The sequence below is a fragment of the Coffea arabica genome, chromosome 3e (assembly GCF_036785885.1).
Source record: "Coffea arabica cultivar ET-39 chromosome 3e, Coffea Arabica ET-39 HiFi, whole genome shotgun sequence".
Taxonomy (NCBI): Eukaryota; Viridiplantae; Streptophyta; class Magnoliopsida; order Gentianales; family Rubiaceae; genus Coffea; species Coffea arabica.
The window spans coordinates 20,469,826-20,541,914 of record NC_092315.1 but is presented as its reverse complement, the minus strand read 5'-3'; the positions used below and the strand labels follow the sequence as shown (position 1 = coordinate 20,541,914).

Here is a 72,089-nt window from a genome sequence, read left to right as displayed (position 1 = left end):
ACTGGAAGGAAATTCATGGTAGAAATGGTGCAGAAAAATGTTTCATCCGTAGGCCTGCATAAAATTGTAAGAACTTGCATGGTTTCTTTTTATGTTTGTTGTTTGTTTGAGTTGTAGTGTTGCTGTGGTTTTTCTTAATCCAAAACTCCTGATTGTTTGATTGGAAAAATCCTGATTCATTCTCGGTTGTCAAAGCTCCATAGCTTACTGAAATTTTGCTGCAGAATGTGTTTCCTTCGTAACTTGCCTGAAGCTTGTAGGAAATTTTCCAAGAAATTGCATGTTTTTCTCTTATTGTTCTTGCCTGTTTGAATGTTGAAGTGATACATCTTGTTGCTTAATTTCAAGTTTTGACTTTTGGTAAAACTCTTAAACAAAGCCGAATGCTTGGGGTCTGAATTTTGAAGTTTGGAAATGAAAATGTAGCTGGCGTATGTCTATGTTGCAGAAGGCTTCAAAATGCAGAAATCTTCTACCTTGCATGCATGATAAATTCGGTAGGAGTGTGAGGTTGGGTTTTGGTGAGATGGTTGTGTGATTTTGTTTGGGCAAAGTTGCTGAAGTTTAAGAACATAAGAAATGTTGCAGAAACATTCCTTCGTAGCTTGCATGGTCTGCATGGAAAGTGTCTAAAACATTTTCACTTTGACCCCTTGACTTCCAACTAATGCCACTATAGCCCAAATAATTGAGAAAACTAATCAATTGGGTCTCTCTGATTTTTGCAGCAATACATTATGGCCCAATTACATTACAAATTCTTGCAATTAGGTCCTAAAACACTTGCACTTTAACCCCTTAAGTTCCCCCCTTGTCTTGTTATGGCCCGATTAGTTGAACAATTTAATCACTTTTGTCATTCTAGAATCTTAATTGCTTTTGGTTTGCTTTGACATGATTTTGGGTAAGACGTTTAGCGAGTGTTAGGATACATTTTGAGGTTCAATAAGTTTTAATAGATTTTTTTTAGCTTGGATTTGTGTTCTAATCACATTTTTGCATTTGATTTTTTATGGGTCTCATCTTAAGTCATCAATTTTGGTACTTTATTTTACTTCTCTTTCAGAAATTTTCAGTCCCTCTAATTAAGTCCCTCTTGCATTAATTGCTTTGTACATGGTTGGTTTGTCTATGTAAATACTTTAATTGACTCATTTTAGTGTTTAACTTTCATTTTTCATATTTAATTTTTTGTTTCATGTGATTATTTGATAATTTAAGTGGTACCTTGACCTTTTTATTATTTTGGAGGGTAAGTTAGTAATTTCACTACGTTAGGGCGTCACTTCAAGGGAGGTACACTCTATCCTTCATTTGCATTTCATTTGACCCTACGTGCTCCTACGTGTTATGTGAATATGCATGCCTACTCCGCTTTCCTTACCTCCTTGCATGCATTTACTTGCTTTTACTTTTATTTAAGTTTTATGGGGTATGTGTACACCTCTTGGCTTGTAATAGATAGGGCTCAGAGAGCCTTTGGTCCATTTCCCCTTCCCCTTGGTTGCTTTTATTTAAGTTTTATGGGGTATGTGTACACCTCTTGGCTTGTAATAGATAGGGCTCGGAGAGCCTTTGGTCCATTTCCCCTTCCCCTTGGTTGCTTTTATTTAAGTTTTATGGGGTATGTGTACACCTCTTGGCTTGTAATAGCTAGGGCTCGTAGAGCATCTGGTCCATTTCCCCTTCCCCTTGGTTGCTTGCTTTTGTTGTTACATGTTAAATTGCTTTAGTAGGCTCTTGCATCTAGTCGAGCATGCTAAGTGCTACGTGCTACGTGTTTACGAGCGTTTTGGCATGTCTACTTGCTTTCATAACCATGAATGAATGGAATGGATGAATGTACGTCACCACACTAGTCCAACGCTAGTTGTGGCTCATTATTTTCATTAGGAATTCATAGAAAGGGCTAGTCCAACGCTAGACCCAATAGGATTTTTCCTTTGTTTTTCATTAATGCATTATTTGCCTGTTCACTACATATCACGCATTTTCCTTAGTTTTATCATTTGGCATAATCCTCGACCCCCTTTTCCCCTCATTTTAGGTTTTGCATCCCATACTAGCTATAGGGTTCATTTTGCTTGAGTGTCCCCTTCCGATAAGGGAAACGAGCGAGTGTGGCTACTCGATAGCCTTAGCACGCTAGTTTTTCCTTCTAAATCAAAGGGAAAATCAAGTCGAAAAGTTAGGAGTCCAACCCCGTACCCGACTTGTTGCATTCCTCTAGGGTCATACTCTCATTTTTTATCACCTACATACTCTCTTAACCACATTTTTTTCACATTTCTCAAGCCATACTTCATTTTACTACATTTTACCCATCACTTGCTTATTTTCCCTTCACAAATGAAATTTCACTTTACCTTATATATCTATTATTGTTCTATTTTCATACACTTGCACACGAAAAACACTTGAACATTATACAATTTCACACAAGCACCTTTTATACAATTTCGCACACTTGCACTTACATTTCTTGCATCTTTCATACACTTTCACACTTGCACACTTGAGTCTCATTTGCATTAATCGACCTCTATGAGGTTTTCTTTTGTTGGCCGCCACAATTCATGTGGTTTGGGACCAAAAGCCTCACAAGAGACATCGTAGAATCTAGGATTGCATTTTTCTTTCCGTTTTGCATTCATCTAGTCATATCCAACGTGCGAACATACATTGGGTAGAAAATAGGAAAGGTAAGGTTAAGTCGCGCAACTAGCCTTGGCTAGGTCAAAGGGGTGCCTTGGATTCTATCCTTGCCTTCCCCTTTGTCAAACGTGACTCCCGAACCTTTTTCTTTGGCTTACGTGGACTAGGAGTCGTTTTTAAAAGGGTTTTACTATTTTAAAACTTTATTTTTAGGTGACTTGGTACACCTTAATCATTACCAAGTGGCGACTCCAATTTCTCATTCAAAACCCTTTTAAAAATTATTTTTTGGGTCGAATCGTCGTTTTTTTTTCAAGTCCCATATTAGACCCATATCTTTTTCAATCAAAATTCAATCAAAAACATCTTTCTCAAACAATTTATATTTCAATCGAAAAGTGGGGCGCGACAGTTGGCGACTCCACTGGGGATTTCCTAAGTGGGTCCAAGCATTTGACTTAGCCATTCGTTTCCTTTTCTACCCTTTTTATGCATTGCATTTGGATATTAGGTTTGCATTTTTCATTTTTTAGGACCTTTTGTCTTATGTACGTAATCAAACCAATCTCTCGACTCATGAATGTATGTTTGGATGTATGTTTACTTATTTATCTCGCGCTTGCATTGCATTTGGGAGGGGGTGTGTCACCTTTAGAGCCTCGCGTGGTTCTCAACCCCTTCCCTCAAAATAGGGGAACACTTCATACGTGCATATTTACTTGCTTTATCCCATTTTATTTTGTTTTTCGTGGGCGCCATCCCACACCGCCTTGTAGGACTAGGATCGATTGCCTTGGGTAGGCGGATGGTGTGCTCTGCGCCCATAGCGCTACCTAAGGGATCACTCGAGCCACCGACCAAAGGCCCTGGGAGTGATGACCCTTCGCCTTTAGGTCTGAAGGCTTGGGAACCGAAGCTTATCGAGTCTAGGCATTAGTGAACCCCAGCCTCATGCATCCATGTTAGAGTTTTCCTAGGTTAGAGTCAGCCTCACCCTATTTTAAGCACATTAGGCACGAGGGAAGGGGTTCCACCCCTTTTACTTGCTTTATTGTATTTCTTCTTCTTAATTGCTCCCAATGTGTTATGTGTACTATCAATTGCACTAACCATTCTTTTGTTTTCTTGGCTTGCATACATATGCCTTAGCAATCAGAGGCCTTTTTTGGCACTTTTTTAGTGACTCACCCACTAGATAGCTCACATGTTTAAATTTCAGTTATTGCACTTGATTTTCAATAAATACATTTCATTTTAGACCTTTTTCCCCCCGATGCATTATTTATATCCTTTAGGTAATATTTGTCACATATTTATATCGCTTCAATAAATGGCATCATGCATAAACCATAGAAAGGGAATGCCACATAGGGAATCCCGTGGTTAGGAATAAACCGCCCTGTGTCTCGGATACTTAATCCAATGAGACTTGCATGTTTACAATTTTGTTTGGCCTAAGGGGTAAATTTCCAAGGTAAGGTACTAAAAAGTGAATTCTTCCTCAGATGGCTCCATGCCGAATGTTAAACCACATACCGCGTGAGCTGATAGATTGGAAGAACAACATGGCGCATGAGGTGAACCGATTGTTCCGATACATAGGGCATCTACCAAGTCTTTTGAACATAGCCCCAAACATAGCAATCATTGAAGCACTGCTTGAGTATTGGGATCCTAAAGGCTCCGTCTTTCGATTTGGGGAATGCGAGTTAACACTCACTCTAGAAGAGATAGAAGGCTTGTTGCAAATGCCTGGGAAAGGAAGTCCTATGGTGTACCCAACTAGTGGCACTAGAGAGCAGTTTTGCAAGTTTCTAGGATTGGGACGAGCTAGCATGAACCAGCACCCGGACGCAAAATCATGTCCACTGGAGTTCTTGTACGAACGATTTGGGAGAAGGGACTCTTATGATCAACACCATGACGACTTCTTCATTAGCAAAGAGGAGTGGGAAGGAAAGCGAGTCCAAGTCTTTGGACTAGCCTTGACTAGTCTACTATTATTCCCGCAAAAGCATGGGAAGGTTACCTTTTCAACAATCAACATGATGCAAAGCGTGTTTCTAGGAATTAAGGAGAAGACCCTTACTTTGGTGCCTATCATCATTGCTGATATTTTCACTGCCGTTACTGAATGCCAAAAGAAGAGGGGGTTCTTCTATGCATCCAACCTGGTGCTCCAAATGTGGGCCATGGAACATCTGTCAAAAAGAGCGCTAAATCCATTGGGGTCATGTCTTCCAACAGCAAACTGGGTCGAGTCGCACCGAGAAAGGGTTAGCAGATACTATCGAATAGCGTCTCCAAGCTTGTTTATTCAGGAATTCAATGCTCTGACTTTGGATAAGATACAGTGGGTTCTCGATTGGACGAAAGTAAGGGATCCAGCTTTCAAGACTACGCAATTTGACTTCATTCCATTAGCAAGCACCAGAGGGTTGATTATGTACATTCCACAACGAGTTATGAGACAGTTCGGGTACCCGCAGAGAGTGCCAATCATACAAGAAATGGGAAGTATCGAGTTTAACACAGTCACTGGGTGCCGGACTATGGTGTTAGAAGGCTGGGGGAATCTGTGTAGTTTGGACAACCTGCATTTGGACCAAGTAAACAAAGTAGAGCCTAGGGTCGTCTCAGAGTACAACGGATGGATCAAATCAATGATGGAACAAGGAAGAGAAAGGGCATCGTTGGTTCCCCTTAGTCTTGAAGAGCAGAATGAAAAGTTGAGGAAAGAGTTGGAGAATCGTCAGTTGCAGATCATGGTAGCCAATCAAGCATTAGAGGACGCCCGCTCACAATTGAAGAAAGAGGCCAAAAAGACCGAGAACTTGGAAAGGGCATTGAGTGCATTTGACAAAATCCAAGATGAAATTCGGAAACTTAGTATCGGGAATTCTAGGGAGTCCCAACACACCAAACTAGCTAGACATGAAGACTTTGTAAGAATGGTTGGTCGAACCATCAATGAAATTGTAAAGAAGGACTGAGTTTGTCCATTTTTTAATGAGAATTCCTGTTTCTATATTCACTTACAGGTTTGAAAATGGGATTTTACCCCGAAGGTTGCATCATGCTAGGCCTACCCTTGGCACAAAAAGGGTCCCCCCGTAGGACATGCATCCGAGTTGTTTAAATAATTACTAACTCATGCCTTTTTCTTTTTCCCTTTTGAATAAATTGCAGAAATCTAATAACGATTGGTTTATCTAAAGAAGTCTTTTGCATTCTCAGGTAAAATTTCAAAATAGCTTTTCGAAAAAGCCCCATTATTACGCGATCCCGAAGTAGAGCCCAAAGGAATCGTGTAGACATGAGTACTCAACCAGAATCATCCGAAAAGTTCGTTGCAACTACCCAGCCGGAAGCCGCAAGTCCTGGGGTTCAGTTGACTGAGTTACTCACAAAATTTGGGGAAATGGCGTCGGAAATGGCCGCTCAGAAGAAGTTGATTGACGAGCTCGTTAGTAGCGGAGTGCAACCTGAGCCTGTACCCGCTACACAACCACAATCAGAACCATTTGTTATTCCTTCATTTCAAACCACGTTTGAGGGAACTTTCAATCCGCAATATGCTTATACTCAAAATCCTCCTTTTTATCCCCCTTATGGGCAAGGATTCCAGCCTCAGGGTGATCCAAACATGCATGTAACTCCACCGACTTTCTTTCAGACTACCGCAGAGCCCGTTGTGCCGGAGCACGTTTTTCAAAATAAGCTAGAAATGGGAGATTCGTCTGCCCAGATTGATATGAAGTTACTTAAACGCTTGGATCGTTTTGATGAATTTATCCGGAAAAGCCTAGGTTTAAGCAAGCAAGGGGTGCTGGACTACGATGATTTGTGCCTATTTCCAAACGTACAACTGCCGGTGGGGTTCAAGACTCCGAAGTTCAACAAATATGATGGCACGGGCAACCCAAAGACGCACTTGCGCTTGTTTGCTAACAAGTTGGGCAAGCCAGTGGATGACGAGAATTTGCCGTTGAGATTATTTCCAGAAAGCTTAGAAGGGGATGCTCTCGATTGGTACTCCAACCTAAAGCCAGAGGAAGTGAAGACCTGGCTCGATCTGTCCAATGCCTTCATTCGACAATATGAGTACAACTGCGAGCTAGCGCCAACCCGGACTACTCTGGAAGGAACGAAAAGGAAGCCTTCTGAGGACCACAAGACCTATGCCAAGAGGTGGAGAAAAATAGCTGCGAAGGTGGAACCACCGATGACTGAGGATGAAATTATTCGCACATTCATCAAAACCCATGATCCGCCGTACTTCGAAGAGATTTTCCGTATGACCGGATGTTCGTTTGCTGCAATTGTAAATAAACTTGAGGACTTTGATGACTTTGTGAGGGTTGGGAAGATTGTCAATGTTTCCGCCCTTAAATCTCAGTTGGATGCTTTACAAGGTCAAGGAAGCAATGTGAAAAAGCCACCGTTCAAAAAGAAGGAGGGGGATGCAACCTTTGTTTGGAACCAAAATCCTTCACCCAGACCTCGATACCAACACAGCCCAATCTACCAAACCCATTACCCTTATTATCCAAACCCGTACCCTGTATATGCCACTAATATCCAGCACCCTAGACCTCGCCCAAGCTATCCTAACCCACCTTCAGTCCCTTTTCAAATTTCTCAACCAAATCCACCCCAAAACCGACCACGCCTTCCATATAACCCAAGATTTCCGCCTCCAAATAGACCTGCTTACAACCAACATCAACCTTCTGAACCTTACAACCGACCCCCTAGCCGTACATTTACCAATTTAGGTAGGCCTTTAGACCAATTATATGAACAGTTAAAGGCCGCCGGGAAAATTGGTACGGTACCCCCTCCTACCTATCCATATGGCATGCCCGCCTGGTATAACCCGCAAGCTGTCTGTACTTATCATTCGGGGGCACCTGGACACTCGACTTTGGATTGTAAAGCTCTTAAGCATAAAATTCAAGATATGGTTGAATCTGGGGAAATTATAGTCAGAAGGAGAGAGGCACAAGGGCCGAACGTGAATAGGAACCCTTTGCCGGACCATGTTAATACCATCGGGGTCATTATGGATGACACAGAGTATATGGAACAGGTCAAAGTTTTGGCAAGGGAAGCTGAGGTATTTGGGGTCACAGACCAACCATTCATCATAGAGTTGCCATTCGAAGAGGATGAAAGCCCTTTTATCTTGGATCTTACGCCAGCTGAGAATGAGGCTTTGGAGCCGGTGGTCATTGAATTCCCGAAGCAAGAGCCTGTTTTAAGCCTACAACAAGTACCATGGAATTATGATGAACCTGACATACAGATTGGGAAAGAGTCAATTGCAAAGAAGGAAGTGTCAGTGGTTACCAGAACGGGGAAGATTGCAAATCCACTTGAAGCTGCCAGTCCGATTCGAGCAAATAACTCCGAGCCGCCCGTTAAACCAACAATCACTGAGAAAGAAGCCTTGGATTTCCTTAAGAGGCTTCAGAGAAGTGAGTACAATGTAGTTGAGAAGCTGAGCAAGTCGCCTGCCCAGATATCCATGTTGGATCTACTCTTTTCTTCAGACGTGCATAGGGACGCGCTGATCGAAGTATTGACCAAAGCCCAAATCCCTAAGGACATTTCAGTTGATAATTTCTCACATGTAGTTGGAAGTGTGTTATTCACCAAACAAATTACTTTTTCTGACGAGGAATTGCCGGTGGAGGGCATTGGACATAACAAGGCCCTATACATAGTTGTGAGGTGCAATGGGAAAATGCTGCCGAAGGTGTTGATTGACAACGGATCTGCACTTAATATTTGTCCTTGGAGCACCTTGGAAAAGCTAGGATTGCAAGACATAAAGCTGAGGCCTTCAGGGACTATAATTCGAGGTTTTGATGGAGCGCAAAGAGAGCCAATAGGAGAAGTGGATTTAGTCGTCGAGATAGGGCCCGCCCAGTTTCAAATAACCTGCCAAGTCATGCACTTTCTTAGTGTTTACAATGTTCTACTTGGAAGGCCGTGGATTCATAAGTCTGGGGCTGTGCCGTCTTCATTGCATCAGTTGCTGAAGTTTGTAGTAAATGACAAGCTGATAACTATATTTGCCGAAGAGGATTGCCTTGTAATCACCGATTCTGGGTCAAAAGAGGATGGAAGCCGCAATGTCACCATGACTCCTCATAGCACGGCTGATATCGTCTCTGTAAGTTGGATCACAAACGAGGAGCGAGCTTTACCAAAGGCCAGTGTCATGATGGCTAAAGAAATGATCCGTGGAGGCTATGAATTTGACAAAGGGCTGGGACGAGATTTGCAGGGAATTCTGAAGCCAGTAGAGATTGTTGAGAAAAAGGATTCGTTTGGTTTGGGTTTCCGACCAACTGCTAAGGACATCAGAGAGATGAAGGAGTGCAAGAAAGTGGAGAAAGAAGGAAGGCAAAGGGCTCTTGACATTCCACCCCTGCATTATACTTTCCCACGACCAGCTGAGGTGATCATGTCAGAAATCAACCCAGTTGACGAAATTGAAGCAAGTTTGGCCCAGTTGTTCGTTGGGGCAACATCTGAAGATAGTTTTCCAGACGAAGCTGAATTTCCTGACATTCCCGAAGGATCAGTTCCTAATTGGACAGCCGAGTCCCTGCCCGTTCGGAAGGAGTTTCGGTAAAATGAAAGGGGTTTATCATTCATGTGAATTCATGAAAATACCTTTGCATCTGTAAATAGCCAATGAAAACAATTTCCTTTTTGACTAACGTCTGCGCATGTAAATATTGTTAAGTTTTCATTTCCATTTGCTTTCAATCAAAGGTCTTTATGAAAATGCACGAGTTGTTCTTGTCATTGTTGTGTTGTTTATTCGCTTGTTTATATTCATATTGCTTGTCCATTTGTTGGTTGTGTTTGTTTGCTTATTATCCACATTCGTTAATTCTTTCAGATGGCCAAAAATAAAATTATTTGATCCTTTGGATATCACAATTCTGGAATTCGATAATGGCAATCTCTATATCACTCACGACTTGGAGGTTTGCGAATCCGAACTCCAAAGCGAGAGTGATAATGAGGAAGTATCCGATTCGTTTGCAAAGGATCTTGAACAATATGAGGAAAAACCGAAACCGAACCTGGAAGAAACAGAAAAGATTAACATTGGAACTGAGGATGAAGTTAAGGAGGTGCAGATTAGTATTCATTTGAATAAGAGCCAGAAAAAAGAGATGCTTGAGTTCTTGACTATGTTCCAGGATGTATTTGCGTGGTCCTATGATGATATGACTGGTATTTCAACTGACGTGGTGGTGCACAGGTTACCCACAGACCCTTCTTTTCCACCTGTAAAGCAAAAACCCAGAAAATTCAAACCAGATATAAGCCTCAAAATAAAAGAACAAATTGAAAAACAACTCAAAACCAACATTATCATTGTTTCCCATTACCCAATTTGGCTTTCAAACCCAGTCCCTGTTCCAAAAAAGAGTGGAGAGGTGAGAGTTTGTGTTGACTATAGAGACCTTAATAAAGCCAGTCCTAAAGATGATTTCCCTCTACCAAATATTCACATTCTCTTAGACAATACTGCCGGACATGAGATTGAATCCTTTTGCGATTGTTTTGCTGGCTACCACCAAATTTTGATGGCAGAAGAAGATAGGGAGAAAACTGCTTTCATTACCCCTTGGGGTACCTTTTGCTACCGAGTCATGCCTTTCGGTTTAAAGAATGCTGGAGCAACGTATCAGAGGACCATGACAACCCTATTTCATGATATGATCCACCGGGAGATGGAGGTCTACGTGGATGACATCATAATCAAGTCTAAAAGGACGGAGGACCACTTGGATGATTTGAGGAAGCTATTTGAAAGGCTGCGAAAATACAATTTGAAGTTAAATCCTGCGAAATGCGCCTTTGGGGCACCAGCTGGTAAATTGTTGGGTTTCATCGTGAGCAAGAGAGGCATAGAGATAGATCCAGCAAAAATCAAAGCCATTCGAGAGATGCCAGTGCCGAAAACTCAGAAGGACGTGAAAAGCTTTTTAGGGAAGATCAATTTTATTGGGAGATTCATTGCCCAATTAACGGCCACATGTGAGCCGTTGTTCAAATTATTAAGAAAGAATGTGCCGTTGTACTGGAATGAAAAGTGCCAACAGGCTTTTGACAAGATTAAAGATTATTTGCTGCACCCTCCGGTCCTAGTGCCACCCAAACCGGGCCGACCGCTGATCATGTACCTATCGGTGCTCGACGGAGCAGTAGGGTGTGTTCTGGGGCAACACGATGACTCTGGAAGGAAGGAGCAAGCCATTTACTATCTAAGCAAGAAGTTCACGCAGTACGAGGCTAATTATTCATTCATTGAGAAAAGCTGCTGTGCATTGGCCTGGGCAGCCCAGAAGTTGAGACACTATCTGTTGAGCCATACCACGTATCTTATTTCCCGGTCTGATCCTTTGAAGTATCTTTTGGAGAAGCCGATGTTGACTGGGCGTTTGGCGAAATGGCAGATAATTCTCTCAGAATTCGATATTGTGTTCACTTCACAGAAAGCTGTCAAGGGGCAAGCTATAGCTGATCATTTGGCGGAAAATCCAAGGGATGATGATTATCAACCACTCCGTACTTATTTCCCTGACGAGAGGGTCCTATTTGTAGGCGCTGCAGATGATATAAGTGAGCAGAGCCCTGAATGGAGGCTTTTCTTCGATGCAGTTTCAAATTCTCTAGGAGCTGGAATTGGAGCTGTTCTGGTTTCGCCCGAAGGGAAGCACTACCCTGCCGCTGCCAAGTTGCAATTTGCTTGTACCAACAACATGGCTGAGTATGAAGCCTGCATTTTTGGTCTCAAAATGGCTTTGGAAATGGAGATCAAGGAGTTGGTAACTTTCAGTGATTCAGATTTGCTCGTGCACCAGACTTTGAAGCAGTGGATAACCAAAGATTCAAAAATTCTGCCCTACCATTGTAGTCTGCTCACTCTGGCCAAGCAATTTCAAAATTTGGAGTTCAGACATCTTCCGCGAGCCCGAAATGCATTTGCTGATGCTTTGGCCACCTTAGCCTCCATGATCCAGTATCCCGATGAATTGAAGATCGAACCGATCCAGATTCAGTTTCAAGACAAGCCAGCCCACTGTTGGGCTGTAGACAAGTCTTCTGACAGTATTCCTTGGTTCAATGATATTAAGGAATTCCTCAAAACTGGGTCTTATCCTCAGCATGCTGGTATAAAAGACAAGAGTTTTCTGCGTAGGATGGCTTCCAAATTTTTCTTAAATGGTGAAGTGTTGTACAAAAGAACCTCAGATTGGAACCTCTTAAGGTGCATTGATGAAGATGAAGCTCAGTATATGATGAAAGAAGTGCATAGTGGCGTTTGTGGACCTCACATGAATGGCCATTTGCTAGCGAAGAAAATCATGAGAACCGGATACTTCTGGCTTACTATGGAGCATGATTGTATAGACTTTGTCCGGAGATGTATAAAATGCCAAATGCACGGTGACATCATACGCGCTCCACCCACTGAGTTGCATAGCATGACCGCCCCGTGGCCCTGTTCAATGTGGGGTATGGACGTGATTGGTACAATCGATCCTCCTGCTTCAAATGGACATCGATTTATATTGGTGGCGATTGAGTACTTTACCAAATGGGTTGAGGCGGAATCATTCAAACATGTGACGAAGAAGCTAGTTGCCAATTTCCTGAGAGATCACATCATCTGTCGATTTGGGGTGCCCGAAACGCTTATCACTGACAATGCCAAAAATCTGAACAATGACATGGTGGATGGACTATGCGAGCAATTCAAGATCAGACACCGCAACTCCGCCATTTATAGGCCTCAGATGAATGGAACCGTAGAAGCCGCGAACAAGAATTTGAAAAAGATTATCCGCAAAATGACTGAAAGGCATCGCGATTGGCATGAAAAGTTGCCTTATGCACTAATGGCGTATCGGACTTCTATCCGGACATCGACTGGGGCAACGCCATATTCACTGATGTATGGAATGGAAGCTGTATTACCAGCCGAAGTTGAAATTCCTTCGTTGCGAATCCTCATGGAAGCTAAGTTGGAAGAGGCTGATTGGATAAAGCAGCGCCATGAACAATTGACGTCGATCGATGAAAGGCGATTCAATGCTATTTGTCATGGTCAGTGTTACCAAAAGCGTGTGGCCCGGGCTTACAACAAAAAGGTCCATCGGCGGGCATTTGAAGAAGGTGACAAAGTGTTAAAGCGAATTTTGTCGATGCAAGATGAAGCTAAAGGCAAATTTGCTCCAAACTGGCAAGGGCCGTTCATTGTCCAAAAGGTATTACCTGGCGGAGCCCTTATTCTAGCAGAAATGGATGGACGAGCATTCCCTCAACCCATCAACTCAGATATGTGCAAAAAGTTTTTCATTTGATCAGGCAAATTTTCTTTAGAAATTCATGCAAATGGCGAAATGCAAGTCAGGCCATCTTCTTTTACACATTAAAAACATTTTATCTCTACTTGTCCCCTTTGAGCCATCAGAATTGACAAATTTCGTTTGATAACCCCTGAGAATTGCAAACCCCACACTGGGGCAAAATTTTAATTTTGAAAGAGAGATGAGCAAAAGAAAGGGAAAAGAACCCCACACTGGGGCAAATTTAGTTTTCAAAAGAAAAATGCAAAAGTGAGGAAAATGCAATGAAGAAAATGCAAAGAGTGAAAATCCGATCAAACTGGGGCAAATTTTCCCCGGTTTCGTTCAAAATCGGAAATGATTTCAAAATAGGGCAATCTCAGTCTATTTTACCCCTGACATCGAATTTGCTTTCAAGCCTTAACTTTTCTTGAGAAACACCTTACCTGACCTCATTACAAAGCCCAAAGTCCTGGCTTCCGTCATTTGTAGCATTTCTATTAGCAAAATTTGATAATCAACTGGCAAGTGATGTCCGTAATGCCTTCGCCTAACCTACAAGGGAAGTGCATTTTGCTGATGTCTGAAACCTTTAACTCATATTTCTGAGTCGATCATGGTCGAGATGTGTCTTTATTCTTTAGGTGAAAACCCGAAAGGGCACCTTGTAAAAAAAAAAAAAAAAAAAAAAAATCAAAAAGAAAAAGAAAAAGCAAAACAAAAAGGGTAGGGGCAACCTTGGTGAAAACCCGAAAGGGCGCCAAGGCGGGTTTTTCACAACAGACGAGCGCGAGAAGGAACAGCTGGTGACCTGGTTCGTTTGGAGTTTTTCCTCATGTTTGTAATATTTTTGCCAGTATCGGATTCCGAAGCAAAATATCCAAAGTCTTAAATATGATTTTCGTTGGCTAAATTTGTATTGTTCTTTACAAATATTCTTTTGCAAAATGTATCTTCATGAACCTTTTTGATTGTTCTCAATTATTTGTGTATGACTACTTATGATTGTCTACATTCTTTTGCATGCTCATCTTTGCCTGACATAGGAAATAATCTTGCATATACATTGATTGTTATATGATAAATTTCACGCATCACTCTTCACCATTGAATTCAAATGAATGATAAACCCTAATGTTTGTGCAAAGATAAGGGATTCAATCATCAGTTATAGTGCGTGACGTGCAACAAAGCTGCCACCTGGATTGGGTGACGTGGTAAATCCGTATTTTATCAGTCTCAGGATTTGTAAAGTCACAAGTTCGACCAAGACGGATGCCGCGGAACAGAGGCAAAAATAGTACAAGACTCATGTTTACACGATTCTTAAGGCAAACCGGATCAAATAATGGTGGCAAATCCATTATCATTTATTCTTTTCTTGCAGGAACACTGCGTTCACAAATGAAAGCGATCATTCTCTTTTTCAAACCTAAAGCAATGTTATTTGCAAAGTTGGATTATAAGGACCAACATCAGCCATCGCTTCAACTACAGAGATCCAATCTCTCTCTAGGTACAAAAATTTGAACTACTCTCAGGTAAAAATTCAATTCATCGTCTCCAACTTCCCCAGTGAAGTCTGTTTAAATGCCTGTTCGGGTCAGTCCCGTTTAAATTCTGTTCGGGTCAGTCCCGTTTAAATCCTGTTCGGGTCAGTCCCGTTTAAATTCCTGTCCGGGTCAGTCCCGTTTAAATTCCTGTTCGGGTCAGTCCCGTTTAAATTCTTGTTCGGGTCAGTCCCGTTTCAATTTCTGTTCGGGTCAGTCCCGTTAAATTCTTGTTCGGGTCAGTCCCGTTTAAATTTCTGTTCGGGTCAGTCCCGTTTAAATTCGGTTCGGGTCAGTCCCGTTAAATTCTTGTTCGGGTCAGTCCCGTTTAAATTTCTGTTCGGGTCAGTCCCGTTTAAATTCCTGTTCGGGTCAGTCCCGTTTAATTTCTGTTCGGGTCAGTCCCGTTTAATTTCTGTTCGGATCAGTCCCGTTTAAATTCCTGTTCGGGTCAGTCCCGTTTAAATTCCTGTTCGGGTCAGTCCCGCTTAATTTCTGTTCGGGTCAGTCCCGTTTAAATTCTGTTCGGGTCAGTCCCGTTTAAATTTCTGTTCGGGTCAGTCCCGTTTAAATTCCTGTTCGGGTCAGTCCCGTTTAATTTCATGTTCGGGTCAGTCCCGTTTAAATTCCTGTTCGGGTCAGTCCCGTTTAAATTCCTGTTCGGGTCAGTCCCGTTTCAAATTCTTGTTCATTGGAATCCTTTTGCAGCCAAATAACACAGGTAAGTATTTGGTGTCCACTTCTTTGTCTCAAGTTTTTTCAAAACTCAGACAAAGAGGGGCAAACTGTAGACACCAAATTTTGAATAATTTTATGTAGCATCCATTTCATGATTTTCATTTTAGATTGCTTGCATTTTAGTTCGTTATTGTGTAGTTTTATTCATTTCCGCCCTTTTAGTTGACCTATTTTATTTGTTTTTTTTTTATTTACTTTTAGTTTTAAAATTTAGTTTAGCTTTTAAGTTTAAAAGTAGCATAGAGTTTTTAGAAAAAAAAAGAAAAGGAAAACATCAAAAATATGTTTTAGTCATTTTTGTTTTTATTCAATGCTTTCTTGAAAGAAAAATGAAAATGAAAGATCATAAAAAATGAGAAAAGAGAAAAAGGAAAAAGAGGAAAAATTCGTTCACAAAAATATGTTTATTTCTTTAAATTCATTCTTTGGGCACTTTAGTTTTTTTTTATTATTATTAAGTTATTTTGAGAAAAAGAAAATGATGAAAAATGCAAAAAAATTGAGAAATTAAAATGGCCATTGTTGTTAGTTTTTTGTTTAAATTTATTTTTTGTTTTGTTATTATTATTACCTAGTTTGTGTAATTTTGTTATTATTATTATTTATATTTTATTTTATCATTTCTGTAATTATCAAGTTGTAAAAAAAAAAAAAAAAAAAAAAATATCTTGTCGCGGCATGCACGCTGCAATTTTTTGCAGCGTGCAAAGGACAACCTCAAGAGACAATTGGAGGGCTGGATCTCACAGGGGTAAGAAGCCCCTCATCCTCATCGTTGAGATAAGGTTTAGGAGAATCGGGAAGTAGATATAAAAGGGAAGAGAGGGCTCAGCCGCGAGGGGGTTTTTTTTTCCTAGAGAGCATCGACAAGCTGAAAGGAAAAAACTGAAAAGGGTTTTCACGGCTAAAAAAACTGGAGAGGTCTGAGTGAGGGACACAGCTAAAAATCAGGAGGGAATTTTACAGGGAGTGACGATTATAGACAGAAAGGGGAAGAGAGGGAATTGAAAGGAGGAGCAGGAGTTGCGGCTGCATCCGGAGGAGGAAGACCGACGTGAGGAAGAGACTAGGAGGTTTGTTTTCCCAGAAGTTCCATAGAAGTTTGATGCCGGCTCATTTCTTTTGACTTCGGCCCTGTCAAAAAATCTCTATCAGGTAATCCATTGAACTAAAGGTTGCATCTTTGGTCCTCCTCTGTGTGCGAAGGTTTGGCCTGGGAATTTTTGGTGATTCCAAACTTCAAGATTCAATTTTGATTTTTGCCTTGGGGTGGAAATTTGGTATTTGCTTGGATTTTGGCATGAAACCCAGTGGTTGCAATTCAGGAAACCAGTTTTCTGCTAGAATGATGCATGAGTTGTCGAACCTTTTGCTGCTGGTTTATTAAGTTTGCTCCAATACATTACCATGTTTGCTCTTTGCTGTCTTTCTTACCTTTGTCGTCTTCTCCTTCTGTTCTATATATCTTAGACATGAGTTTTGAAATAGAAAAGCGTTGGTCATTTATTTTTGGCTGGGGAGAGTAGTGCACGGAAATCTGCTGCAACAAACAATAGGCTCGAGGTTGTCGGTTTGTTGCAAGCGATTGGACAAAACTATTTTTTTGGGTTAGCCTGAGTTCCTGTTTTGGCTTGAGTTTCATTTGGGTTTGCTTGCTAATGTTGGAGACGCTGAGCATTTGCTTTGCTGTATCTTACGGCAGCAAGATGCGGTGTCACACCAGGCTGCAATATGTCCGACCATTTGATGTCTAAATTTACAAAGTTTCATGGTGCAAAGTAGGAATTATTGTGTGATAGTTGTGTTAAGATTGGCACTGTTTTAATGTTAAGTTGAAAAGCTGGATGATGAATCTGATTTCGGCACTTGAGGCTACAGCTTGTGGTTAAAGAATGGAAATTGCGGCTGGGCTCTTTGAACTCGCAGAGAGCCCTGCTACATCGTTTTCCTTTTTCTTCTTTTGCTGTTTCATTTATACCCTTGATGCTCAGCTTCAATTCTCGTTTTAATCTTGCAATGAAGTTGCATGTTTAGTCAATGATAGATAGTGGAATTCCTGGCATTTGATGAACATATTTGCATGATAAACTGGAAGGAAATTCATGGTAGAAATGGTGCAGAAAAATGTTTCATCCGTAGGCCTGCATAAAATTGTAAGAACTTGCATGGTTTCTTTTTATGTTTGTTGTTTGTTTGAGTTGTAGTGTTGCTGTGGTTTTTCTTAATCCAAAACTCCTGATTGTTTGATTGGAAAAATCCTGATTCATTCTCGGTTGTCAAAGCTCCATAGCTTACTGAAATTTTGCTGCAGAATGTGTTTCCTTCGTAACTTGCCTGAAGCTTGTAGGAAATTTTCCAAGAAATTGCATGTTTTTCTCTTATTGTTCTTGCCTGTTTGAATGTTGAAGTGATACATCTTGTTGCTTAATTTCAAGTTTTGACTTTTGGTAAAACTCTTAAACAAAGCCGAATGCTTGGGGTCTGAATTTTGAAGTTTGGAAATGAAAATGTAGCTGGCGTATGTCTATGTTGCAGAAGGCTTCAAAATGCAGAAATCTTCTACCTTGCATGCATGATAAATTCGGTAGGAGTGTGAGGTTGGGTTTTGGTGAGATGGTTGTGTGATTTTGTTTGGGCAAAGTTGCTGAAGTTTAAGAACATAAGAAATGTTGCAGAAACATTCCTTCGTAGCTTGCATGGTCTGCATGGAAAGTGTCTAAAACATTTTCACTTTGACCCCTTGACTTCCAACTAATGCCACTATAGCCCAAATAATTGAGAAAACTAATCAATTGGGTCTCTCTGATTTTTGCAGCAATACATTATGGCCCAATTACATTACAAATTCTTGCAATTAGGTCCTAAAACACTTGCACTTTAACCCCTTAAGTTCCCCCCTTGTCTTGTTATGGCCCGATTAGTTGAACAATTTAATCACTTTTGTCATTCTAGAATCTTAATTGCTTTTGGTTTGCTTTGACATGATTTTGGGTAAGACGTTTAGCGAGTGTTAGGATACATTTTGAGGTTCAATAAGTTTTAATAGATTTTTTTTTAGCTTGGATTTGTGTTCTAATCACATTTTTGCATTTGATTTTTTATGGGTCTCATCTTAAGTCATCAATTTTGGTACTTTATTTTACTTCTCTTTCAGAAATTTTCAGTCCCTCTAATTAAGTCCCTCTTGCATTAATTGCTTTGTACATGGTTGGTTTGTCTATGTAAATGATGAGAACATGAAGATTTGCATGGATTCCTTTCATTTTTTTTTCTTGCCAACCGATTCCTCTTTTCTTTCTTTTTCTTTTCGTTTTTGTTTTCTGTTTTTTTTTCTTGACTACAACTATCGACCACGACACAAAACAAGGAAGTCCACAAATAATAACTACCAAGAACTCCAAGATCTTTCAAGAACTTTCAAGGAAGTTGTCAGGAACTTCAGAAATTTCAAGATTGTGATCAAGAATGCAAGAAGCTCAAGATTATTGTAAGTTCTCTTCAAGATTCACAAAATTCCAACAAGTTTTGCCAAAATTCAGATTTGAAAACCAAGTAAACAAGTTGGATAACACAAACAACAAGGTTGGACAGATTTGTATTCGGTGAACAGTAACGATGAACAGTGTCTGTGAACTCGACCCAACAAGAACCTGTCTTGAAGAACCGAATCGATCAGGCAGCGGAAGGATCTATCTTGACCAGGTTATGGATACAAAGATGGAAAGACCTTACGACCCCTCTAATCCCCGTGACTACGAACTTGTTGATATTATCTCAACCCGTAACCAAACGAATTAGTGAACTTCAGGCAAGTGTAGAAGGCGCCACAATTCAACATGGTCTTGAATTGATAAGCCGAAACTTGAACAAAGGAGATACAACTCACTTTGTATCAAGGAACGCTCCCAAAGGAACAAGAAAGAGAAAACTCTCAATTTTTATTCATCTCATCATTGTCTTTTCAATAATTAAATAAAGTTGGCTATTTATAGCCTTACAAGACTCAAAACCCTAATCTAAATTGGAAACAATACAAGCTTCCTTATTTGACTTGACACAACTTCCTAAATAAATTTGGAAGTAATTAACTACTTCTCTAAAACTCTAATTTAATTAGAATAGGGAACTAACTGACTCAATTGGCTTAACTATGGTCAACATGACCTTAGCCTTTATTCCCTAATTCAAGCGACTTACTTAACTCTCAATTTGGAAATCAATCAAGATATCAATCAAGATTTGGAAATCAATCAAGATACCAATCAAGATTTGGAAGCCAATTAAAATTTGGAAAATTTGGATCTTCAATGATTCTCGAGCCCGATTGCACCATCAACCATCATTAGAATGTGAAGACTTGTAAAATGAAAGGAATCCATGCAAATCTTCATGTTCTCATCAGTAAATACTTTAATTGACTCATTTTAGTGTTTAACTTTCATTTTTCATATTTAATTTTTTGTTTCATGTGATTATTTGATAATTTAAGTGGTACCTTGACCTTTTTATTATTTTGGAGGGTAAGTTAGTAATTTCACTACGTTAGGGCGTCACTTCAAGGGAGGTACACTCTATCCTTCATTTGCATTTCATTTGACCCTACGTGCTCCTACGTGTTATGTGAATATGCATGCCTACTCCGCTTTCCTTACCTCCTTGCGTGCATTTACTTGCTTTTACTTTTATTTAAATTTTATGGGGTATGTGTACACCTCTTGGCTTGTAATAGATAGGGCTCAGAGAGCCTTTGGTCCATTTCCCCTTCCCCTTGGTTGCTTTTATTTAAGTTTTATGGGGTATGTGTACACCTCTTGGCTTGTAATAGATAGGGCTCGGAGAGCCTTTGGTCCATTTCCCCTTCCCCTTGGTTGCTTTTATTTAAGTTTTATGGGGTATGTGTACACCTCTTGGCTTGTAATAGCTAGGGCTCGTAGAGCATCTGGTCCATTTCCCCTTCCCCTTGGTTGCTTGCTTTTGTTGTTACATGTTAAATTGCTTTAGTAGGCTCTTGCATCTAGTCGAGCATGCTAAGTGCTACGTGCTACGTGTTTACGAGCGTTTTGGCATGTCTACTTGCTTTCATAACCATGAATGAATGGAATGGATGAATGTACGTCACCACACTAGTCCAACGCTAGTTGTGGCTCATTATTTTCATTAGGAATTCATAGAAAGGGCTAGTCCAACGCTAGACCCAATAGGATTTTTCCTTTGTTTTTCATTAATGCATTATTTGCCTGTTCACTACATATCACGCATTTTCCTTAGTTTTATCATTTGGCATGATCCTCGACCCCCTTTTCCCCTCATTTTAGGTTTTGCATCCCATACTAGCTATAGGGTTCATTTTGCTTGAGTGTCTCCTTCCGATAAGGGAAACGAGCGAGTGTGGCTACTCGATAGCCTTAGCACGCTAGTTTTTCCTTCTAAATCAAAGGGAAAATCAAGTCGAAAAGTTAGGAGTCCAACCCCGTACCCGACTTGTTGCATTCCTCTAGGGTCATACTCTCATTTTTTATCACCTACATACTCTCTTAACCACATTTTTTTCACATTTCTCAAGCCATACTTCATTTTACTACATTTTACCCATCACTTGCTTATTTTCCCTTCACAAATGAAATTCCACTTTACCTTATATATCTATTATTGTTCTATTTTCATACACTTGCACACGAAAAACACTTGAACATTATACAATTTCACACAAGCACCTTTTATACAATTTCGCACACTTGCACTTACATTTCTTGCATCTTTCATACACTTTCACACTTGCACACTTGAGTCTCATTTGCATTAATCGACCTCTATGAGGTTTTCTTTTGTTGGCCGCCACAATTCATGTGGTTTGGGACCAAAAGCCTCACAAGAGACATCGTAGAATCTAGGATTGCATTTTTCTTTCCGTTTTGCATTCATCTAGTCATATCCAACGTGCGAACATACATTGGGTAGAAAATAGGAAAGGTAAGGTTAAGTCGCGCAACTAGCCTTGGCTAGGTCAAAGGGGTGCCTTGGATTCTATCCTTGCCTTCCCCTTTGTCAAACGTGACTCCCGAACCTTTTTCTTTGGCTTACGTGGACTAGGAGTCGTTTTTAAAAGGGTTTTACTATTTTAAAACTTTATTTTTAGGTGACTTGGTACACCTTAATCATTACCAAGTGGCGACTCCAATTTCTCATTCAAAACCCTTTTAAAAATTATTTTTTGGGTCGAATCGTCGTTTTTTTTTCAAGTCCCATATTAGACCCATATCTTTTTCAATCAAAATTCAATCAAAAACATCTTTCTCAAACAATTTATTTTTCAATCGAAAAGTGGGGCGCGACAGTTGGCGACTCCACTGGGGACTTCCTAAGTGGGTCCAAGCATTTGACTTAGCCATTCGTTTCCTTTTCTACCCTTTTTATGCATTGCATTTGGATATTAGGTTTGCATTTTTCATTTTTTAGGACCTTTTGTCTTATGTACGTAATCAAACCAATCTCTCGACTCATGAATGTATGTTTGGATGTATGTTTACTTATTTATCTCGCGCTTGCATTGCATTTGGGAGGGGGTGTGTCACCTTTAATAGATGTATGTTGTTGGTAATCACTTGTGGTTGGATTGGAGGTATGTTGGCTTGTGAATCCAAGTTATACTTGGATGGGAAAAGTAAGAAAATAAGGGAAATGCTGCCCAAATTTCTATTACTTGCTCTTATGTATATTAGTGAGATATAAGGTTTGATTTTGAGTTAGTTGGATTTTAAGTTATATATGTATCCTTGAATGCACTTCAATAGTAGTATATGAGTTGTTTTTGACCAAGATTTGTTATCAACTAAGGTGAAAAGTGTTAGTTTTATCTCGAAAATTTTGAATTACATTTCCTCACTTCAATTTGGAATTGGTTGTTTTTTCAACTACTGATTTCTGGAATTTTCTTTGGTTATGTTTAAATTTCAGAAATGACTCAAGATTTTTCATGACTTGAAAGTTCAAATGTTGAATTGGAGGTTTGTTGGCTTGTGAATCCAAGTTGTAGTTGGATGGGAAAAGTAAGAAAATAGGGGAAATGCTGCCCAAATTTCTATTACTTGCTCTTATGTATATTAGTGAGATATAAGGTTTGATTTTGGGTTAGTTGGATCTTAAGTTACATATGTATCCTTGAATGCACTTCAATAGTAGTATATGAATTGTTTTTTACCAAGATTTGGTATCAACTAAGATGAAAAGTGTTAGTTTTATCTCGAAAATTTTGAATTACATTTGGTCACTTCAATTTGGGATTGGTTATTCTTTCAACTACTTATTTTTGGAATTTTCTTTGATTATGTTTGAATTTGAGAAATGACTTAAGATTTTTCATAACTTGAAAGTTCAAATGTTATTATTCACTCTAAAACTGTCATATTTGCACTAGTACTTTATCGATTTTTTATGCTTCATCTAGATTTTGATTAGTTGAACTATAATACCTTATTTTGACTGATCTAGGTTTCTTTGGTGATCCGGAGTACAACCCAGAAGGAAACTTTTGACATATCTCTTGCTCATACTGGTGAGTGCTTCCAAGTGCATGATTGATCTTGATATTTAAAAGAAATACTTGACTTGTTTGAATGGGCAAGGGTGTACTTTATCGCATTTGCCCTAATGTGATTTATTACTGTTTACTGGCTATTATTGACTTGATATACATGTGTACAACTTGAATACTACCTAAGATCTTGTACTTGACTTGTAAGTACTGAGCGGTAGCATGTACCACACTCTATCCAAGTGGGAGGTACCTCTCTTCCCGTCTCACTACTTAGATCTACACCCTATTGGTTAGTTAGTTGAATCGAGCTAGTGCTAGTAAGGGCTTGGTCGAGGAGACTAGCGAACCATAGTACTACTGTTTATTGTTTATTGTATAATCTTTTGGATTAGGTTCACTGGATTCGGTATACCCGAGTATTACTACCACTGTTTCTGTTTGGTGTTTGGGCCCGATAAGAGGTTTGTTTGGTGGACGGAATTGTGTAAAGTGGAGATCTACGGTCATGGTTTGCTTCTTCAAACCTTGATGGGGTGTCAACGGGTTCAGATCAAATAATGCAATGGGAATTTGGCTCTTGAGAGCCATCCGTATCCTTTACCTGGAATTTGTTGGATAACTAATGATTTGCTAATTTGAATTGTTATTGTCTTCTTTTATGAACTTTTATACTCGCTACTTTGATATTTCAAGTTTTACATAATGACCAACGTGTTGTTTGGGTCTACATGAAGTTTTGGAACCTCACTGATCTTTGGCTCACTCTATTCCGTTAAATTTGTTTTCCTTACAGGGGTTACGAGTGAGGGCGTGAGGCTGGTACAGGCTAGTATAGTCTAGTTTTTTTTAAAAATTTTTGGCAATTGTATGCGCACTAGTGCTCGATTAGGGTTGAATATATCTGGAACTCAAATCTTTTGTTATATTTGAGGATTATATGAATGTTTGAGATAGAAATGAATGTAATTGTACGTTCCAAGCTTGGGAACTATTGTTTCATTTACTTTTGAGGTTGTAACTTATTTTATTGAAGTAAGTGAGCGAGTCCTGGCAAGAGTTGGGCAGGCGGTCCGCCATACCCTTGGGAATGCCCTAGGAAGAGGTGGGGTCGTCACATGGCCTCAAACCATTCAGAAAATGAGCCATGGTTGCCTCTCTATTTTCCACAATGTCGCCTCTTAGCAAGGAGATTTCCATGTCCTTGTAGTAATCTTCGATACCTCGGCTATCTTGCGTCATTGTTTGGAGCTTATGGTACAAGTCTTTTGGTAGTTACTTGGAACAAAATGCCTCCTCATGATACGCTTCAATTCAACCCACGTATTGATGACTGGTTCTCCACTTCTTCACTGACTTGTCATCTCTTGGTCCTACCAAACTACGACGTAGTTAGTGAACTCTACCACGGCCAATTTCACTTTTTGTTCCTCGGAGTAGTCATTGTAATCGAAGACCAATTCAATTCTCCTTTCCTACTCGAGGTAAGCATTTGGATCGAATCTCCCTTGAAAAGGTGAAATTTTCATTTTAATACCTTTTATAGTGTCCCCAACTGGTCTTGTATTCCTTCGCAGTCTCCTAAGGTGCTCTTCCTCATCATTAGAGCTATCAGATTCTTTTACTCAACTTTTGCTGCGGAATGATTTGAAATTGCTAAGTGAATTTCGTGTTATGTAAAGTTCATCATGAATTGGCTCCAAAACTTGGTCTAGTATCTTCTTAAATTTAGCTTCCAGCATTTCAGTGAAAAGATCAACATCAAATGATTGAGAATTTTCTTCACCACCATTAGACATTATTATATGAAACCTACAAAAACTGGTTAGTAATAAAAGAAATAACCTCACACTCTCTCTTACGTGTTTTACTCACACTCGTGTATCACTCAAGTGTATGCAATACTCTAATATTCTCATCAATTATTTCTCTAGGCACTTGATTGATTCACTTGAAGAAATCAGAAATTGCTCAAGTGTTCCATCCAACTTGTAGTCAAGAATCATTCAAGGCATGGCTAATGATAATTCGGTTCACTTGGACTGAGTTTTGAGCTCAGAAAGGACCAGATTTAATTCAAAGGACTCGTGACTGCTTGCTAGAATTTGGACAAAGATGGATGAACCCAAACAGATTAATTTGGACAAGGGAAGACGAAACCTAGATCACTAGGAAAACTCAAGGAATCTGAAACTGTTTTGAAATTAATGTGGCTGGCTGGTTTTGGATTGAAATCTCCCACCCTTTCCTACTCAATCAGGTTTTTAACTTCCTCTTAGTCAAATCCAAGAGGTATTAGGAAAAGGCTTTTGAATTGGAAAGAAATTCCCTTGATAAACCACAAGTGACTAACGAAATTGTTTTGGTAATCCGACTAGGTTTAGTGTTTCGTTTCTTGATCCGCTTTTTTTTTTAATTTGAATCAAGAAGAAATCAAGAGTCGAATTTCCAAGCCAAAGCTGTCCAGATTTTTGTTTATTTCTACAACCAACACTAGACCTTCAAGAATGTAAGAATTCAAGATTGGTTTGATCAAGAACTCAAAATTCCTCAAGGTCTTTCAAGAACCCTTTGAAAAAAATTCGAGAAATTCCCAAGGAAACTTCAAGAACCCGTGTTCTAGCTCAAGAAAATCAAGAAACACTTCAAGAATGCGTCCAAAAATCAATCAAGTGTTCCAAGAAATTTAAACTGACATGGATTGACACTTGAACAGCCGTGAAGTGACACTTGAACAGCCACAAATTCATTAATTACAGTTTTAAAAAAAAATTGAACAGCCATGAATTCATTATTAAGATGGTTTTTTTTTCTAGAATAATATCACAACTAAACGATACAAATTAACACATAAACTGAATGGAAAAATATGATGAATTCAACAACCAAAAAACTCGGGCAGCTTCAACAAGAATAACCCTAATGAAACGCAAACCCTAAACATGACGGAGAAGAAACCCTAGATGGCAATCGTGATTCTAGTTTTTTTTCAACACGAGAACCAAACATAATAAACCCTAGAATTTCAAGACTCACATGGATAACTCAAGAACAAGACATGACTAACACAAACAAACAATTAACAAATAACAACAAATGATCAATAATAGACAAAAGGGATATACATGATACTGTCAACTAGCTTAAATACCAAACTGATACGAACCTACCAAGATGGCTAGAACTTGAATCCCACAAAGTCCCGGATTTAGACTCATGTATCAAAGTTGAAGTGATGGAAAACTTTGACCCTTCTAACCCACGGAGTTATGAACATTGATGATCGCAACCCATAACTCAATAGAATAGCGAACCAAAGTGTTGAGCAGAGCAATGCCACAACCAAGGGTGTTTCTTGGTTAATAAGTCGATTGAATACTCTCAAGATAGTCTCTCAAGTATTCAAGCAAGCTCTCAAGGAAGCCAACAGAACAAATTCTCACATTTTATTGCTGGAAAATTCTGAATTATGACACAAAGTGCATGAGATAGCTTATTTTTAGCCTTTGTCGAACCCTAATTCCTACTCCAACAAGCAAACAACTAAAACAAGCAAAATTGCTACCCAAACTAGGACACATTACCTTGGCCAAGACTCTTAACAAAGCTGGCCGTTATTCTCTACTGATAAACAACTCAAACTATTAATGAAATGTTAAAAATAATAACTAAACAATGAAGACTAATCTGCAGATCAAGCTTGTACTCGAACTACTCCTCTTTAACTTGGACATTGCGACCAACCTCGAAGTCATTCTCTTCCACTTCCGAAACTTGAAATGAGGTATAAATGGTCTTGTCTTAGTGTTCAAGTCCTTCAATCATCATAGGTTGACCTATTTGATCTTTCTCCGCATGAGCCAAGACTTGTAGAGAATCCCTTAACTTCTTAGCGTGTGATCTTGTTATTAGTCTGACTGGAACCTTCATGTGTGTATCACCCTCACCATGTCCAGTCGTGATCACCATCTCATCACTTTCTCACATGTTTTGATTCTTTATATGATTGATATATGTATAAAGTTAGATTTCAAATTCAATTACATAGTTGTTATTCATCCAAAACTGACCGTGTATACACTGTCAATATATAAAAGATATCTATATATATATCCCATTCTTTTTTCTTAGATTATTTAATTATCTTTTGCCAAAAATTGATTCATGTCCTTTGTTTGGATTTTTCATAATGTCATGTATTGGTTGGTGTATTTAGTTCCCTAATTTTGACATAGTTCCAAACATGTCATATGATGATCATTCTCTTAACAAATACAATTTGCTAATCATATATATCAAAAATAATGTTTGGATTTGGTATAGTATCATACATTGGTTAGTTTATTTTGTTGCTAATTTACTTAGTTCCAAACATGCTTACAATATATAACCCTCTAATAATGTAATTAAATAAATGTACCAAAAATAACTATACATATTTGAAAGAAAAGATACTTTTTTTATTGGAGAAACTATCAAGGTAAAATTGTATTGACCTGAGTCACTTGCAAATTAATTTTGGGGAAGCAAATTATTGCAGTGATATTCACTATGAGTTTGCTTCAAAATAGTGTTGTTCCTTAGACAAAAACATGGACATTATTTTGATAATTTTATATTTATCCACTCTTCGATGTGGGCTGAAGTAGCAGAAGAAATTGTAAATTGAAGAAAAAAATCTCAATCGACTCCACAGTCCCATTTTTTTGCATTGCTTGTGTAGCTAACCAACTCGTCGGGCTTGAACCATAGGCTGATTTCATCCCTTACAGTCTTAGGGCCATCACTTCCATGAATAATATTCCTTCCAACCACAATAGCAAAGTCATCTTGATGGTTCCAGGTTCTGATTTCTGTGGATTTGTAGCTTCAATAAGTTTCCAGTTGTGTTTTATTACTCCTTCACTTTCCTAAACCATGTCAATGACAGGACCAAAGCTTAGGAAGTCACAGAGGCCATTAAAGAATGGTCTTTTCCTTGAGATCATGATAATGCTTTTGTGCAAATTCCTTTGAAGGAACCACAATTTTGATTGCCATGAGCTTAAAACCTTTGCGTTCAAAGCGTGATATAATTTTTGGAATCAATCTCCTCTGCACCCCATCAGTCTTGATGGTAATAAAAGTGCGTTCCAACTCTGCAGCATGTGCTTCTTGCTTTGTGAGCATGTAAGCTGCTGCAAGAAGGGCAAGAAGCCCTGAAATCCAACTTCTAGAAGCATTTCCTAGATCCAACCTGTGACAGCCCCACCTTCCCCTAAGGCGAACCAAAGGGTTCGGCGGGCCGCCTGCCCATCTCTCGCCAGGACTCAGTCGAGCCGTTAAAAGAAATCGAAAACGTTCAGGAAGGTAATAGCGCGCTCAAACGATTCAAAATCGCCAAATAGCAAAACGAAAATCAACACCAAAAATTAATAGTGGTTGCCACATCACCACCCCGCCAGGAGCCCAACGAATACAGATATGGCCATATGACTCGGAAAAATATTTCCAATCCAAATAGAATACGTGAACAGGGTAAATAGTTTTATACACATACGTTGGTAATTTACGGAACAAAAGAAGATAATTAGATCAAAATACATTTAGGATTTTCCAACTATCGAGGAGCTTTACAAAAATATAATAAAACTAGCTCGACTCGTGCGTCAAAACATCTTAGCCCCAAAAGTGGTTCCCTGTAAGGAAAACAAAGATAACAGGAAAGGGTGAGTTTACGCTCAATGAGATACCAAAATAATAGCAAATAAGAAACATGGAACTTCATATTCAATTAATCATATAGGTGCATCAAATAAAGAAGTGAACAAACACCATAGACAGAAAGGATACGGGTGGCTCTCAAAAGCCAAATTCTCATTTGCTTCACCGAAACTTGATCGAAATAACAGTTGACACTCCGTCAACGTTACAGATGTTGATCTTGATCCCTATCTTTTGATGTTTACAAAACAAATGGATGATACTAATATCTCTTCAAGATATATTTTCAGTTATGAAGTCATTTGATTTCATGAACAAGTGCAATTGAAAAAAGACAAAGTATGCTGAAGCTGTCGGACGCTCAAGAAGTCAGGATCGGACGTCCGATAATCATTGCGCAACTTCGGACGCAGAAAACCAGCTACTGGACGTCCGAAAGAATTGAAGAAAAACTCCCAGTTTTACATCATACCTTCGGACGCAGAAAACCAGCCTACCGGACGTCCGAAAGAATTGAAGAAAATTCCTCTAACTTTCTGCCTGCTGTCGGACGCATAAAACAGGGCTATCGGACGTCCGACACTCCAACGGCTAGTTGACTCTTCAGCTACTTCCTATCCGTTGGAAGTTTTATTGAGGCACTTTCTTGATCTTATATAAATAATGGTTGGTCAGATAGTTCAAATAACTTTGCACACTGAAAATACAAAAGATCTAGAGTGATTTTAGTGAGAAAATACTCATCAAAGAAGATTTGTAGTCTTAGTGGTGTGAGATTCATTGTAAGCTTTTCATTTATGAGTGAATCTTTCATGAGTGTAGCTCTGTGAGGGTTGTCCTGAGGGATAGTAAAACGTCCTGACTTGACTGAGTGGTGTTCGGGGCAAGGAGGAGGTGAACCTTTCTTTGTACGCAAGAGTGATTGTAATTCATCAATTTGAAGAAGTTTATTTGAATTAATCTACAAGCTCAAGAGGAATTGTGTAGTTAATTGGTTTGCAATTCTTTCCCTTTTATTTACTTATTGTTATATTGCGATCTTCTAATTGCTTATCGATTGACTTTTCGATTGGTTGTCTTCGATCCTTATAATTGGTATCAGCGCTTGGTCTCCTAGAGATTAAGTTCAATCGGCTTGGGAGTAAAAATGACAACCAATAATGCCATATTTTTTGAAGGACATTTTGTCATTAGACCACCTATGTTTAATGTGTCAAATTATGTGAGTTGGAAAGAAAGAATGAATGATTATCTTTTTGCACTCTATTGATATTGAATTGTGGTTTATTATTAGTGAAGGTCCATATGATACCTCTCTTATAGATGAAAATACTCACAGATCTAGACAAAAAATGGGAAGTGAACTGACTGCTGCGGATAGAATTCATCTCACCTTAAATGTAAAAGTCATGAATGTGTTATATTGTGCCTTAGATTCAAATGAATCTGCTAGAGTCAAAGGCTGCAAGTCAGCCAAGGAAATTTGGGATAAATTGAGAGAATTTCATGAAGGTAGTGAGAATGTTAGAAAACAAAAGAAATTCATTCTGGTTACCAAGTATGAATCATTCAAGATGGAACCTTATGAAAACATTGATGAGATGTACTGTAGATTCAATGATCTCATTAAGGACTTAGAGGTGATGAAAAAAGAATATTCTGTAGGTGAGAAAAATAGAAAAATCTTGAATGCCTTGTCCAATGATTGGGAAAATAAAGTGACTGCTATTGAGGAGGCTAAAGATTTGAATACTATACCTATTGAATCTCTTATTAATTCTCTAACCTCTTATGAGTTGAAACTTAAATCCAAAGTGCAAGAGGAGGCGGATGCGAAAGTAAGAAAGAATGTTGCTCTGAAAGCTTCACAAGATGAAGATGATCCAGCCTCCGTGAGTGAAGATGACATGGAAGGTGATGATAGTAATATTACACTCATCACACGAGACTTCAAAAGAATACTCAACAAGAGAAAATTCAGAAAAAGTGGACCTAGCAACTCCTTCCCGAATCAGTCCAACAATTTGAGAAATAAAGGGAAGATAGAGTTCAATAAAAAGCAAACTAATAAGTGCTTTGAATGCGGCCAACCTGGACACTAAGCAAGTGAATGTCCAGTGATGAAGAAGAAAGAAGGAAGAAAACCAAGATTCAACAAATTTCAATTCACATGGAATGAGTGCAACTCCGATGGTGAAATTGAAGAGGATGAAGAATCTGCTCAATTGGCTTTTATGGCCATTGGAGATGATGAGGTAACATCTTGTAACTCTCAAGTTAAAAGTAATGATGAAACTGATGATGATCTTGAATCTTTCATTATAAAATTGTATGATAGTTGGAAAGAATTCTATGATAGAAACAAGGAGTTAAAACAGAAAATTAGTTTTTTGTTTCGAAATAATGAAAATCTTTTTCAACAAAATAAAAAGTTGAAAGCTGAAAATGATTACTTCATAAAGAGTGAGACTGCTTTACATTTTGAACTTGATAGAAAAACAAAACTTTGTGAATTGTTCAGAAAGGAACAAGGTGATTTGAAAAGAAGAATGAATTGTCTAAATGAGTTGCTTAAACACAAGAAACAAATCTATTTTCAAAAGAATATGTTGAATTCTAATTCCAACGAATTTGCTATCCATAGGAAAAGGCAAGTCAGATTTATTAAATCCGTTCATGTGAATAACTCTTTGGTTATGTGTAATTTCTGTTGTCAAAAAGGTCACATGAAAAGTGATTGCTATGTGAGAAAGAATATAAAAAAAGGCATGAAATGCATGTGGATAGTTAGACATGATACTAACTCTAACAAGTAGGAGATTTTATTAATCATTGCAGTGATTCTTGTTCTTAATATTTTTTTTATATTTCTGATACTTTGATCTGAGTTTTTGAATTTTACTGAATCTGTATGATATCAAAAGGGAAAGAAAAGAACAATTCTGATCTAAAGCTGGTTTGCTTTGTCAAAACTCTCTGTCATATGTTGATACTTCTTTTGATATCAAATTCTCTGTGATATGTTGGTGATTGTTGTCATTTTTCTGTTTTTAAACTCTGTTATTATTGCTGGATTATGATAGTTGATTTTTTACTCTCATCTTATGATGACAAAAAGGGGGAGATATAGATGTTATGTGTAAGGGGGAGTTATTCTGAAATTATAAGTTTGGATGCAATGTTTGAGGGGGAGCTTATTTTTATTTTTATTTCTTTCCATCCATTGTTTTGTCATCATCAAAAAGGGGGAGAATGTTGATCTTCATCCCTATCTTTTGATGTTTACAAAACAAATGGATGATACTAATATCTCTTCAAGATATATTTTCAGTTATGAAGTCATTTGATTCCATGAACAAGTGCAATTGAAAAAAGACAAAGTATGTTGAAGCTGTCGGATGCTCAAGAATTCAGGATCGGACGTCCGATAATCATTGCGCAACTTCGGACGCAGAAAACCAGCCTACCGGACGTCCGAAAGAATTGAAGAAAAACTCCCAGTTTTACATCATACCTTCGGACGCAGAAAACCAGCCTACCGGACGTCCGAAAGAATTGAAGAAAATTCTTTTAACTTTCTGCCTGCTGTCGGACGCATAAAACAGGGCTATCGGACGTCCGACACTCCAACGGTTAGTTGACTCTTCAGCTACTTTCTATTCGTTGGAAGTTTTATTGAGGCACTTTCTTGATCTTATATAAATAATGGTTGGTCAGATAGTTCAAATAACTTTTGCACACTGAAAATACAAAAGATCTAGAGTGATTTTAGTGAGAAAATACTCATCAAAGAAGATTTGTAGTTTTAGTGGTGTGAGTTTCATTGTAACCTTTTCATTTATGAGTGAATCTTTCATGAGTGTAGCTCTGTGGGGGTTGTCCTGAGGGATAGTAAAACGTCCTGACTTGATCGAGTGGTGTTCGGGGCAAGGAGGAGGTGAACCTTTCTTTGTACGCAAGAGTGATTGTAATTCATCAATTTGAATAAGCTTATTTGAATTAATCTACAAGCTCAAGAGGAGTTGTGTAGTTAATTGGTTTGCAATTCTTTCCCTTTTATTTACTTATTGTTATATTGCGATCTTCTAATTGCTTATCGATTGACTTTTCGATTGGTTGTCTTCGATCCTTACAACAGAAGTAACCAATACCGTAGACTATACTTTCTTCGATTCCTTCCACCTCACATACCCCCACCGGGACCGAAATCCAATCAGATCAGAAATGGTAATACTCGAGTATACCGGAATCAAGGGTCTCAATGCCCAAAGATCCCAAAACAGACTACCGTGGTTCGTTATCTAATCGACCAGACCCTTGCCGGCCCGACTCGAGTAACTAGCCACAGGGGTTGAGTTCAGAGATCCCAGAAAAGTCGTTGCATACAAGCTTCCAAACGACGTCAGAACAGATACAGATACAGATACCAGATACAGATAGCAGATTCAGATACGCACTCAAAATTGACATATGAACAGACAAGAGAACGAGTGTGATAAAGTACACCCTCGTCTCAAACAGAATAAACAGATAGTTCAGTCGTTCATACGACAGATACCTCAAAAGTTAAACAACAACAAGTGAGGGGAGTGGTACACTCACCGGTGTCAGTACAGATACCTCAAAATTTTTTGCCCAAAAGAGAGTTTTAATCACCAAGAAACCCTAAAATAATCAAAGTAAAACAATTGAAGGTTCCACTTTCAAAAATCGAGTATACAGAATGCACATGTGAGGCTCGACTACCAGTCGTATGCCTCGCCAAATAATTACTAATGCAATGGTGCAAAACATGATTTTTGAAAACAAAAAAGTAACATGAAAACCTAGGCTCAAACAACCCAAAAGCCCTTCATTTCTACCAAAAAGCAATTCAAACTTAAAGGAACCAAACGGCCTAAAAAATTGGACAGCATTTCCCTTAAATTTGCTTACTTTTCCAGCCGTCATGGCTTCATTATTTCCTCACATCAGTCCCAACATCTCGTACAAAAATAATCTCATTTTCAAAAGCCGTTCACTAGGCTTAAAGTCATTCAAGTCATTTAACTAGGAAAATGACCGGAAAGGAAAGTCAAGCCCTAAAATATTCCAATAAGCATAATAAGACTCGATTACAAGTCATAAACCAATGCCAAATACTACCGAAATAGGGTTCCATAAGCATACATAAGCATTAGAGGAAACCAGAAAAATCCGGAAATGGAGTTAAGTGTTAACAAAAAAAAACAGTTTTTGACATCATTTTGCGATTTTGGTACCAATGGCACTACGATTATCGGATGGAGGTACAAGATACATAGTTTCGAAACTAAGAGATAAGGCTACAATAATTCAGAAAGTCACTCAGCCCAGTTTCGAGTGTAACCAGGTCAAAAATGCAATATACTACACCAGAACCGCAAAAACAGGTTCACAAATCGCATTCTGGTACAAACATCATAAATCAGGCTACCTAAGTCCAAATTCAGTAATTCCAAAGCCATACAAAAGCTAAGAAACAGGGTTACAATTCATTAGAAGACCTCAACAACCAATTCGGAAGTATTCCCAACCAAAATAACCAATTACAGACGCAACTATCAAATTCGGGTAATACCAGGGCAGCAAGGGTAATTCCATCTTTTCTCAAGTTACGCTACTCCGATTGATCTGAAATTTTGTAGCCATCTCTAAAATATCATTCCCTACAACTTTCATGTTTTAACCCAAAGCCAATTCGGCCTCTAACTATGAGCTACTGTGCAGGGCAGAATGAAGAACAATGAAACCCTAACGTTTCAATTTTCTTTCCAAAACAGATATTGCTTGCAATTAACCACTTTTTCCACCTTCTAACTTCTTTAAATACCATTTCCAATCATCATACATGGCTACACCATAACAATCATATTAAAACAGAAATCACATGATTAAATAGAAAAATGTCATCAATCTCAACCCAAATCATGAAATAGCACCAATAATCATCACCTCAACTCACATAAGTTACTAATTAAACATGATTGGAAGGAAAAGAGTAGTTCCTTAGTCACTCACCTTATAACACAAGATAGGAAACAATTCAACACCTTAGCTTCCCAAACAATTTCACCAATCACCTCAAAATCACTAAGTGGAGGAGTTTTATGGAGCAATTACAAATTTAACCGGTTGAAATTGAAGATTGAGCAAGGTTGGAGCAAAATTTTGGAGAGCTTTTCTTTTCTTTTCTCCCTAGAGAGGGCCGGCCATGAGCTTGCAAATTTTGGGGATTTTTGGATCAACTTTTTGAGTTATTTTGATAAATTGGTAAGAGAATGAATAGTGGTAAAAAATGGTAATGAATCTCTAAGTGACACTTGCCACTTTCATTAATTGCTTGCCTAACTTTTGTCTCTCTTACACCAATCCACTTGGTAACCTCTAATTATCTCTTAACACCCGATAAATTAAATTCGGTATCCAAAACTTAACCTAGTTGGCCGAATTTTTCTGAACTTTTCGCACTAGCGGGTCCCACATCCGATATATGCTCTTAATTTCTCAAAACCTATTCGATACTAGAAAAATCATCTAAAACTATATTTACTCATAAAAATTATCTAGAAAATTTTTCTAATACAGAAAATGCAGAAAACAAGCCATTAAAGATAATAAAACCTAGAAAATGGAAAAGTTACAGGTTCTCACACTCTCTCCCCCTTAAAGAAATTTCGCCCTCGAAATTTTTCTTATCAACGGAATCTATCAAAACCTAAGATACCCAACGGATCGTACCTTCTATGTTCTCAGACGAGTCAAGGACCTGATGCTGCTTTAGAGAATATACCCGAGCTGGTGCCTTCGACCCAGTCCCTTCTGCTTTCGTCTGTCCAGGGTTGATCTTGGCTGGTTGCTGATAATTGGTCTTGGTTGGTGGAAGAGTCCCTCTCCGCTCGCGCAGGCGAGATGGACAGTTAGCAATCCGATGTTCGGCGCTTCCACAGCGCAAGCATTTCCCTTCTTGTTTCCAGCAATTTGCTTCCGTATGATTTGGCCCTCCGCAATATTCATAGGGACCACGAGTAGCAGAGACTGATTCCCCCTGTGGAACACCACCTGTCACCCCCGTAGCCGTACTTCCCCGTTTCCCTTTCAAACTTTAGGGGTTGTACTATTATCCGCTTGTTCTGAGCTGCTCCCAGGAAAGCCCCTTTTCTTGGTTTGGAAATTTCTAACTTGTAGCCTCGCATTTTCAACCCGCTGGACTTTCTCCACAGCATCACTAAAGGTATTAAGTTGAGCTACCGCCAAATCTTTTTGAATCTCAACATTTAGTCCCTGAATAAAACGCCTTATCCGTCTTTGTTCGGTTACGATCAGTTCGGGCGCAAATTTAGACAACCGAGTGAATTGACTCTCATACTCGGCTACGGTCTGAGTTCCCTGGCGAAACCGAATGAATTCATCTTCCTTCTTTTCTTGGATTAGAGGAGGGAAAAACTTGGCGTTAAATTCTCTCATAAAATTCGCCCACGTTCTCGGGGTTTGTTCTCTTTCCCATTTCATTCGAATGACATTCCACCAAGAACGCGCGGCTCCCTCTAGTTGAAAGACAGCAAATGTCACCTGTCTCTCTTCGGTATAGTGTAAAGCAGTAAAAATATCGATCATCTTCTCCAGCCACTTCTCAGCCACATCGGGATCAGGGCCTCAAAGAAATTTGGGTGGGGAGAACTTCTGAAATCTCTCAAGGGCTCTATCCTCGCCCTTTATATGATTACTAGGGTTCCCAGGGTTGGGGTTAGGGTTTTGACCCTGTTGGTGCACCACTTGGTCTAGCAAATCAGTCATTTGCTGCATGACAGCAGTTATTTGGACGTTGGGGTCAATCCTAGGTTCAGGGTTTTGTCCATATGAGGTTTCCGCAGCACCTCTGTCCGGCGTGGGTTGCCTACGCCCGCGCCCACGTCCTCGGCCACTACGTGTGCCCTCCATGAATCTAAGTCAATCTAGGGTCGAGGTGCAAAGATAATATTAAAGATAATTATAAGCATAAGCAAATAACAGGAGGTACACACAGAGCAAAAGCATATATACACACAACTAGACCGAACCAGTCACACAGTAGCAGTCACTTAGATACAAATATGAGAGATCCATGAAAGTAGCGGGCTCATCCGAAAGTACTATAGACAGACTAGATCACGAGTACAAAAATAACTCACGAAGAGCTTTTCCCCCTCTAGGCTCCGTCCATAATTTACGACAACAACACCATCTATGTCTTAATTAAAGTTGATCACGCTTAACCACACCCGAACAGACCATACGAAATTCCATAGAATCGCCTTTCTAGTTCGGCTAAATCCTTTCTAACCTAGACTCTCATTGATTTAGTAACCGGGCACAATAATCCCAAATAAGATAATTCACAACTCGAGCCGGCTGGTCCCAAGAGTAAATCATCCATATTATAGATTCCTACCCGACATACAGATCTATCTTCCTCAAGTTTCATGATAAAGATTTTTACACTTATAACATGCCCAGTTCATAAGTTATGCTCAAAAGAGCACTTAACTCTTTTAGACACCTCCACCAAAAGCAGGACCATAACACCACTTGGCCCCAAACTCACTCCGCGCAGAGACCACGCGAAACAGCTCTGATACCACCTGTGACAGCCCCACCTTCCCCTAAGGCGAACCAAAGGGTTCGGCGAGCCGCCTGCCCAACTCTCGCCAGGACTCAGTCGAGCCGTTAAAAGAAATAAAAAACGTTCAGGAAGGTAATAGCGCGCTCAAACGATTCAAAGTCGCCAAATAGCAAAACAAAAATCAACACCAAAAATGAATAGTGGTTGCCACATCACCACCCCGCCAGGAGCCCAACGAATACAGATATGGCCATATGACTCGGGAAAATATTTTCAATTCAAATAGGATACATGAACAGGATAAATAGTTTTATACACATACGTTGGTAATTTATGGAACAAAAGAAGATAATTAGATCAAAATACATTTAGGGTTTTCCAACTATTGAGGAGCTTTACAAAAATATAATAAAACTAGCTCGACTCGTGGGTCAAAACATCTTAACCCCAAAAGTGGTTCCCTGTAAGGAAAACAAAGATAACGGGAAGGGGTGAGCTTACGCTCAATGAGGTACCAAAATAATAGCAAATAAGAAACATGGAACTTCATATTCAATTAATCACATAGGTGCATCAAATAAAGAAGTGAACAAACACCATAGACAGAAAGGATACGGGTGGCTCTCAGGAGCCAAATTTCTATTTGCTTCACCGAAACTTGATGAAAATAACAGTTGACACTCCGTCAACGTTACAGAAGTAGCCAATACCGTATACACCACTTTTCTCGATTCCTTCCACCTCACATACCCCCACCGGGCCCGAAATCTAATCAGATCAGAAATGGTAATACTCGAGTATACCGGAATCAAGGGTCTCAATACCCAAAGATCCCAAAACAGACTACCGTGGTTCGTTATCTAATCAACCAGACCCTTGCCGGCCCGACTCGAGTAACTAGCCACAGGGGTTAAGCTCAGAGGTCCCAGAAAGGTCGTTGGATACAAGCTTCCAAACGACGTCAGAACAGATACAGATACAGATACCAGATACAGATAGCAGATTCAGATACGCACTCAAAATTGACATATGAACAGACAAGAGAACGAGTGTGATAAAGTACACCCTCGTCTCAAACAGAATAAACAGATAGTTCAGTCGTTCATATCACAGATACCTCAAAAGTTAAACAACAACAAGTGAGGGGAGTGGTACACTCACCGGTGTCAGTACAGATACCTCAAAAGTTTTTGCCTAAAAGAGAGTTTTAATCGCCAAGAAACCCTAAAATAATCAAAGTAAAACAATTGAAGGTTCCACTTTCAAAAATCGAGTATACAGAATGCACATGTGAGGCTCGACTACCAGTCGTATGCCTCGCCAAATAATTACTAATGCAAGGGTGCAAAACATGATTTTTGGAAACGAAAAGGTAACATGAAGACCTAGTCTCAAACAACCCAAAAGCCCTTCATTTCTACCAAAAGGCAATTCAAACTTAAAGGAACCAAACGGCCTAGAAAATTGGACAGCATTTCCCTTAAATTTGCTTACTTTTCCAGCCGTCATGGCTTCATTATTTCCTCACATCAGTCCCAACATCTCGTACAAAAATAATCTCATTTCCAAAAGCCGTTCACTAGACTTAAAGTCATTCAAGTCATTTAGCTAGGAAATGACCGGAAAGGAAAGTCAATCCCTAAAATATTCCAATAAGCATAATAAGACTCGATTACAAGTCATAAACCAATGCCAAATACTATCGAAATAGGGTTCCATAAGCATACATAAGCATTAGAGGAAACCAGAAAAATCCGGAAATGGAGTTAAGTGTTAACCCAAAAAAAAATAATTTTTGACATCATTTTGCGGTTTTGGTACCAATGGCACTACGATTATTGGATGGAGGTGAAAGTTATACTGTTTCGAAGCTAAGAGATAGGGCTACAATATTACAGAAGGTCACTCAACCCAGTTTCGAGTGTAACCAGGTCAAAAATGCAATATACTACACCAGAACCGCAAAAACAGGTTCACAAATCACATTCTGGTGCAAACATCATAAATCAGGCTATCTAAATCCAAATCCAGTAATTCTAAAGCCATCCGAAAGCTAAGAAACAGGGCTATAATTCATCAGAAGACTTCAACAACCAATTCGGAAGCATTTCCAACCAAAATAACCAATTACAGCCGCAACTATCAAATTCGGGTAAAACCAGGGCAGCAAGGGTAATTCCATCTTTTCTCAAGCTGCACTACTCCGATTGACCTAAAATTTTGCAGGCATATCTAAAATATCATTCCCTACAACTTTTATGTTTTAATTCAAGTCCAATTCGGCCTCTAACTATGAGCTACTATGCCAGGCAGAATGAAGAACAATGAAACCCTAACGTTTCAATTTTCTTTCCAAAACAGAAATTGCTTGCAATTAACCACTTTTTCCACCTTCTAGCTTCCTTAAATACCATTTCCAATCATCATACATGGCTACACCATAACAATCATATTAAAACAGAAATCACATGATTAAATAGAAAAATGTCATCAATCTCAACCCAATTCATGAAATAGCATCAATAATCATCACCTCAACTCACATAAGTTACTAATTAAACATGATTGGAAGGAAAAGAGTAGTTCCTTTGTCACTCACCTTATAACACAAGATAGGAAACAATTCAACATCTTAGCTTCCCAAACAACTTCACCAATCACCTCAAAATCACTAAGTGGAGGAGTTTTATGGAGCAATTACAAATTTAACCGGTTGAAGTTGAAGATTGAGCAAGGTTGGAGCAAAATTTTGGAGAGCTTTTCTTTTCTTTTCTCCCTAGAGAGGGCCGGCCATGAGCTTGCAAATTTTGGGGATTTTTTGGTCAACTTTTTGAGTTATTTTGATAAATTGGTAAGAGAATGAATAGTGGTAAAAAATGGTAATGAATCTCTAAGTGACACTTGTCACTTTCATTAATTGCTTGCCTAACTTTTGTCTCTCTTACACCAATCCACTTGGTAACCTCTAATTATCTCTTAACACCCGATAAATTAAATTCGGTATCCAAAACTTAACCTAGTTGGCCGAATTTTTCTGAACTTTCCGCACTAGCGGGTCTCACATCCGATATACGCTCTTAATTTCTCAAAACCTACCCGATACTAGAAAAATTATCTAAAACTATAGTTACTCATAAAAATTATCTAGAAAATTTTTCTAATACAGAAAATGCAGAAAACAAGCCATTAAAGATAATAAAACCTAAAAAATAGAAAAGTTACGGGTTCTCACACACCCTGCCATGCATGGCAGGGTTAATTGCCCGTTCTCTCAATGAAACTACTATTGTTTGCCCTTCGGAACAAGCAGGAGAGCTTTGCCTGGTGGAATTAGAAAGAAGAGTCCTTGCAGCTCGTGTAGCAGATCTGCAAACTTAAGATCTCATTTTTTTTTCTTTTCCTTTTCTCAATTTGTCTAATTGAAATTTATGAAAAACAGGTTCGGAGTTGAGGTGGAAAGGTAAGGTCAAAAAGAGAGACCAACAATAATTATATCCACAATAATCAATATTAAAAGTTGACTCAATAACAATCTTTGACCAACATAAACTAACAGTCCAAGTTCATATTCCCCATAGAAATAATAATCATTATTAACCTAAAGTAGACTAAGTGCTTAGGAAAGTAGCCAAAGGGTGTGTGATTTGCTGATGTGTCGCTTTGTGATGGGTGGAAAAGTTGTAGTCCTGCACGTGCTCAATACCTGCTTTGTGATGTTGTTACAACGTAAATGGGGTGTGTTTTGCCTGCTTGTATGGAACCGACAAACAGAGTCATAGTGGTGCTAATAATAAGAATACTCACCTGCTTGTATGCAACCGAGAAATAGACTCATAGTGGTGATAATAATAATAATACTTGGCTTCTGGTGATAATAATTATTATACTTTTTACCTAATGTCAGGTCTTTGGTGAGATTAGAGTGCCTATTGGGTCAATGTGACAGCTCATGAGTTACTTATTTACCCTTGGTTGACATGTTTATTTACATTCTTTTTTTGTGAGTTGACTTAGTTTTGTTGTTGTTGGGTTATAGATGTCAAAAGAGATGTTTAGTCACTGTGCAACCTTTCAAACAAGACTCTCTCGTTTGACTTTGACAGCTATTTCCGTTCTTCTTCGTACGGTCTTAGAAGCTGCTCCATACTTTGTGTCCTGGATTTTGCAGATGCTATCATACTTTGTGGTTGCTATACAGTTTGGGTCACCATTTTTTCTCTTTTGTTGAACTGTTTATGCTATAAGCTTGGTTTGCTTTTTTTTTTTCTTTGCTTGTTGCTCTGTTCTTTTGAAGCCTTCGTTTCTCTTCGCCTGCTTCAGGAAAATTGCCTCGGTCAGTTTTCTGTTTATCGATTTATATGTTTTTTAACTATTCCTGCTTATGAACTATGGTAGCATTGGCCATTTTATTCATTGACTTTGTTCTTTTTTCCCCCTTTCCCTGCTGATAAATGCTGGTCCATATATGCCTTTGCTTTTGTGGTGAGCTCATTTTTAAAAATTTCCCGCCATTTTGTTTTCTCTCCAGCTTTCCTTTTTGTAGTTGTGATTTCCTCTTTTACAACATGATTTGATGTCTTTATTTCTAGAATTTGCTGGCACTTTCGTTCTTGCAGGGAGCTTGTTATGGAGCTCATCTTCTGTTATGTGTTATGGCAGGAATTTCCTTGCAGGTTAGATGCTTGTTTTTTCGTTTTCTTTGCCTCTTCCTCTCCTGTGCCTGCATTAGTTGATGGCTGTTTTTTTTATCCACCCTGTGCTGTTTTTGCATTTGGTTTTTGCCTGGATAATGGTCATTTCACAATTTACGTGTATTGCCGAACATGCATGGCATCTTCAGAATATTCATGCTTTACTGTTTTTGCTCGCTACATTCTTGCAGTGCAGATGCTGTACATGCATGTTTTCATCGTTTCATTGTATCATTTCTTATATTCTGTTCTTTGGAGCGACTCATGTGTGTTGTATTATTTTCTTTAGATTCTACTATGGTCTTTTATGGCTATTGTTAATTGCCATCGGCTCATCATATTTGGACTGTTCCTTCTTAGTTATTTGAGTGAGATGGATAGAAATGCTATACGACGAAAGCGTTACGTAGAAATGTCACACAGTGACAAGGATGACCTTTCACGTCAGAGGCGTGAAGCCAGGCTTCTTAAGAAAAAGGAGAAATCATCGCGTTCTTACCTTCGTAGGGTGCTGTTCGGTTATGTAGAAACTAGTGTCTGTTTCTCTGATTTTGCTCCTGTTGGTAATGACAAGTTAGCAAGTAGTCACAATCAAATTGTTGATAATCATACCGTTGTGGTTGAAGAATCGTTGGACTATATGTCTGCCAGTGTACCTGCCTTGTTGTTTGTTTCTAGTAGTGCTTCTTCCTTTCCTGTTGTGCCACATTTAGTACAATGTGATTTTTCATTGTAGTATTCTAGTTGTCTGTTCCATGTCCATTTATTTATTTAGTTGTTTTCACTGTGTCGGCATCTTTGATTGCCTTCATTTTCTCTATGGTGCTCTGATACAAGTGACAACATCTAATTGTACGCTTTACAGCAACTCTACTAAGTGGTACAGTTCACGCTAGGCAAGATTAGCCAGAATCTAGTGCTGTAAAAATGAAAGAACAAGACTCTCTCTCCCCTCGTCTTTGCTCTAAAGTTTAGTCCTCTCACCCCACTCATAGAAATGTCTTATCTAAAACATTGGATCATCTTTCAGATAACATTGTTACAGCCTCCAACTAGAATGAACAATCTTCTGATGCTTTGATTGAAAATGCACATAATGCCTCTAAATCTGTTATGAACTTAGACTTTGAAATCCTTAGCTCTCTCAATGCGATGTTTTCAAATTGCTTCTCCCAGAGACCGTGTTTCTTCTTTTGCTGTGTTCAATCTCTCGTTTGTTAGCATTTGTTAGGGTACATGTATTTCAATACTTGGCAATCATTTTCCTTGACTTTTTTGTTCGCTTCTGGTATCATCATCTTTTGTCTGCTATTTCGATATACATAAGACCATCTATCTCTCTGCATTACTGCAGCTTCGTGCAGTGGCAGAGTTGATCGTAGGAAATGTCCCATAGAGAGTAATTCTCAAGAGCAAATTACGCTAAATGTCACTAAACTATTGCGAGGTGCCGGTTTTGGTCATTAAACTTTTTTATTAGCCAAAAATGTCACTGAACTAGTAAATCTGTACCGTTTTGATCATTTCGTCTATTTTTGCCATTTGGAGAAATGAAAAGTAACTTTTTAAGGGACAATTTCGTCTATTTACGTCGTTTTGGTCATTCCAGCTACTCTATGTTCCTATCACTGTCCTTGTCTTGCCTTCTGTCTGATCTCCTCCAAAACTTCTGAAATTGCTCATTCTCTCTCCGCTAGCTCAGAAACTCGTAGAAGCTGAAGGAGTCGGTGAAGTCCCTGGACTCGGAGCCAAACTCAGAGCGCCCACTGAATCAACACTACTGGAAGCCACGCTCAATAGGGGTGGGCACAGGTCAGGTACCCGTCCCTAACAAGATTTGGCTGACCCGACCCTAAAATATCGGATCGATCATTTTGCGACCCTAACCCGCTCCTAATGTTTTCGGGTACCCGCTATTCGGGTACCTGAAAAAAAGGGGCGGGTAGCGGGTACCCGAAAAAAAGGGACGGGTCATAGGGTACCCGCCACTAAAAAAAATTATTTTTCAATAAAAAAATATTTTTCACTTAATATCAACATGTTTTCCAATAAAAAATGTATAATCAATTATATGCTTTCCAATTAACATTGGTAGAGATATTATAATCAAAATCCATACATCACCATTCTCACATTTCATCCAATAATCAAACCGATTTCATAAATTTAGTACATATTAGAATTATAATACCTAATAAATAAAATAAAATTTTATGATAATTTTGAGTACATCACTATTCTCACGCATTTCATCCTTTTACTACATAACAAACATAAGAATAATAAATATATGGCAACTTTTCCAACTTTTCCAAGTATGACAAACACAAGGATAAAACGAAGTTTTATGATAATTTTGAGTACATCACTATTCTCATGCATTTCATCCTTTTAAAACATAACAAACACAAGGATAATAAGTATATGGAAACTTTTCCAACTTCCTTAAGGATATTATGGTACAAGATTGCATCCAAAATGAGTTGATTGTGGAATCAAGTTCGGAAAAGAATTGAATAGAGCTAATAATTTTTTAAGAAAGTATAACCAAAATAATTTTGAAAAATTTTTTCCAACTTTCTTACATCTTTGGAATAGACCTTGTTACATTAAAGGTGATGAAAAAAAAATAAATTTCTTGCACTAAAAAAAAGGAGACAAATTTAAGAGCCACAATTGCAATAAAATAAATAAATAAATGAAAGACACAAATGTTTTAATTATCTAGCTAACAGAAAATTGGAGCTCCAAACACAAATTTTTGATTGAATTGATGAAAAATTTGCAGGAAAGATCGATGGAAGTATAATAAAAATGAAAAAGAATGAAAGGGATGAACAATTTTTATGATAGAGTTTCACAAATTTTTCTTTGTTTTATTTATTTGGTTTAGGTTTCACCAAGAATATTCACTTTTTTTAGACAAAATGAGGAGAGGCAGATCATATGAGATTAAAATATGATATTGTGAACCACTTTACTTACACTTACGATTAAAAATTATATAATGAACCCTTATTCTTTTAATATGTATATAATATACCCTGCGGCTTGGGTACCCGCGGGTTTTTATTTTGCTGATCCGTACCCGTATCCGTTTTTGCGGGTACTCGACCCGCATCTGCCCCGCTAAGAAAAATAGGATCGGATATCCTATTTTTCGGATCGGATTAGTCGGGTTTCGGATCGAATCTGATTTTTTGCCCACCCCTAATGCTCAAGGAGCGTGCCCACGTCACCTTGGATGTTTGAGATAATACGGCATCGTCGATGTCCTCATCGTCCCCCTTTGTTCCCCCATTGGTAAAATCAAAGCATTTCATAGTTTTCTTCCTTTTTTATTCCTAATTTGACATGAGAAATAGGATTCCAGAGAAGCAAAAAAAGGTGAATCGGGAAACGGAAAAAGGTCAAATGGCAGTTGGGCAATCAACTAACCATCTATTATCTACCTGGGATATTTCACTACTTGCCATACCACGTAGAAAGTGGGAAAATTATGGGCTATTGGTTTTCTCAAAAAAAAAATTTTTTATGGGATATTGGTTAAAGATGCACTTTACCAGTGTATAAAATGGAGGGGAGATATTGTCGTATTGCGGGCGAAAGGGGAGAGAAATGGAAAGTAAGTCACGAGACAGGAATGACTGAGGAATGCAGCAGTTGCAGACTGCAGAGTGTGTGTGTGTGCATGAGAGAGAGAGAGAGGTGGGGTGAAGTGGCAATTTCTTCTGACTTAAAAGAACGAGTAGCTAGATTGACCAAAACTGCATGAATAGACAAAATTGTCCCTCAAAAAATTACTTTCCATTTCTCCTAATGGCATAAATAGACGGAATGACCAAAACGGTACAGATTTACTAGTTCAATAATATTTTTGGCTAATAAAAAAGTTTAATGACCAAAACTGGCATCTCGCAATAGTTTAGTGAAATTTCGTGCAATTTGTTCAATTCTCAGAAAAGAAAAAAAAGGCCCTTCTACCTTCGCATTCTTTACCTCATGACTAGTGTTCTAAGCAGAGGCATCGGAGTGGTCTGTCTACAGAAGTGTCTCATCTTTCACAAGTTACCGTTGCAGCCTTTAATGAAAATGAACAAACTGTCATCCTCATACTGAAAATACAAATAGCATCTTTAAACCTATGGATGGGTCAAATTCTGGATTTCTTGGCTCTTCCGATACTTCTTGTTTAGGTTGCTTATGCGAGCATGGTGTGTCTTCTTCTATTACATTCAATCCTCGATCTTTTAGTCCTGCTCAACCTACAGGTATCTTTGATTCATTTTGCTAATTGTTTTTCTTCCTTTTCGTGTTCAGCCTCTGCCTTTTAAAAAATATAATTTGCCTCTTCTAAGACAATGTTGTGCCTTATGCCCAGCTGATTAGAATTTGCAATAGTAGATGTCCTGTTGCTTTAAAAACAAATAGTTATTCCTTCTAAAATAATAGAATGGTTTGCCGGGCAACACGAATGAGACCAACAAATCGTCTGATCTTGCTGTTGGTGCTACAGCTACTACAAGGAATCGTTCAAATGTTATATTGACAAGAAGGAGGCAATCAGGTTGCTCTTTCTTTGCTGGTCGTATTTCAGACCTTTTCACCCATATTCCCTTTATATTAGTCTTGTTTAAGATTTGTTTGAGAGTATCGTTCCCATTACATAGCCTGAACTACAGGGACAATTACTAGACGCCGTCGTTCAAATGTCTCTAGGATTGATGAAATTCCTAAAGAATCTTTATTGTTTCCTGATGCTCCTGATTGTTAATATTGTGGAGCTAAGAGATTTCATTTGGAACCCCCTAGCTTTTGCTGTTCTCAAGGAGAAATTTCTATTGTTGCTCCTCCAATGCCTTACGCTCTAAAGCATCTATTTATAGGAATTGATGAAGAATGTGAACATTTTAGAAAATTAGCTCGTACTTATAACAATAACTTGTCTTTCACTTCCTTTGCTGCAAAGTATGATCCGAAATTGACAAGGAATGCAAGAGGAGTGTATACCTTTCGTGTTTAGGGCCAAGTTTATCATTTTCTAAACAGTTTATCACAGCCCGATAATAGACCTTGTGGAATTCATCTCTACTTTTTTTATACCGATGAAGAATTAATCAAGCGAGTTGCTGCTTCTGACAAGCTACGTGAGAGCACTTTAAAGCTATTGATGGACATACTTTTTGATAATCCTTATGCTAGATTCTTTAAGGATCTAAGGATGTTTTGCATCTTGAAAAGCATAATGTTGTGCTGAACTATTATCCTGGCCTTGATTAGCGTATTTATAACCTTCCTTCTACTTCTCAAGTTGTCGTTATATGGACTGAAAATGATGATGAATCAGTCGATAAACGAGCGCATATTCTCATATATAGCCACTCAAATACTGCTTACAAGGTCCAGCTATTATGCTTGTTATGATCCTTTGCAGTATCCTTTCTTATTTCCTCATGGTGAATATGGATGGCACCATGCAATTAAGCGAGCCTATAAAAAAATACGAAGTGATAATTCCTATGATGAAAAGGTTATCATTGATCCTTCTTCTATACAGGATCCATCTGAACTTATGGATTTAGAAAAGAGAGGCAAGTACATCTCCTATCTTTTATAATTTATCGACTTCGCGTTTACGAAATAAACTTTTGTTTACATGTTGAATTTTTTCATTTCCTATAGCTGCTGACTATGGAAAGAAGGATGAGCATACTGTATCAGCTAGAGAGTATTATTGCTATAGGTTCCAGATCAGAAAAAATGATGAATCCATGCTATTGCATACTCTTAGATTGCTACAACAATTTTCGATTGATTCCTATGTAAAAATTGAAACATCTAGGCTGGATTTTCAACGTAAAAGGCAAGATGATATTTGGACAGAAATTCTTGAAGGAGTCCTAGATAGTGTTTCCATTGGTCAGACAGAAGGCTCAAAAGTTGGTCGCAAGGTGATATTACCGGCTTCTTTTATCGGTGGTCCAAGAGATATGAAGCAGAGATATCTTGATGCAATGGCATTGGTACAAAAATATGGAAAGCCCGATATATTTCTGACCATGACATGTAATCCAATGTGGAAAGAGATTCAAGATAATCTGCAATTTAAAGAAAAACCTCAAGATAGGCTAGATCTTTTGTCTAGAGTATTTAGAGCAAAATTTGAGATGCTCAAGGCTGAACTTTTAGACAAATTTTTGGAGAAGTTGCTGCATGTGTTTATGTTATTGAATTTAAAAAACGGGGCTTTCCTCATGCTCACTTGTTATTAATCTTGAAGCCATAATTCAAGTTGCTTAATCCTGACTCATATGATAGAATAGTTTTTGCTGAACTTCCTGATCCTAAGCAGTTCCCTCATTTGTACTCTCTTATTCTTAAACACATGGTTCATGGCCCTTGTGGAGACATGGACAAGAATAGCCCTTGTATGAAAAATGGTGCCTGTAAAAATCAATACCCAAAAATCTTCTGTGAACATACGACTCATGCCAAAGATAGCTATCCATACTATAGGAGAATGAATGATGGCAGAAAAGTAACTGTCCGCAGGTTTGAACTTGACAATACATGGATCATCCCTTATAATCCATATCTTTTAGCCTTGTTTGATTGCCACATGAATGTGGAAATCTGTTCTACTTTGAAGCTTGTGAACTATTTATACAAGTATGTCTTTAAAGGATATGATCTTATCAGTTTTAAAATTATATCTGATGATTCCCGTGCTGATGTCGATGAAATAAAAGAATTCTAGCAAGGAAGATGGATTTCACCCCTTAAAGCTTTTTGGCGCATCTTCGAATTCAGGCTAAATGAGATGACTCCAGCAGTTTATACTCTTCAAGGTCACTTACCTGGCCAGTAGCTTATCACTTTCAACAATAACTAAGACCTTTTACAGCTGATGAGGAAAATTGACTTTTCAAAAACCATGTTGACTGAGTTCTTCAGAATGAACAAAACAAATGCAAAGGCTCAGAACTTGAAGTGCTTTTATAGAGAATTTCTAGAAAATTTTGTTTGGTCTTTTAAATTTAAAGTTTGGATTGAGAGAAAGGCTGGTCACAGTTAGCCCTCGTGAAGGAGAGAGATATTACCTTAGACTCTTGCTAACTCATGTTCGAGCACCTACATCATTTGATGACCTGTTAACTATTAATGGCCAAAAAATGAATTGATTTAGAGATGCTGTTTTGGCCCTTGGACTTTTGCAATCAGATACATATATACAAGAGACCCTTGAAGAAGCAGTTGTTTTCCAAATGCCATCCTCTTTGAGACTGTTATTTGCTACTATTCTTGTTCATTGTTCTCTAGCAGATCCTTAATTTCTTTGGGACAAATTTGAGCTAGATATCTCTGCAGATTACCATCGATCCCAACATCTGTGTTTTTATACCCCTGAAGAAATCAGAAATAGAGTCCTGCAGGAAATTAAAAAAATTGGTCGAACAGATGGGTAAAAGTTTTGCTGACTACCATCTAGCTGCAGACACTTCGGCAGTTGTGCACTATGATCAGCTAACAAAGGAAATTGAGTGTGAGAGAAGTATTGAAGTTCTAGTAGAGGATCTTCTTATGCCTTTCAAGTTAAATGTTGAACAACGACATGCCTATGATTTAATTCTCCAGTCAGTTTTCTCTCCTCTTGGCCAAAGTTTTTTTATTGATGGCCCTGGAGGAACTGGTAAGACCTTTTTATATAGGTCCCTTCTTGCTACCTTGAGATCTCAAGGACACATTGCTATTGTGGTTGCAACGTCAGGTGTCGCAGCCTTTATTCTTCCAGGAGGAAGAACAGCCCACTCTAGGTTTAAAATACCATTAGATTTTTCTAGAAATAAAACCTACTAGCTTATTAAACAGGGCAGTATTGCAAGATTACTTCTTCAATCAAGGTTAATCTTGTGGGACGAGGCTTCAATGGCCAAACTAGAAACTGTTGAAGCCTTTGATGATTTGCTTAGAGATATAATGGACCGTGACCTTCCATTTGGAGGAAAAGTAGTTGTATTTTGTGATGATTTTGGTCAAACTTTGCCAGTTATCAAATAGGCTACAAAGCAAGTTCTTATAGAATCTAGTCTTCCTAACTCTCCTTTGTGGTCTAAGTTACAAAAGCTTTAGTTGACACAGAATATACGAGCCATCTTAGATCCAGCATTCTCAGAATTCTTATTGAGAATAGGAGAAGGAAGAGAAACTGTTAATAGACATGGTGAAATAACTTTATCTTCTGAGATGGTCATCCCTTATACTGAAAAAGAAGAATCTTTGAACGGGTTAAGGAATTTTTCCTTCCAAGTACTATTTTTATCAGGTCTTTGCTGTATAGTTGAACATTTATATATTCTCACTTAAATTTCTTACGAACAGGTTGCTCAAATCTGTATTTTCAAATTTAATGACCTATTCAAAAGATCCTTATAGTATGATCAATAGATGTGTCTTTGCTCCAAAAAATAGTTCAGTTGATGAAATAAATGACGTGATGATCAAAAGATTTCCTGGAAATCTTCATGTCTATGTCAGTTCTGATAGAACTGTTGATCCACGCCATCAAGGAGACTATGAAGATTTTTTAAATTCTCAAAATCCAAAAGGTCTTCCTCCTCACAAGCTGCTGCTCAAAGAAAATTGTCCAATGATGCTTATAAGAAACTTGAACCCTGTGACGACCCTACCTCCCCCTAGGGCTCCCCCTAGGGCGTACCTCAGGGGTTCAGCAGACTGCCTGCCTAGCTCTCACCAGGACTTACTCACTCACGTCAAGAAAATAGAGTGCAACCTCAAGAATAAAGGAAATAACAGTTCCCAAGTTTGGAACATACAGATACATTTATTTCTATCTCAAACATCTATATAATCCCAAATATATCAAAGCTTTAAGTTTTCAATACATTCAACCCTAATTGAGCGACTAGAGCGAGTACAATCGCAAAATTTTAAAAACTAGACTATGCTAGCTCGTACACCCTGTAAGGAAAACAAATGGCATGGAATGAGCTAAAATCCCAGTGAGGTTCCCAAACAAGAAATCAGGGAAACGTTACATTTAACAATTTGCATATTTTGTACAGTAATATCCAGTCATTCAAAAAATAAACACTCAATCATTGGAAAGATACATGCTCACTTGGAGCCATTCATTCATTCATTCGCCAATCATTTTCTTTATCCCTCCGACATTAGAAAATATTTGCAAGTGAAAATTCCTCCAGTTTATTGACATTCATTCATTGATTTCATTTCCTGCCACTAACCAATTCACTGGCCAGTTCTCCACCAACCTTCATGGTCATACTCGAGTATACCAAAACACTGTCCCAGGGTCACCAGCGCCCGACCGAGTCCGCTTCTGGCTCAAGTCGACTGGCAATGAAGGGCAAGGGTCCAATTCAGTCAAAAGGCTTACATTCATGCACAAGTAGCATTCAATCATTGAAAATTCATTTTGGCTTGGGTTGAGTGCGATAAAGTACACACTCGCCCATTGAAAATCCATTTAGCAATCCTTAGAAGCATTTAACATTCAATCAAACATTCACAAATAGTCACATAGTCACTTATTGTACAAACACACAAGGAACACTCACCTGTCTAAGCCAAAATAACGTCAAAAGTTATCTTCCGGATTATGCCCTTGATCACCGACAAACCCTAAGAATAACCAATCCCAAATTGAAGTGTGCAAATGTAATTCAAAGTTTTTGAGATAGAACGAACACTTTTCATCTTAGTTGATACCAAATCTTGGTAAAAAACAACTCATGTACTATTATTGAAGTGCATTCAAGGATACATATATAATTTAAGATCCAACTAACCCTAAAATCAAACCTTACATCTTACTAATATTTATAAAAGCAAGTAATAGAAATTTGGGCAGCATGCCTTTTGTATTTAGCGATTTTCCAGCCACTTAAGGCTTCATTTCTTTCCTCAACTCAGCCCAAATTCACACATAACAATCTTAACATAATAGCCCTTCAACTAGGTTCAATGTCATCCAAATACAAGGCAATTCTAGCAATGAAATGATCAAGACCAAAGCTGGAAACTAGTGTTAAAGAAGAATAACTACGTAACAGGTTTCACATCTTCCGGCATTTTGGTCACAGCTGAAGTTATGCTTATCAGATTAGTGTACATTTTATGGCGTTTTGAAGATAAGACAGAAATCTACATTTCTTATGAAGACATCAACACCCAGTTTCGTGCATTTTCAAAGTCAAAATGTGAAATCTCAGAGAAAACAGAAAACTGCCTATGAAATAGGGCTTTTGGCAGTCAGGGGTAATTTAGTCATTTCACAAGTTACAATGCTCCTTTTGAGTTGAAATTTTTCAGGTAGATATTTAACTCCATTTTCTACAACTTTCATGTTTTGAGAAAGACCTGATTCAGCCTTTATCATGGACGAATATGCAGTGCAGAAACAAGGCAGATTCTACTACACTTGCTGGAATTTGATGTTTTAATGCTTAAAACTAACATTCATGCCTTGAATCACTACCTCAAGTCCTTATCCAAGCTCATCATCATCATATACTAGCTAAACAACAATAATCACAACTGAAATTTTTAAACCCTAGCTAAACATTCCACCATATCATACAAAACTAAATAATTAACCATAGGAAACCAAGAACACAAGCTTATCTCCCAATTTTAACAAGATTAAGTACAAGAAAAAGAAAGGAAATCATTATACCTTACAAGAGCTGCTTGTAAGTGAAAACCAAACCCCTTTCTTCCAAAACTTCTACCACACAAAGCTTGCCAAACACCACAAGATAAATTTAATCGGTTTAGGTTTTGAGATTTCACTCAAACAAGATGGATTCAAGGTTGAAGTTGCTAGCTTTCCTCACTTGTTTTTCTCTCCTCTCACTCTCAGCCAAGACCAGCAAGAAATGAAGAAAAATCAGCCAAGAAGAAAGATAAGAAGATAGGAAATTTGTTTGGTCAAAGTCAACAAGTGTCACACTTTGATTTGTGGTCAATTTTTTTCTTTTCTCTCTTTTTCTTGGTCCAAAATTTCGGCTAGCTTGAGGATATTTTGGGGCTAATTTTGCTCAATTAATAACAAGGAGATTAAGATAATAAAGTAGTGTTCAAGTGGTACACTCAATCGGTAGCAAACGATGCGCGTCCGTTCAAGCTTATTTTCCTTAACTCGCGCGTATTAGGGTTTTAACCTATGATTCACTAACTTATTAATAGCACTTCTAATCACACACTTCCTCTTATCTAAAACTCACTCTTAATCACCAAATTTAGTACCCGCACCTCATCAATTAATTACACTACCAAAATACGTGAAAATCCTAATTTACCCTAACGATGAAAGAAAAGGGGAAACTCTTAATTCTATGATTTATTGCAACTATGGAGAAGGTAAATGAGTAGTAAAGCTATTATAAAGTAATTTATTCAAAATAAAAGGGATTTTTAAGAAAATAAGAAGCATTTTGCGAGTCCTCACAAACCCTACAGAAGGATTGTGCAATGGTACGCAACTCATTTGCAGAGAGCTGAGGCAAAATGCTATCTGCGCAGAGATAGCTGTTGGCCAGCATTAAGGAAAAAGAAATTTCCTCCCTAAAAGTCCTTTGCAAGTATCTGATGACGAGAAGAATGGCCTGCCATTTATAAGGACACAGTTTCCTGTCTGTGTTTGTTTTGCCTTGACAATCAACAAATCCCAAAGCCAAACACTAGATTATGTTGGAATCTACCTTCGCGAACCAGTTTTTTCTCACGGACAACTATATGTTTCTTTATCTAGAGTAAAAACTTCTACAGCACTTAAAGTCCTTATTGTGCCTGGAACTTTTGATGGCATAAAAGTTGATTGCAAGACTAGAAATGTTGTGTTTGAGGAAATACTTCAACTGACTGAACACTAGAACTGCACGTTAGCGTTAATTAGACTTTAGGTTTGTTGCCCATAATTATTATTTTGTTGTTATAATACCTGCAATAGCATTCTTTATCCGTACTGATATTTGATAGATATTTGCTTTATTGTTTTCCATTTAGCATGTCGCGCCCCATTTTTATAAGAAAAATTAATAAATTAAAATGGTTTGAAAGTGAATTTTTTTATTTGAAAAATGATTTTTGATCTACAAAGAAAGTGGGTCTAAATGGGACTTGAAAATGCGACGATTTGACCCAAAATATAGTTTAAAAAGGGTTTTTGAAATAAAAATCGGAGTCGCCACTTGGTATAGAGTTAAGGTGTACCAAGTCACCAAAAATGAATTTTTTAAAGGAAAAAGATAAAAAGAAACCCCTTTTAAACGACTCCTAGTCTACGTAAACCAACGAAAAAGGTTCGGGAGTCACATTTGACGAAGGGGAAGCCAAGGATGAAATCCAAGGCACCCCTTCGACCTAGCCAAGGCTAGTTGCGTGATTTAGTCAAGGATTTTCTTATTTTTAACCAAAATATTTATCATATTTGGATGTACTATATGAATGCAAACCCTAGACCTAGGAGGGCATCGGGGGGCAAAATTTCTCTTCAAAACTTGAGTGGTGCCAATCACATTAGTTGTGACGCCCAATAATGACTCTTTGGAGAGGTCACGAATGATGCACAAATATGAGACTCAAAGAAAAGGAAAAGAATAAAAATAATTATAGAAATATACATGTCTTAAAGGAATGCATCATATCGGGTACGGGGAAAACTAATACTCGTGACTCAATTTTCCTTTTGACAGAGGGAATACGAGCGTGCTAAGGCTAGAAAAGCCAAACTCGTCCATTTCCCATACTCAAGGGGTTATCTCTTGTCTAATCAAGCAAATGCACTACCCTAATCCTAAATCTAAAATGAAATGCAAGTCTAATGTTATGTAACATACAAAGGGGCATATATAAATAGGGAGATTAGGGAATAGGGGATATAAATAGAAAGGAATATGGGGTAAAGGATGTACACATATAAGAAAGTGTCATGCAACATGGTAACGCCCTAAAAAGTGAAAACATGCATGAGATGGAGTGATTTTATCATGCAATCATGATCTAACACGCGAAGGGCTCCTAAGGGTCTAGCGTTGGACTAGCCCATGTCTATGAATTCCAACTAGCATTGGACTAGTGGAAAATCAAAAAAAGGGTCTCGACTAGCGTTGGACTAGCGAGAAATTATAAAAAAGGGACCACAACTAGCGTTGGACTAGTGCGGTGACAACATGCATTTATTATAGTCTAAGAAAATCAGATAAAGCATAACAAAGCAAATAAGCACATAAATCACATAAGACAAATAACATATAGGCATGATATCTAGATGCACGTCCTAAAAAAAAGCGGTAACACATAGCACATAGGCATGTAACACACATAAAGCAAGTAAAACAAATAAAGTCCTAACTATTACATTCGGGGGGAAGCCTACTACAATCTAAAGGGGAAATAATTAAATAAATGATTAAAAGAAATACCTAACTATTACAAATTGGGGTTCAAATGCCCTCGAATAACTTGCTTAATTAAAGAAGGCGAAATAAAAGAAAGCGAAAACATGCAATTAAACATTAAGAAAATGAAAAGCAAATTAAAGCATGCATATTCACACAAAACACGTAGGAGCACGTAGGAAAAATAAAATCAAAGAGATAGATGTTACCTCCCTTGAGTTGTGAAATGAAGGGAATATTAGCTTCAAAACAATAAAAGGGTGAAGGCACCACTTTAATCAAGAAATAATCACAAGAGATAAAAGTAAACATGAAATTGAATCAATTAAATCATGTAGACAACTCACATTCAAGAAGTCAAAAGAAGAAAGGACTTGATTGCAAAGATTGACAAAATTTTGGGGCCAAAATTAAAGAAAAATAAAGTTCAAGGACTCATTTACAATTAAAGTAAGGACCCAATTGAATGAAATTGAAAGTTTGTAGGGCCATAGTGAAAAATCCAAAAGTTAGGGGACTGGAACGAAATTTTGTCATCAGGCTTCTTAACTTAACAGGCTATTGGGCCCTTTTTTTTTTATTTGTTTGGGCTGAAACTTCCCTAGCCCAACCGAAAAACCCCCAAGACAATAGATGGGCTAGTCTTCACTTTCCAACAAACAAACCCAACGCCAAAGAGTGGGATTTTACCTCCTAAGCCCAAGCCAAAAACCCAACAAAAATAAACTAAACCCACTCTCTTAAACCCAAGCAAAATAAACTCTCAAACCCCAAATCACTTATTTCACTAATACCCAACATGGAAAAATCATCTAAAATTAATAAACCATAATTATGATCTAAAATCAAGAATTAATCTACACGCAAGACTAGTTTAAAAGATTAAAAGATGATTAACATTTACAAGGACAAAATAAATTCAACTTTTCCAAATTTGCGGTTCAAAATACAATTCATATAAGGACCCATCTGAAGGATTTATAAAAACTTTGAAGTCAAATTATGAAGTTCTAAGACTTTGGGGTTAGATTACGAAGAGGGGAAAATAAAGGGTCTAAAATGTAATGTTTGGAGAAGTCATCATCTTCTTCACCGAGCCAATATCAATTGGCGTTTCCGTTCTTTTCAATTAGCAATACCAGAGACTTAGTTTCAAATGCAATCATTCCCAACAGACAACAAAATTTACCCGCGAAGACTCCATCTCCTAAGATTAATTCGGAATGGAACAGAAAAAAATGGAAAATGCAAACACCAATTCATCAGATTTTCTCAAATGCAAAGAATTGAACTTGCTAACTTATCCCGTTTCTTCATACGCAATAAAATGCAGACAAGTTATCTTTCAATTAGAAAATCTCAGTCGGGCATTTCATCGAACAGGTCAGGGGCATTAAAAAATCTCGCCAATCTTTGCCCAATCGAAGTTAATCAGCCCCAAAATTAACAGAACAAAAAAGGATTTCGATTCCAGGCATCATATAAAGCACATGTATTTAAAGATTCATGAACAATCAGCATGAAAAGTGAAATACCAATTTCACAGAAGTTTTCACGGAAGTCATACTCTACTCTAAAGGAAAACTGAAGCGTAGATGAAGAAATTACTGGACAATGGCCTCTTATAGTGGCAATTCACGGGCGGCAGTGGTGGAGTCCGACGTTGTGGTGGCGAGCAGCAGCGGATGCAGACTGGTGGTTCCGGCAACTCTTCGGACTAACCTTCCTTGCTCGATTTTTATCGCAGCTCTGCGCCTCTGCTTTGGTCCCAAACCGCTTTGGAGTTTCCTATCAGGTTTTCGTCGTCGCTGTCATCTTGCATCTGAAGCCGATTGAAGTGCTCTTGTTTGGTGAGATTTTGCAGGCAATGGCAATGGATTGCGGCTCTCCCTCCGTCGCTCTGTTTTTCTTTCTCAGCCGCAGAACCTCTTTCCCTCTTTCTTTTTTCGTCCGCCATCCCCAAAAACCCCAGACTTTTCCAGCCGTACCAGACCTCTCTTTCTTTAGTCTTCCTCTGTCCCTCCACCTAGGCCGCCGTCCCCATTTCTCCGTTTCTATTTTTAGCCTCCCTAATCCCTTGTTCTTTTCCTTTTCCTCGTTTTTTCCTGCCCGAATTCCCCCTCTGTTTTTTCTTGTTTTTCTATTTTTCTTTGCGGCCTTTCCTTTTTCCCTCCGCCAAATCCTTCTTCGTTCCTAGCTAGGCCTCCTGATTTCTGTCCTTCTTTTTTTCTAGTTTTCGTTTCTTTCCAGCTCCTAGCCCAGCCGAAGCCTTCCTCTATTTTCCTTCCTTGCTTCTCAGCCGCCTGAAGCTTTTCCTCCCTTGAACCGTGGCTCTCTTTCTTTTCTTCGGCCGAAGCCCTTCCCCCTAATCTTTTTTTTCTGTTTTCCTTTCAGATTTTCAGCCGCCTCCTCTGTTTTCTTAGCCGCCCATTCCTTCCTTTTTCTCTTGGCACTCCCAGACGAAACCCTCTTTTTTTCTCTTCCCCCCTTCAGTCGTCCACACCCCCTTTTCTTTGGCTTGCGGCCCTTTATTTTAAAGGCACCTCCAAAGACTAAACCTAACTTGAAAGGCCAAGATTTCAAACCTCAAAGTAGGCTTATGTGTCTTATTTTTGTCCCTTTGATTGACTTTTTTCTTTTTTTCTTTTTTTCCTTTTTCTCTTTTTCTTTTTTTATTTTCGAAAATTTAGTGCAAAAACTCTTAATTCAATTACAGTAAGACAAGAGGCACGAATCAAAACAAAAAATAAAAACCTAGAATCGAAAGAAACAAAATAAAAATTAAATGATTAAATGATTAAAGTTTAATTAAATGATAAAATAACTTAAAAATAAAAGAATAAAAGTAAATGAAATTAATCAAAAATAAAAATAATAGTAAACAAAAATACCTTAAAAATTTGGTGTCTACAGTTTGCCCCTCTTTGTCTGAATTTTGGAAAAACTTGAGACAAAGAAGTAGACACCAAATACTTACCTGTGTTATTCGGCTGCAGCTACTCGAATGACTGTCATTATTGAAACGAGGACTGACCTCTTTAATGAGAACTTTAAAATGGGACTGACCCAAACGAGAAATTAAAACAGGACTGACCCGAACCAGATATTCAAAATGAGATTGACCAAAACAGAAAATTTAAAAGCGGGACTGACCCGAACAAGGTTTAAAATCGTGGGACTGGCCCGAACAAAATTAAAATCATGGGACTGACCCGAACAAAATTTAAAATCATGGGACTGACCCGAATAAAAATTAAATCATGGGACTGACCCGAATAAAATTAAAAATCATGGGTCTGACCCGAATAAGATTTAAAATCATGGGACTGACCCGAATAAAATTTAAAATCATGGGATTGACCCGAATAAAATTAAAAATCATGGAACTGACCCGAATAAGATTTAAAATCATGGGACTGACCCGAATAAAATTTAAAAACATGGGACTGACCCGAATAAGATTAAAATCATGGGACTGACCCGAATAAAATTAAAAAACATGGGACTGACCCGAATAAAATTTAAAATCATGGGAATAAAATTTAAAAACATGGGATGCACACTAGTGGGACTGACCCATGTTTAGTGGCAATAAAGATGAAATGCACGCTAGTGGGACTGACCCATGTTTAGCAGCAATGCAAATGAAGTGCTCACTGGTGGGACTGACCCATGTTCAGTGGCAGTGAAATGAAACGCATGCTAGTGGGACTGACCCATGTTTAGCGGCAATGCAAATGAAGTGCTCACTGGTGGGACTGACCCATGTTCAGTGGCAGTGAAATGAAACGCACGCTAGTGGGACTGACCCATATTTAGCGGCAATGAAAATGAAACGCACGCTAGTGGGACTGACCCATGTTTAGCGGCAATGAAATGCTCACTGGTGGGACTGACCCATGTTTAGTGGCGATAAAAATGCACACTAGTGGGACTGACCCATGTTTAGTGGCAATGAAAATGAAATGCACGCTAGTGGGACCGACCCATGTTTAGCGGCAATGAAAATGAAATGCTCACTGGTGGGACTGACCCATGTTCAGTGGTGGTGTAAATGAAATGCACGCTAGTGTGACTGACCCATGTTTAGCGGCAATGAAAATGAAATGTACACTAGTGGGATTGACCCACGGCTAGTGGCGATGAAAATGAAATGCACACTAGTGGGGCTGACCCACGGCTAGTGGCGATGCAAAAATAAAATGCTCACTAGCGGGACTGACCCACGGCTAGTGGCAGAATAAGAGAAATGCTGGTATGTATGAAGAGACTGTATAAGATTTGCTTGAAAAATTATCCAAAAATTTACCCCAGTGTGATGAATTGGTCAGTGGGATTAAACCCGAGCCTGCCTTAGTTGGTGGTGTAAAATTCAAACCCAACGCGATGTTTGAGAAGTTGGCGGCACAAAATCTAGGCCCAAAGTGATGTTTATGATGTTGGTGGCACAAGATCCAAGCCCAACGGGATGTTTGCGATGTTGGCGGCACGAAAACCAAACCCAACGTGATCTTTGTGATGTTGAACGTGATCTTTGTGATGTTGGCGGCACAAAATCCAGGCCCAACGCGGTCTTTGTGATGTTGGCGGCACAAAATCCAGGCCTAACGTGAACTTTGTGATGTTGGCGGCACAAAATCCAGGCCCAACGTGAACTTTGAGATGTTGGCGGCATAAAATCCGGGCCCAACGTGAATTTTGTGATGTTGGCGGCACCAAGTCCAGGCCCAACACGGTGTTTGTGAATGGTCAGCGGGATAAGACCCAATCCTACCATCCAATTGGTCAAGAAATCTGGAAATTAAGTGTGATTGTCAAGAAAGGGGAATGGAAGGGTGCGCGGCATACGCTGAAATTTCATCAACAAGAAATTGACACAAGGAATAAGAAATTAAATTTTGATTTTTTTTGAGAATTTTTCCAAAAATGATTTGCCCCAGTTTCCACCAAGTATTGTGCAACTGATCAATTGATTTGCATTACGGCATGGTTGCTCCTCCTTAAGACCTTGACTCGTAAGATTCTGACTTATACTTCTTCATCGATTTCAACCATGGATACCTGCACAGGGAGCTTGCCAAAGTACAACATGCACTTTATTTTAAAATATCGCAACTACTACTCATGGAAAGAGCAGCGTGATTGATTTGAAAGTCTTGTTTGATTCTTTGACGAAATCCTCAAATGGACTACAAAAATTTTGCCCCAGTATGGGCTTATTTTGCGAAATCTTACAAATGAAATTTTTCCCCAGTGCGGACTCCTTTGACTGCAAAAATTTGTTTGGATGACTCTCCATTTATTTGAACACTATGTTTCCTAACAGAAAATTTCATGATGAATTTCTCACAATAAAACCAAATCACAGAAGATTTCTTCCTCACCTTGGCATTGGTGCTTAGGGTAACGAGTCACCACTTGCAGGACCAATCAAGTGGGCGTTATTTCTGATTTTGAGGTGGCTAAAGGAAATGGGAGGTCAAGATTTGTCTTATTCTTGTGCCCAAATTGTATGTAATCACATCTTAGTGAAAGCAAATAGTTTGTCACCCTTATTTCTTAAGAAAACGTAGTCCACATATAAGCTTTATAGGCTTGCAACAATATGGATGGAAACGATAGCTAAACATGTGAAAACTGGTCATAGCCTTATGATCACGAATGATTGATGGACTCCTTAGAAGCATGACCTTTGTTTTGAGTTGTCATGAAAGAATAAGTCAACGATGGACTTTTATGGGCTTGTAATGTGGCTTGAAGACGATAGTTAAAGAAATAATTTTCAAGGACAATGCACCGAAGATCGCGTTTTTCTCAAATTGCCCTCATTTTGGACTCCAAGATCTTGGACTTTGTTTGACCTTTTATCATCACTCAACAGGGTCTTTCAGCATCAAATCTTTTTGCATTTTTCTTTTGCACTCATTTCGCTCGCTTTTTCCTTTTTCTTTTCCTTTTTTTTTTCAAAAGTGCCCTCGCGGGTTTTCACATGAAGAGCAGTGTCAATCTCACACCTAATCAATTCAGAATACAGCTAAAATTTTTAGGCATCAGAAGTTTTCTTGACAGGACCATTGCAAAGAACAGAAGTCAGGACTTTCGGCTTTTGTAATGGGATCAGGTGGGGTGCTTAGAAAATTTAAGACTTGAAAGAGAATTTCAAAAGCGGTTTGAAGAATCCGAAATTGCATTGTTGCGCCAAACCCATTTTAGGGCTAAATCAGAATTTGCCCCATTTTATGCTCAATTGAGGCTTTTTCTCTTTCATTCTCTTTCTTCTTTTGATTTTTCGGCTTTCTGCTATTCTTTTGAACTTTTCACAAAATTTGCCCTAGTTATTTTTGAACTGAGGTTCTCTTTTCTTCTTTTGTCTTTTGATTCTGTTGTATTATCACTTTTTCACTTCTTGAAACTTTTTCCTTTTCAACTCAAACTTGCCCCAGTGTGGGGCTTGCGATTCTCAGGGGTTGCCAAATGAAGTATTTTATTCTGAAGGCTCAAAAGGGATAACTAGGGATAGAATGTTTGATTGGAAAAAGAAGAGGGCCTGACTTTTATTCCGTTCCTTACAATAACCCTGAAAGGAAACTTTCATTAATGCGAAATTTCTTGCATGTATCTGAATTAACTAGCTGAGGATGACTCCCGTTCATCCATATCTGCGAAGCATAGGTGATTTGTCGGACAATACCCTTTCTTTTCCTTCTTTCTTCGTTCTTTCTTTTCTTTTTCCGAAATTGCAGCCCAGGTAGAATCGAATTTCCCCAATTTGTGATTTCTTAGCATTTTTACTTTTCTCAGTTTTGGACAATTCTCCAATCTTTCTCCCCAATGTGGGGTGCAATCATAGATGCTTCGAAAAGAACCACCAATTTTAGCTCAAATGGGGATGTAAGGGATAAATGGTGTTTAGGTTGTAGAAACGACGGTCAAAGTATCATTCTTACACCTCATGACAACCAAAGTAACGAAATGGTCATTGAAAATCCACTCCCTTTTTTGATATTTGAAATTTTTCCAATGTAGGGTAGTGATCATCAAGACACTTATTTGAAACGAAATTATTCTTGTAAAGGCTCAAATGGGGGAGCAAATGATAAAATCTGTATAGGTAGAGAAACGAACGCTCGAAGTATCATTCCAAATTTTCAAAACAAACAAGAATAATGCACATTTTTGCTTTCACTTAGATGTGAATTGAACCGGATTAGACACAGCGGACACTTTTAAACAAAGATTGCCCCAATTTGTAATTTATCAATCAATGTGACTGATTTATTGGGGGGCCAATAGAAGTAGGCAAAATATGAATTGTACAGTGAAGGTGAAAAAGGTATCGTATTGGGTCTTTTGAGTGACCTCTTTTAATTCTAAGCACTCTTATTGCATAGCTCGGATCACCAATCTAGTGTATACATTCGTGAGTTTTCAGGCAAGAGGTTGAAAAAATCTCAATTTAGTCTTATTTCTCAAAATTCATCATGAAATCTCCAATTGGCAAAATAAAGAATGAATATATACATGAATATATACAAAATGACAATTGTCCAAATGAAAAACTTTATTGCTGAAAAATCTCTAAAGAGCTTCATATATACACTTTTGTCTTCTATTTCTTTTAGAACAAAATGTATTAACAAGTCAAATAAACAGAATTTTTCTATGAAAAACCATTATAATGTCTCTCAGAGACTTTAGCCTAGAGGTTCCAGATGGATCTTTCATGTTTTCATTGCAAGGTCTGCCCAAAAATCAAGTAATACCTTTCAGACTTTATCGGATCAAAATTGTTATCAGATATAGAAAAAATATTTCCATCTTATTGAAACATTTTCATGAATGCAGGGGAGGGGGAAAACAAAAAGAAAAATATCCTGAGTTAGTAAGCAAAATTGTAAAAACGGTATGCATGTCCTATGGGGGAACCCTTTTTGTGCCAAGGGTAGGCCTATCATGAAAATGCAATCCTCTAGAGTAGGCACTATACCATACCTGAGGGGTCCGATCAACTGATTGAGTGAAAAATGATTTGAAAAATTTGGCCAATTTGGAGTGAGAAGAAACATTCGCCCTAAAAAAAGAGGACAAAGTCCGAATAGATTGCTTACCTTGATCAACACATGATAGGTGAAAGAGAACTTACTCTTGAAAGAATTGCAATGCCTCGACTTATTTATCCAGTTAATTTTAGACTTAAACCCTAAAAAGGAATAAGCGGATCAAGAGGATATGATGAAATTGATAATTTTATTCAAAACTGACTAGGATCAAATGCATTGCATGAAATTTGATTATTTATTCAAAATTGAATGGATAACCCTAAAAATGAATTAAACTAATCAAATGAAGTGAATGAAATCAATTGATTAAGTGAAATGATGACTTATTCAAAATCGACCGAATTGCCCTAAGAATAGGTAAACTGGTCAAATGGATCAAGCGAAATTGATGATTTATTCAAAATCGATAAGATTGCCCTAAGGACTAATCAAATGAATTGGTGATCTATTTAAAATCGGCCAAATTGCCTTAAAATAGGTAAACTAGTCAAATGAATTCAAAAATGACTAAGTTGCCCTAAAAATAAACAAATTGATAAAATGGACTGGATGCAATTGGTGAATAAAATAGTCCAGTGGATTGAATAGAATTGACAGCTTATTTAAAAATCAATCTATCCACTGGTAATTTCAAAAAACTTATTGCGATGCATTAGTCTATGAGCCTTCTAAAATCAAATTTTGGCCTCAATTTATTTATCGTCTCAATAGCGAGGAATTATTTGTGAATTTCTTCAAATTAATGTCCTTTTTGCAAGGGATTTTTACCAATTTGATAAAATGGCCAAAAAGTGATTATTAAACACTCATATTCCAAAGATCGCTCTATGAAAATGATCAGATCCTTCCTTACCTTGTGCACTACCCCTTTGGATGGTACAAAATGTAAACGTGCAAGTCTCCTTGGATTAAGTATCCGAGACATAAGGCGGTTATTCCTAACGTGGGATCCCCTAAATGGCATTCCCTCTACGGCTCATGCATGATGCCAGTTTATTAAAGCGAATAACTATGCAATACACAAATGAAACGTGACCTAAAGGAACCCTTCATATGCCAGGGTAAGCTTAAAACGATATGACATTATTAATTTATGAACAAAATATACCAAAATTTCTTAAACGTGCAATAGCCTATCTACAAGGGTAGGTTCTAAAAGAAGGTCATGCCAGACCTCTTATTTGCTAGGGTTTGTGAATGCAATGGGTGTGGCGACCCCACTTCCCCCTAAGGCGAACCAAAGGGTTGGCGGGTTGTCTGCCCAACTCTCGCCAGGACTCACGCAAGCAGTCTAATCCAAATCCTTCCGGAAATTTAACCTAGCTATTACAACAAAGATTCTTCCGAAATAAATCGTTTTCTATCACCACATTAACTTCAAAAATAACAGCATACAACTTAACCAAACGACGGCTCTTAAACACTTCACACGTTACTCACTAGGGTTAAAGCCATACCAATACAAACATACAAACCGAATATTAGAATTAGGGATTACACTTTTCCAGTTTCAAGTGGCAATCCAAAATGAAAGGTACAATGCTTAACTTAGAATTCGTTACAAACCGAAATTTAAATTCAAGTTGTTTAAGTACATTCATAGGAAATATAAGCAGCTCAAATTCTTTCAAACTTCAAGACCTGTAAGGAAAACAAATGAACGTGGGGTGAGCTAAAACTCAGTGGTGCCCCAAAACATGCAATCACATAAGGCAAGTAACGAATATTTCAATTTCACACTTAATAAAAGCAGATAACAGCACAAGGTAGGATACAGGGGCTCTCAGGAGCCATTTTTCTCGCTTGATCACCATTCGTCGTAGTTGACCCTCCGTCAACCCTCACTACTTATAGTCCATGTAGATCCTCTTATTTTGTTACCTAACCCATCACCATTCATACCCCTGTCCCGGGCCCGAACACCGACTAAGGAAGCAGTATACTCGAGATATACCCTTAGAAATTGGGAGCAGTATACGTGAGTATACCCTCAGGAATTGGTCGAGGGATTCACCCAACGACATCACGTCCAACACGTGGTTACTAGGTCAGGATAAGAGGCCCTCCCACCTTTAAGGTGTGGTACATTCCCCTGCCTAGTGATTTAGTACTTGAGATAGGATAAGAGGCCCTCCCACCCTCAGGTGTGGTACATTCCCCTACTCAGTACTTAGCAAGCGCAAGCAAGATATTTACGAAAAACACTTCACACAAGTCACCACTCGAACGGCTAGTGTGATAAAGTACACAGTGCTCACTTCGATGGATCAGAAATCATTTTTCCAAATTATCACATATCGAGTCAAGAAAGCACTTTAACCAAATAAGCATAGAACAAGCAGGGACACTCACCAAGAGTGAAGTTACAGATCAAGCTGGGAATCAAAATCCACGACTCATATCAGCTTCATGCTTGATCAAAATAATTAACTATCTGTTAGGTCTTGATCCAAACCAAGTGCAAATCAAACACTTTCCAGCAGATTTCATGCTAAACTACCCATACAATTCCCAAAACAACTCCATCGGCTGAGCTGGAAAATTGATTCAGCAGTCCAACAACTTCCAGTAAAAATTTCCAGCCATGCAACCGAATTCCTGGCCATAAGGTTCACATGCAACACCAAACGAAAGGCTATCTATCAAATTGGGTCCATAACTAAGTTCGAATGCCATAAAAAATTACCATCTTACCATAAATTCATCCAACCTCTCTCTCGGTTGTCATGCATGTAAACAGATTTCATATTCCCTCAATTTTCTTGTTTAAACAAGGTTGATTAACCTCATGCAAAACTCAATCGTCCAGCTATTCATTAGTTAAACAAACAACTAAGCTCAGATCGTCACAACTTAGCAAGTTAAAGCTGAAATTCCAGCTCAAGCTCTCGGCAATTCCAATTTCTTCACAACCAGATTTCTTGCTACTTACTTTTGTCATCCAACCGCACAACCTCACATGCATGCCCTTAAACAACTTCATCAACCTATAAACATCTAGTCTAGGTCCAGAAATTACCTCAGTTTGGCTCAACACCCTCGGCTAGCTGCAAAAAAAATGTTTCCCTCCTCTCGGCTGTCCAGAAATTGCCGTCCGCAACTCTCTCTCTCTGATTTCCTCTCTTTGATGATACCAAGGCAGGAGATGAAGTGAAATGGTATGGTGTTGTGGAATGTTGGAGTTGCTGAAATGGGAAACAAGTCGCGGATGAAGGGAAATGGGGTGTGAATGGAGACTGAAATGTAATCCGGCGGAATTGGAGATGTTTGTGTTTTAAAGTTGGCCAAGGAAGCTTTGCTCACTCACGGCTGAAAAGCAATTGAAATGGATATATTGTGGTGGATGGTAGTTGATATACTAGTGTGTGATATAGTGGAGTGCATTAGTGGTTATAAGTCGGCATAGAGATGGAAGGTGCTGGAATGTGAAGTGGGAATTGGAACCGGCAGGAATTGGAAGTGTTGAGTGTAGAAGTGGTAGAAGCTGCATTGGCCGGATGGGGTGGTGGGTGATGATGTTGTCCGAGAGGGTGTTTGGTTTGCATGGAAATTTTAAGATTGTATGGAGGGTATTTTAGTCTTTTCACATCTCTTCCTAATATCCACTTGAGTTCCTTAATTTTACTTAACTCCAAAATCTGTCCCGAATATAAATTAAGCTCCTACTAATACACTAATCTTGCAAGGCTTCAATTATCGTATTATTTACGTCCCACGCGTATTTAGTATACTTGTATTATTTTTATCTAAAATTTATCGACTTTGTCTTAACGTGAAATTTTCTATTAACATTTAATCGTTATTAACGATTTAAGTTTAGCCATCGGGATTTAAAGAAATTAATTGTTAAATCAATGAAATAATTTACCTTCGAAGTATTAATTTTAGCATAACAAGACCAAGTAGTTTATTAGCTTAGCGGGATTGTATTATTTTTCACTTAAAATTATGGTCACGCACTTATTTGAGAGCAAGTAGATAAATAAATAAAGTAAAAGGAAATGGTGCTAAAATTTATTAAAGAATAATAAATGCAAATAAAATATGCAATAATATTTGAAAGCAAGTGAAAGTAATGCTAGAAGGGATTAAAGAATATGACTACTAGATAAAAATGAAATTGAAGTATGCATTGGTATTTATCTGCAAAATTCAAGGTTCTCACAATGGGGACAAAACCAAGAAGAGTTAGTTCAGCCAGATAAATACACATAACACATTGTAGCAACGAGATAAAGCAATAAAATCAATACAAAGAAATAAAGCAATAAAAGGGAAAAAGGGGTTGGATCCCTCCCCTCGTGAATAGTGTCCCTACTAGGGTAAGGCAGACTCTACCCTAGGTAAACTATCATAGATGCATGAGGTATTGGCTCACTAATGCATCTAGACTCGATAGGTTTTAGGTCCCCGGGCCTTCAGACTTAGAAACCAAGGGTCATCAATCCCAAGGTTCTTTGTCGGTGGCTCGGGCGATTCCCCAGACATTGCTACGCACACGTCGTGTCACGGCTACATGTCTGAGTGAATCTATCAAAAATCCTCAACTTTCGACTAAAAGCTAAAGGCTATCAACCCAAAGCTTAAAGCTGAAGATTGAGTGACCCCTTGGATCTTGCTATGCACACGTCGTGTCGCGATCACACGTCCAAATGAGTCGCCTAAAATCCTAATAGGGTGGAGTGGCGTGACAAGCCACTAAAAGAAAAATAAATGAGGGGTAAATAATTAAAGCGTATGCACGTATGCTAGTGCTCGTTTGGAGGGGAGGGATCAAGAACCAACGCGAGGCTCTAAGGTAACGTCCCCCCATCCAAATGCAATGCAAAGCGCGGAATCACATAAATAAACCATCCATCCATCAAAACAATCGTAGGCGAATGTGTGAGGAAGTGAGTTGATACGCGCGAAATGCAAAAATCCTAAAAAAGGAAAAATGCAATCCTAAACATCCAAATGTAATATATAAGAAGGTTAAAAGAAGAAATTAATCGACTAAATCAAATGTTCGGACTCTCTAAGTCCCCAGTGGAGTCGCTAGCTGTCACGCCCCATTTTTATAAGAAAAATAAATAAATTAAAATGGTTTGAAAGTGAATTTTTTGATTTGAAAAATGATTTTTGATCTACAAAGAAAGTGGGTCTAAATGGGATTTGAAAATGCGACGATTTGACCCAAAATATTGTTTAAAAAGGGTTTTTGAAATAAAAATCGGAGTCGCCACTTGGTATAGAGTTAAGGTGTACCAAGTCACCAAAAATGAATTTTTCAAAGGAAAAAGATAAAAAGAAACCTCTTTTAAACGACTTCTAGTCTACGTAAACCAACGAAAAAGGTTCGGGAGCCACATTTGACGAAGGGGAAGGCAAGGATGAAAGCCAAGGCTAGTTGCGTGATTTAGTCAAGGATTTTCTTATTTTTAACCAAAATATTTATCATATTTGGATGTACTATATGAATGCAAACCCTAGACCTAGGAGGGCATCGGGGGGCAAAATTTCTCTTCAAAACTTGAGTGGTGCCAATCACATTAGTTGTGACGCCCAATAATGACTCTTTGGAGAGGTCACGAATGATGCACAAATATGAGACTCAAAGAAAAGGAAAAGAATAAAAATAATTATAGAAATATACATGTCTTAAAGGAATGCATCATATCGGGTACGGGGAAAACTAATACTCGTGACTCAATTTTCCTTTTGACAGAGGGAATACGAGCGTGCTAAGGCTAGAAAAGCCAAACTCGTCCATTTCCCATACTCAAGGGGTTATCTCTAGTCTAATCAAGCAAATGCACTACCCTAATCCTAAATCTAAAATGAAATGCAAGTCTAATGTTATGTAACATACAAAGGGGCATATATAAATAGGGAGATTAGGGAATAGGGGATATAAATAGAAAGGAATATGGGGTAAAGGATGTACACATATAAGAAAGTGTCATGCAACATGGTAACGCCCTAAAAAGTGAAAACATGCATGAGATGGAGTGATTTTATCATGCAATCATGATCTAACACGCGAAGGGCTCCTAAGGGTCTAGCGTTGGACTAGCCCATGTCTATGAATTCCAACTAGCATTGGACTAGTGGAAAATCAAAAAAAGGGTCTCGACTAGCGTTGGACTAGCGAGAAATTATAAAAAAGGGACCACAACTAGCGTTGGACTAGTGCGGTGACAACATGCATTTATTATAGTCTAAGAAAATCAGATAAAGCATAACAAAGCAAATAAGCACATAAATCACATAAGACAAATAACATATAGGCATGATATCTAGATGCACGTCCTAAAAAAAAGCGGTAACACATAGCACATAGGCATGTAACACACATAAAGCAAGTAAAACAAATAAAGTCCTAACTATTACATTCGGGGGGAAGCCTACTACAATCTAAAGGGGAAATAATTAAATAAATGATTAAAAGAAATACCTAACTATTACAAATTGGGGTTCAAATGCCCTCGAATAACTTGCTTAATTAAAGAAGGCGAAATAAAAGAAAGCGAAAACATGCAATTAAACATTAAGAAAATGAAAAGCAAATTAAAGCATGCATATTCACACAAAACACGTAGGAGCACGTAGGAAAAATAAAATCAAAGAGATAGATGTTACCTCCCTTGAGTTGTGAAATGAAGGGAATATTAGCTTCAAAACAATAAAAGGGTGAAGGCACCACTTTAATCAAGAAATAATCACAAGAGATAAAAGTAAACATGAAATTGAATCAATTAAATCATGTAGACAACTCACATTCAAGAAGTCAAAAGAAGAAAGGACTTGATTGCAAAGATTGACAAAATTTTGGGGCCAAAATTAAAGAAAAATAAAGTTCAAGGACTCATTTACAATTAAAGTAAGGACCCAATTGAATGAAATTGAAAGTTTGTAGGGCCATAGTGAAAAATCCAAAAGTTAGGGGACTGGAACGAAATTTTGTCATCAGGCTTCTTAACTTAACAGGCTATTGGGCCCTTTTTTTTTTATTTGTTTGGGCTGAAACTTCCCTAGCCCAACCGAAAAACCCCCAAGACAATAGATGGGCTAGTCTTCACTTTCCAACAAACAAACCCAACGCCAAAGAGTGGGATTTTACCTCCTAAGCCCAAGCCAAAAACCCAACAAAAATAAACTAAACCCACTCTCTTAAACCCAAGCAAAATAAACTCTCAAACCCCAAATCACTTATTTCACTAATACCCAACATGGAAAAATCATCTAAAATTAATAAACCATAATTATGATCTAAAATCAAGAATTAATCTACACGCAAGACTAGTTTAAAAGATTAAAAGATGATTAACATTTACAAGGACAAAATAAATTCAACTTTTCCAAATTTGCGGTTCAAAATACAATTCATATAAGGACCCATCTGAAGGATTTATAAAAACTTTGAAGTCAAATTATGAAGTTCTAAGACTTTGGGGTTAGATTACGAAGAGGGGAAAATAAAGGGTCTAAAATGTAATGTTTGGAGAAGTCATCATCTTCTTCACCGAGCCAATATCAATTGGCGTTTCCGTTCTTTTCAATTAGCAATACCAGAGACTTAGTTTCAAATGCAATCATTCCCAACAGACAACAAAATTTACCCGCGAAGACTCCATCTCCTAAGATTAATTCGGAATGGAACAGAAAAAAATGGAAAATGCAAACACCAATTCATCAGATTTTCTCAAATGCAAAGAATTGAACTTGCTAACTTATCCCGTTTCTTCATACGCAATAAAATGCAGACAAGTTATCTTTCAATTAGAAAATCTCAGTCGGGCATTTCATCGAACAGGTCAGGGGCATTAAAAAATCTCGCCAATCTTTGCCCAATCGAAGTTAATCAGCCCCAAAATTAACAGAACAAAAAAGGATTTCGATTCCAGGCATCATATAAAGCACATGTATTTAAAGATTCATGAACAATCAGCATGAAAAGTGAAATACCAATTTCACAGAAGTTTTCACGGAAGTCATACTCTACTCTAAAGGAAAACTGAAGCGTAGATGAAGAAATTACTGGACAATGGCCTCTTATAGTGGCAATTCACGGGCGGCAGTGGTGGAGTCCGACGTTGTGGTGGCGAGCAGCAGCGGATGCAGACTGGTGGTTCCGGCAACTCTTCGGACTAACCTTCCTTGCTCGATTTTTATCGCAGCTCTGCGCCTCTGCTTTGGTCCCAAACCGCTTTGGAGTTTCCTATCAGGTTTTCGTCGTCGCTGTCATCTTGCATCTGAAGCCGATTGAAGTGCTCTTGTTTGGTGAGATTTTGCAGGCAATGGCAATGGATTGCGGCTCTCCCTCCGTCGCTCTGTTTTTCTTTCTCAGCCGCAGAACCTCTTTCCCTCTTTCTTTTTTCGTCCGCCATCCCCAAAAACCCCAGACTTTTCCAGCCGTACCAGACCTCTCTTTCTTTAGTCTTCCTCTGTCCCTCCACCTAGGCCGCCGTCCCCATTTCTCCGTTTCTATTTTTAGCCTCCCTAATCCCTTGTTCTTTTCCTTTTCCTCGTTTTTTCCTGCCCGAATTCCCCCTCTGTTTTTTCTTGTTTTTCTATTTTTCTTTGCGGCCTTTCCTTTTTCCCTCCGCCAAATCCTTCTTCGTTCCTAGCTAGGCCTCCTGATTTCTGTCCTTCTTTTTTTCTAGTTTTCGTTTCTTTCCAGCTCCTAGCCCAGCCGAAGCCTTCCTCTATTTTCCTTCCTTGCTTCTCAGCCG

General features: G+C 38.3%; 1 protein-coding gene, 1 long non-coding RNA gene and 1 pseudogene across 3 annotated transcripts; 2 read left to right on the top strand and 1 right to left on the bottom strand.

Moving 5' to 3' along the window:
- The first annotated feature begins 16,072 nt into the window (after positions 1-16,072).
- On the top strand, positions 16,073-23,861 carry LOC140038233 (uncharacterized). 2 transcript variants are annotated; one of them, XR_011842043.1, is made up of 3 exons: positions 16,073-16,483; positions 22,817-22,880; positions 23,656-23,861. It is a non-coding gene; the product is annotated as an uncharacterized lncRNA (long non-coding RNA). The 2 variants fall into 2 exon arrangements; XR_011842044.1 differs by having other exon boundaries at positions 16,073-22,374.
- Positions 23,862-27,539: 3,678 nt separating this feature from the next.
- Positions 27,540-28,330, bottom strand: LOC113737447 (nucleoside diphosphate kinase III, chloroplastic/mitochondrial-like; annotated as a pseudogene).
- A 21,001-nt stretch (positions 28,331-49,331) lies between these two features.
- On the top strand, positions 49,332-53,788 carry LOC113737446 (uncharacterized). Its single transcript, XM_027264678.1, has 5 exons — positions 49,332-49,687; positions 49,775-49,880; positions 50,013-50,158; positions 50,253-50,479; positions 53,685-53,788. Exons 1-5 carry the CDS (start codon positions 49,332-49,334, stop codon positions 53,786-53,788), a joined length of 939 nt encoding a protein of 312 aa, XP_027120479.1.
- Positions 53,789-72,089: the final 18,301 nt, after the last annotated feature.

What these genes read in the sequence shown, in the direction of transcription:
- LOC113737446 (XM_027264678.1), top strand. Translation starts at nt 49,332, where the DNA reads ATGGGTAAAAGTTTTGCTGACTACCATCTAGCTGCAGACACTTCGGCA. An exon ending in ACCTTCCATTTGGAGGAAAA is followed by an intron (nt 49,881 to 50,012) that starts GTAGTTGTATTT and finishes TAGTTGACACAG; the next exon opens with AATATACGAGCCATCTTAGA. An exon ending in AAATTCTCAAAATCCAAAAG is followed by an intron (nt 50,480 to 53,684) that starts GTCTTCCTCCTC and finishes AAACTTCTACAG; the next exon opens with CACTTAAAGTCCTTATTGTG.